General features: G+C 40.2%; 3 protein-coding genes across 4 annotated transcripts; 2 read left to right on the top strand and 1 right to left on the bottom strand.

Annotated features, from left to right (window-relative positions):
- Nucleotides 1-11380: 11380 nt before the first annotated feature.
- LOC100651509 (putative fatty acyl-CoA reductase CG5065) lies at nt 11381-16740 on the bottom strand. 2 transcript variants are annotated; one of them, XM_048413913.1, is made up of 9 exons: nt 16627-16725; nt 13957-14084; nt 13553-13824; nt 13134-13450; nt 12787-13034; nt 12387-12570; nt 11945-12130; nt 11597-11851; nt 11381-11525 (listed from the first exon to the last, which is right to left on the bottom strand). In XM_048413913.1, exons 3-9 carry the CDS (start codon nt 13796-13798, stop codon nt 11447-11449), a joined length of 1515 nt encoding a protein of 504 aa, XP_048269870.1. In that variant the 5' UTR covers nt 13799-13824; nt 13957-14084; nt 16627-16725; the 3' UTR covers nt 11381-11446. The 2 variants fall into 2 exon arrangements, with proteins under 2 accessions (XP_048269870.1, XP_003402802.1); XM_003402754.3 differs by lacking the exon at nt 13957-14084 and having other exon boundaries at nt 16627-16740.
- Nucleotides 16741-19989: 3249 nt separating this feature from the next.
- LOC105666840 lies at nt 19990-21249 on the top strand. The gene has a single exon (XM_012319137.2). The coding sequence runs from the start codon at nt 19990-19992 to the stop codon at nt 21247-21249; it is 1260 nt and encodes a 419-aa protein (XP_012174527.2).
- A 6427-nt stretch (nt 21250-27676) lies between these two features.
- LOC105666839 (telomere-associated protein RIF1-like) lies at nt 27677-30748 on the top strand. The gene is made up of 5 exons (XM_048413676.1): nt 27677-28193; nt 28257-28463; nt 28701-29098; nt 29536-29689; nt 30549-30748. The coding sequence occupies exons 1-5, from the start codon at nt 27677-27679 to the stop codon at nt 30746-30748; spliced, it is 1476 nt and encodes a 491-aa protein (XP_048269633.1).
- The last annotated feature ends 41341 nt before the right edge of the window (nt 30749-72089 follow it).

The raw sequence follows: 72089 nt of genomic DNA, 5'->3' as shown, positions 1-72089 counted from the left end.
CTTCATCTGCTCCTCCGGGCCGTTCCCCTCGCAGTCGGTGCGTCCGACTTCTCCATCCTGTCTTCTGGCCTTCGTGGGGCCTGTTGACGGCGGCGTCGTTTTCTTCTTCGTCGCCGCGTCGCCATCGTCTGGAACGGTCCTTGCCCCCTGTGCGGCCCTCCATTTACGGGCCGGCGATATGCATGCCGGTGACCCCATACGCGGGCAGCCCCAGGTCCGTGCATAGCGGACACTTAGGTACTCGTGCCAAGCAGTTCTTGGCGCGATGTCCTTTCGCCCTGCACTGGTAGCAGCGCTTCGACCGGTCGAACGCCGACTTGCAGTCCCTGCGCACGTGACCCGGCTCCATGCTGCTGAAGCATTGGAGTCGACGCTGAACCTCCAAAATTAATCTTACCTCCTGGTCGGGCGTCCCCTTTTTCGCTGACTTTCCTGACTGCTGTCGGCGGGCAGCCACACTGACCCGTGGCGCCAAGGAGCGGAGCGAATAACTCCCACGTTGACCTCGTTGACGCGGCAGTCCCCAGTCTCGGCAACGGCGGCCACCACCTCCTCCGGGGTAACCGTGTCCTCCAGTTCCGTCACTCTTAGCTCGGCCGTCCTTCGCGGCACGGTTACATTGGCGGACAAGTCCTTCAGCGTGGCCGCCATGCTCTCGGTCCGTCGCGATACTTTGCTCCCAGTGTCCTGGCCTGAGGTCTCGAACAGCAACGCCCTCGTTATAGCCCGTCTTAACTCCGTGATGTCAAGTTTGGAGAGCTTGACTTCCCTCTTCACCACCGACATCGCATTTCTATACTTGAACTCCGAGGCGTCCCTCATGGTGAGCGATACCCGGCTACAGGAGAACATCAAATTCATCGGGGTTTCCCAGGGCGTGGTTCTACGCCCTGAGAATCCGTATCCGCCTCGCACTCCCCATCACATCTTGTTACCTAATTTACCACGTAACAAATCTCATTCGCGATGGCAGGCTGATTTGTAGTAGATGGTAATCCTTCTTCTGCTATTCCGATAGGCGATACCTTAGCAAATGTATGACATTTGTTTGTTATATTTTCGTCGCAATCATCGCTTGTCGACATCAAGAATATTGTTCCTCGGTCTTCCTTCAGATTAATGCCTTCCACAGAATTCACAGGGATAAGAAATGAGCAAATAGATATTACAGGAAAATAGACACGAAATAAAACAGATATTAACCGATAAAGATAAACACAAGGCAGTTAATTATTCCACAACACACTTGGCGGATATTGGTTATAAGCACATACGTGCGGTTTAGTATCCGGATGCAGAGACCATTGAAAAATATCCTGTGCTAATTAAAATGCCAAGCGTATACGATTAAAATTATATTAAGCTGGACTTACGTCATGCGCACTAAAGATAGCACTTGTTCTACCGTTTCGCAGAGTGACGCGTTCGTGGTAGAACGCGCCAACAAGAGTCGTAAATTTTCATTACGATACGGTAATTGACGCCACGAATCTGTCGAATCCCTATTTCGGTTGAGGTAATAGGGCTGGTTGAATGATTATAACACTGAGTTACCAGGTTAAATATACATATTATTTCCAACAACTTTGAAGACCTGAGTATTTGCGCGTGGTGCGTGTAGAGTTTTCTCAGTGCAGCGTTAATAGCAAGTGAGATGTGTTCAGATCTCAGAGTTACCAGCAAGTGCCATTCGGTAACGGTGATGTCGGGGAGGAAAACTATTGATGGGTGTGTCTAAAGCACGAGGGAAGCGGATTCGTTGATGGCAATTTTCGTTAAGAAAGCTGCTAATTGGGTAAAGAAACAACTGGTGGGTAAGGATGGGCGCTGGTCGTTCCCTACCAAAAGCGCTCACAAGTGGCATTAAACATAGGAGGAATCCACTGTCCTGCGTTTTCCCGAAGTGAACAACGATCCTAAGGAACGTTTCGCCTTGAATGATATCTGAGGGATTCAAAGGCTTTGATTGTAAAAAATGCTAAAATTTATGACGGATATTAGGATTATTGCAGTTCCGGCTAAGGATGTTGAAACATTTGGTGATTATCTTAATCGATAGATGGACTATGGTTTATTTGGAGGGTCACAAGACGCAACAGTATTTTTTTTATTATTTAATTCGTACCTTAGTATTTTGGAAAATATAGGAAGTAGTGATATTGGTCTGTAAGATACAGTTTGGTATGGGTCTTGCCTGGCTTACGTTACATTACGATCTGCGCTAGCTTTCATGGATTAGGAAAGTATGGGATTCTTAAACTGTACCAATTTTTGTTGTGTCATTATGTGTCGCGGTGGTACATATAATGCTGACATCTGGAATTAATTGCTGTTAGTTTATAATGTAATGGTGGTTGCTTGAACGTTTTCCAGAATAATTTGGCTATGTAAGTAGCGTTTGATATCGTTTTTTATTATCACTGCGTGTGCTTTTCCTAAGGGGTGTTTGGTATCATAGATAGTGTAATATGGTATTTTCATGTAACTTTTTGCCGTGAAGTGTGTTTCTGAAACAAGTAATGTGTCAATATTATTGTTATACAGAAATGTTTTATTTTCGAGGGCTCGTTGTTGCAGGCAATTGGAGGTCCAACCTGCTATTTTCAGCGTGTCCATTTCTATTTTTCACTTAAAATGTTTGTAAGTAGTTATAGCATGATTGTAATTTGTTGTGTTTGATGTCCGAGTACTGCGTTTAGCTCACTTATCATGTTTGTTACCATTTCAGTGTCCTTGATGCATTGCTTGGGCAGTTCCTTGATTTCTGTAGCGTCGTTATTGTTGTTGTTTTGATTTTGGGTGTTAAATAGTTATGTTTGGTGAGTTACTTGTGCATAACCTCAACCACCAAAGGTGTTCAAATTTCTATAGTTCGGTAAATTTTCGGTTTTATACATTTGGTGTTGGCTCTGATTCTGCAATTTCTTGTTGGGAGGGATAGTTGCCGTATGTTCTGCTTCGAAGCGATGGAAACAGTTGTAGTTGTTTTCTGATTTGGCAGCCTTTATAACTTGCTGGGTGATTTCCATTACGTGTGTGGTGGGGCTAAGAGAACAGACAAAGCGATGCTAAGGGGGAAAGACGAATTAACAGTCAGTGTTAGTTGAGAATTCAGAGAGTATTAGTTGAGAAGTGGGAGAGTGTAAATCGAGACATCAGGGAGTGCGAATTGCGTTGTCGACAGTGTGTTGCTAGTGTCACGACCGGCATACTATGAAATCCGATGGACTGATGACGGAGATAAAGATGTGACGGTACTCGGCGAAAATGTATATCGCCGAAGTGCCTAACGAGCCATCAATATCCCAACGGTCCTTTCGCCGAATGTTCGAGAAGAAGGGGTGCGTGGCAACGGTCGCAGACGCTTAACAAACGCATGGATAGTGGAGATATTGAGGGGTGACAAAGGAAAATGAAACAGATCTGATCGAAAGTCAAATTGTAAGAGCTTCAGTATTGGAACGTCACGGTTAGAGTTCAGAAGAAAATCGTAATTAGTGTAAACCAAATATTTTAAAAATAAATTCTCTTTTTATTTTTTTTATATCTTATTTTTTCTTTTTATCTTCGATTTCCTCTGTTTTTTATATTACGTGACACTAGCGTTTTCGAGAGAGTATGGTCCGCGTGAAAGAGAACTCTGGAACCGTAGCGACGAGAGTTGCAAGTTAATTATTTAGTTATCTTAATTCTAGTATGTCATTTTGAGTAATTCACGTTAAACAACCATCATATCCTGTTTAATCAACATCTGTTTAATCTATCGTAAATAAACTAATTGTCGTAGAGATCCTACACTATTGTGTTTATGATTTTTTTAACTTCAAGAATTCCTTTGTTATTAGCTTTGGATTCAAGTTCTATTGAAAACATTGGCAATAACTGTTTCGTATCATATCTGCTTATGTTATTTATTGTTCTTGCTTAATGTTCGATGTTTATTAATTTTTCTGTTTTGAGCTGGTATGTACAATACCAAACGCTTTTCTCTTTTAATGCTTGCGTTACATTTCTAATGCTTTCTGTAGTTTGTTTGCACTTTTACTTGTGCTGGTTTTATTACGCCCCGAAGCTTACTATAGGTCGTGTTCGTAACCGTCGCTCGTGGTACTACAGTGTCGCAGACAGATCGTCTTATATGACTAGCGAAATTATTCCGATTCTATCCGTTATTTCATCTACACAAAGAAGATAGCATACGTGATCATAGGCGCGAACGGTGGCGTGATCCGAGCGTGGTGGAGGTCGTCTCCCAGAGAAGACAAATAAAAAAATCGAAGGACAATTAGTATCATTTGAGGATTCAAACGGAATGCATCGAGAGGTTCAGACGAATAAAATTAAAGTCGCTTAGTCTAACGAATGCATCGAAAAATGTCATGAAGTCAGGTCGAATTACTGTAACAAACTAATTGTATTGTCGTTAAATCATTTGTCACGTTTTCATTATAATTTTAAATATTGTTATATATACAAGTCTATATTAACCCTGCTAATTCAGCGTTAAAATCATTTGAACTACCTCTAACGACTAATTCGCGGCGTCGATTATTAGAATCGTAACGAGAATTTATGCCCCTCGCTGACGCGTTTTCCTCGCGATTGCGCCTCTCTGCGAGCGGTCGTAACAAGTTTTAATTGCTTTATACTGACGTGGTCACGAGAATACGCGTCAACGGGAGTCGTAAATTCCCGTTACGATTATAATAATCGACATCACGAATAGTTCGCTCCCCTTATTTCGGTTAGGATAATAGGGGCGCTTGTTGTAGTATAACACTGTGATTCACAGAGTTTATTATTGAGATTATTCGTAGATGAGAGAATTCGTGCATGTTGACTTTGATTGACTAGCGGGACACTTTGAGAGCCGTCGGAACTCTTGGACCTGTAGGTACTGTGAGAGTTGTAGGAATTCTCGGACCTGTAGGCACTGTGAGAGGTATAAGGACTCTAGGAACTGTGAGAACCGAAGGAACTCTGAGAACTCGTTCTGATGTGATTACGGAGGAAAGCTCGGTATGGATGTGCTTTTTGAACGAAGGAAGCTGATTCGTTGTTCACACTTTTCGTTATGAAAGTGAGGACAAGGATCCACACTACCCACTGGCTAAGACGTCGATGGTTGAAGATGGGAGGTGTAAGCACCCTACCAACATGACTCATGGGAAAATCCAGACATTTCTATTATATAAATGTCTGGTTTTCCGTATTATATAATTACCGGGTTTTCCCGTATTAACTACCAGCTTTCTCCGTATTCTGTAAGAATGTACAATAGACCTAAGGACTTTTTAAGTACCAGTTATAAACCGAAAATACTTGCAGGATTAAAGTTTCCTGTAAGCTAATAAGACTCGGTTTATGGTGAGGCATTAGGTTTATTGAGGGTTTCTCTAACGATGCTTGGGCCTTGACGGTCAGACAATAAAGGACGTCGCGCGGAACGTACGCGACGTAACAAGCAGTGTTGTTCCATAATTCGATTAGGGGATCGATTTGGGCATCTATGTAGATCGGTGGTGGTTTAACGATATGAGTTGTGACCTTTTTTGTTGGTCAGAAGTGAACCGAATGAATTTCGGAATGGAATATCTTGTAGCCGTTGTTGCTTTTCTGTATCTGAAATTTTCATGGCGCTTGTGACTGGTATTATTTTACGCTTTTTGTGCGCTGTTGCCACCTTCCAGTGTTCATGTTGATACGATAGTTCGTTATTGTAGCTGTTTTCTTCTTTGTTTTGCAACGTTTCCATTTTGTTGAAGAACTTTCCTGTTCTTTGTTTATTGGTTGCTTTTTACTTAACGTATTTGTAGATTTATCTATGTAATATATTTTACCTTTGTTTGTTATTTTGGTTGGTGGTATTTGCTGTTGCATTTTGGAGCTTTACCATTTTATAGTGTTTGTTGTCTTTTCGTTTATCAAAATTCACTGCTTGTCATACTTTCACTGAAACACAGTTCCTCACGTCTGTTTAGCTCGGCTGATCATGCTGAACTGTTTCTCACTATTAGCAGAAATATCTGCTCATCTCTGGATAAGACTTACGAAGCCACATTGGTTTCCACAGAGAACATTAATATAGATAACTCGTATACATGTAGATGCCAAAAGCATGAACGGGTCATACTTAGAAACAAAATCCGTAACAGTAAGAATGTGGGTTTAAATGTACATTAGCTGAAATTAAAAGCAAAGAAGAGAAATGTTGCGATCTGATGTTGACCTTTGGCGTTCGTAACCGTTACGTGTCACTCTACGTATCGAATTTTAGATTTCGTGCATTATATTCAGATGAAAACGGTAGTTGCTACCATTAGAAATAGTTATTAGAAAGGATTAAATGGAATGATTTCAAAATTGTTTCAAAAATTAATGAACGAGAGTTGAACTAATCGAAATAGTTTAACGAATATTTCTGGTGACAGCAACTACAGTTTTGATTTAAATATGTAGTATCGTGGACAAAAGGCCTAGGATATCGGCCGAACCGTAAACAAAGTCGCGAGAGCCGCGGCATCGTCGGATACATCAATGTGTCGTCGGTCCTTTCAAGTGGATAGTTTCGTGGAAAGGGCCTGCGTGACCCTGGCCACGGGTGTTTCGGGACACGTGTCCGATAGGACGGAAAAAGACAAAGAGACGCTAAAGGCGGTGTTAGTTGAGAAGCCGGAGAGAACAGATGCAAAAGACGTGCAGTGTGAGTTGAGAAGCGAGAGCGAGCGAGTGTAGAAGCCGGAGAATGTGAATCGGGAAGTCGAAAGCCGAGTATGAGAATAAGACGTACGACAGCATTGTAATCATTTCGTTGCTTCGAATATTATTTATTAAATCAAAACATCATTACTTGTCCTTTCCTCTAAAGACCCATTTAGTTACTACAAATATAATTCGAGAAACCTAAGATTCGACACCTACACAGACACATAATGGTTACGAAGACCGAAGATCAATATTTTTTTTTTTTTTTTTATTTATTAGAATATTTACAATCAATTCTCGTTGAGAATTTTCAGTAACTTAATTTGGCGTGATACAATGACATGGATTATAATAGCTTTATATTGTTGATTCTAGTAGGACTAAGGATTTAATCTAGTGGGTATTTTCTTTTTAGTCTGCGGATCTGGTCCGTCGTGTCCAGTAGTTGGGTGACTAGTGGGTTGTGGTGATTGTTGACTCTTGTGTTATATCTGCTTCTGGACTTGTGTATTTCGTCTTTGACTGTAGGTATCTTGAGGTCTCGGTGTATTGTTTCGTTGGTAACATACCAGGGTGCATTTAATAGGGATCTTAGCGTTTTCGATTGGAAGCGTTGGAGTATTTCAATGTTGGAGTTACTTGCTGTTCCCCATAGTTGGATTCCGTAGGTCCAGACAGGTTTTATTACGGCCTTGTAGAGGGTTATTTTGTTCTGTATGTTTAGTTTGGAGCGTCGGCCCGTGAGCCAATAGAATTTTCTTAGTTTTTCCTTTAGTTGCTTTGTTTTTTCCGAGATATGTTTTTTCCAGGTTAGCCTCCTGTCCAGGGTCATGCCCAGGTATCTTACGGAGTCCTTGCTTGGGATTATTGTGTTGTTAATGGTGACCTGGGGGCAGGTTTGTTTTCGGAGCGTGAAGGTTACATGGGAGGATTTTTTTTCGTTTATTTTAAAGCCCCATTTTTGGAACCACTTTTCCATGGAGTCGAGACTTCGCTGGAGAGTGGATGAGGCAATTGCCGGGTCTGCGTGGGTAGCTAATAGTGCTGTGTCGTCGGCAAATGTTGCTATTGTTACCTCGTTTGATATGGGTAAGTCGGCAGTGTAGATGGAGAATAGTAGGGGTCCGAGGACACTACCTTGCGGTATGCCGGATTCTATTGGGAATGTTGCGGAAGTGGCGCCTAGACATTTGACTATGAATTGTCTGTTGGTTAGGTAGGATTTTAAGATGGAGTAGTATGGGTGGGGTAGGATTTTTTTAAGCTTGTAGAGTAGCCCTTCATGCCATACTTTATCGAATGCCTGTTGGATGTCTAGGAATACGGCTGAGCAGTATTTTTCCTTTTCAAGGGTTTGGCTGATCATGTGGGTTATGCGGTGGATTTGCTCTACTGTTGAGTGTTGTTTTCGGAAGCCGAATTGGTGATCTGGGAGAATTTTCAATTCTTCTAGGAGTGGAAGGAGACGGTTCGTGAGCATCCTCTCGAATAGTTTAGATAGGGTAGGTAAGAGACTGATTGGGCGATAGGAGCTGGCTTCATATATTGGTTTACCGGGTTTGGGGATGAGGGTGATTAGTGAGATTTTCCACGCCTTAGGAAAGTGTTCAAGGCAGAGGATGGCGTTAAAGATTGATGCGATGAGTGCAATCCCTTTTATGGGGAGTTCCTTGATTGCTTTATTTCCTATTAGGTCGTGACCTGCTGCTTTCTTGGGGTTTAGGCGACTGATTGCTTCTATGATCTCTGCAGAAGTGAAGGGTTGGATAGGAGGGGACATTTGGAAGGGAGTGTGCAGGTATTCGGTGACGTCCGCTGCGGCTATGGAGGAATGGGGTTGGAATACTTCAGTCAAGTGTTTGGCAAATAGGTTGGCTTTTTCTATAGGGCTACGCGCCCATCCACCCTGCGGGCGGCGGATTGGAGGTATTATTTGTGGGGGGCGCGTGAATTTCCTGGAGGCTTTCCATAGTGAGTAGTTTGAGTCGGCTGTGGGGGACAGGCTGGCGAGATATTTGTGAAAACGGTCATTATTGTAGTTCTTTATGGTTTTGGATAGTTTTCTAGTTGCGTTGTTTAGTTTGCGTTTGTCCTCTGGTGTTCTATGGGTCTGCCATATCCTTCTTAGTCTACGTTTTTCTGCTATTTTTTTTAGTATGTACTGGGGGTATTCGTGATTGCTGATGGACGTTTTTGCCGGTGTGGAGACGCGGATAGCGTTTATTATGCTCTCATTTAGGTATTCCGTGGCTGCTTCGATTTCGTCATTGGTTTTTAGTGAGGTTGAGGCTGAAGTTGTGTGGGTAAAGACTTCTCTAAAGAGCTGCCAGTTGGTGTGTTGGTTATGAATGGAGCCATTAGGTGTATTCTCGATGATAGTTGAACTGACTGTTACTATCACGGGGGAATGATCAGAGGAGAGATCAGCCGAGGAATTGATTTGGACGTGTCTTGGCGAGATATTTTTAGTTATGAAGAAATCAAGGAGATCGGGTATTTTGTTTGTGTCGGTGGGCCAGTGTGTGTGTTCGTATGTGGTAAGGTAGTTGAGGTTGTTGGATATTATGCTGTTGAGGAGGTTTTTGCCTCTTACTGTAACCAGTCTGCTACCCCATTGGGTGTGTTTAGCGTTGTAGTCTCCTCCGGCTATGCATCTGTTGCCCAGGGTGTCCAGGAAGTGGTCGAAGTCTTCTTTGGCGATGGAGTGTCTGGGAGGGCAGTATACAGCTGAGGTGGTGATTGTACCATGATAGTCTTCTATTGCTACGTTTGTTGCTTGGAGGTAGTCTTTCTGGAATGGTGGAAGTTCGTAGTGTTTGATATTTGCTTTGATTATGATTCCGGTGCCGCCGTGGGCCTTTCCGCTGGGGTGTTGGGTATGGTAGAACTTGTATTCGTTTATGTTCAGGTAGTTTTTGTCGGTGAAGTGGGTTTCAGATATGAGCATTATGTCGATTAGCTGGTGTTTTAGGAAGAGTTCTAGCTCAAGTTTGCGTTGCGCTAGACCATTGGCATTCCAGAGAGCTATGCGTCTTGGTTTTATTTTGTGTCTGGGCGTATTAATTTGTCCATGATGAATGTTAATAGCGATAGCAAATTGTTTATTTGCTCTGATTGTTTCTCTATTAGCTTTTCTAGTCTAGAGACGTTGTCTGTGTTAGGTGAGGTGGGGGCACTATTTTGGGGAGGATCCCTGTGGCTATTTGGTGTATTTTGAGTGCCTTGTACCGCTTGGGCATAGGAGTTTGAGGGAGTGGTGAGTTTGATAGGGCTGGGTGTTTGAATGATTGGGGGGATTGGGATAACTGTGAATTTCGGCGAGCTGGGTGTTTGGTGATTTTCCTCTTTTGTTCTAAGTTTGGGGTATTTGCTTGAGTACAGACTTTTGTAGGCTGAGCAGCCTTTGTAGTTGGCAGGATGGTCACCTTGACAGTGGATGCACTTCGCTGGGGTTTCCGGTGATTTCCTGCACTGGTCGGTGGGGTGTGTACCTGCACATTTGACGCAGCGGAAGGTGTGGTTGCAGTATTTCTGCGTGTGCCCATATCTTTGGCACCTTTTGCATTGGACTATCTCCTTTTTGGTTTGCGGTGGTTCGAATTTAACGATGGCGTTCATTAGACGACTGATATTGTAGATTTCCTTGTTGTTTGGTTTCTGTTTTAAGTCGATGAAAAATAGGGATAGCGGGTCTTTTGTGACTCTATGCCTTATGTTGCTGACATTTGTGACTTCGTGGCCGAGTTTCGATAGTTCTATTTTTAGTTCGTCGATGTCTGCGGAGTGGTGGATGTTTCGTAGCACCACCCGAAAAGGTCTTTCTTCCTTGAGTTGGTAGGTGTGGAAGTTGGCATTCAGGGCCCTGAGTGTCTTGGTGAGCTTCCTGTAAGCTTCTGGGTTCGTCGGCAGGATTTTTACTTGATTGTTGGTTATTTTCATGTTATAGTCCTCCTTGGAGATATCTCTCTCTAAGGACTTGGTCATTGTCTGGATGTCTATGACATCATTAATAAATATTGGTGGGGGAGGGGGGCGTCTCTGTGTGTGGTGGTTAGGTGGCGAGCCTGCGGTTTCCATGGCGTCGTTGGTGGATTCCAAGATTGCGAACCTGTTGTGGGTGTTGATTTGCGTTGATGGCTGTTCGTTCGAGATTATGTCTGCTGGTTCGGTTTTGCGTTTTTTCGCCTTATTGGCGTCGTTGGCACGGGGGGATCTACTGAGCTTCTGCCACGGGGGGAGTAGCGCGGGGTAGTGGTGGGTTTGCACAGGCGAGCCTGGTCGTGATTGTTGGGCCATCATCGAGCTAGCTATTTCAATATGAATAACTAGTCGTGAGGCTATGCGGCAGGGATCGGGTTGGGGTTAGTTGCGTAGGCTTTTCTTCTCTCTGGCGGATAGGAAACACTTGGGAAGATAGGAGCACGTTGTGTTCACTTTCGACGGTTGGGTAACACGTGTTGCTTTCGAACTTCACTGGGCACTAGAGACACGTCTGCACGCTTCGGCACTCGACAGCGAACTCCGAAGATCAATATCAGATTGAAATATCATGTGTGAATTATTTATAAATCTGAAACCGTTCGCGTGTAAATACATGCATCATTATAGAGCAATGTCATAAATAGTTTTATTTAAAAACAGGACGAGTGAAAAGACAAAATGAAGCGGATTATGATTCCCTTCTCATAAAATTCTATTTATATTGTATTTGGTTTAAACAGAAAAAATAAGGTTCAAATAGTCAGTACACGATACGGTATATTATCCATAGTACGATCATTATACCGAACATTTTCAAAATTTGATCTATCCAGTACAACCTGAAATTGCCGAAAATATATGTATTTATATTAGTTCCTATTTTTTTATAGTAAGATACTTTTATACGCACCTTGATAATCGTTGTCGGGCTGTTGGCTGAAACTCTTGTTTTAGAATAAATTTCCTAACTCCCATCAGGTAAATTGCAACATACTTCTCCCAATTCATATCTCGTAAATCTAGTTTGACCATATCGCTGTCGTGTAGCATTTTCACCTTGCTCGCCAAGTCGGAACAGTTATCCCTTTGGAAAGTCCAATCGCGTTTGGTGAAAAATGCTAACGATGAGATAAGCTTATTGCCACTTTTGAAAAGTTTCATCATTCTGAAATATCATTTTTAATTATTAATATAAATGAAGCGAGAGATTATCCCAGAACGATTATTCTTGTTGCTTGAGAATCGATGGAACACTCACATTGGTTTACTACCTCGAAGTCTTAAAAAGATATCTATGACGACCGCAGGCAAAGCACGCGGAATTACACTCAGAATGTTGTAAATATATCTATTAGCTACGATTGAACAACTTGGGTACCATAGCGTATCGTTCAGTGGGGTTTCTATGCTACATTTTACCATAACATCCAGCATCGGACCAAACCTTATCAGTTGGAACATTTACATTATTACAATTAATGGAATTATACTTAAAACAAAGTTTATTCTCATCCGAGTAACTTGGGAAATATTATATAATTTAAATAAATATTATGTTATATCACTATTTTTCTAAATTGAAGTATTGGGAGGAAAAGTGGACTTTTGTATTCTCCACGTTGCTTAAGTAAACTGAATCTTTTGGAATACTCTAACAATCGAATTACATTAATTCGTAATAAATTCGCAATAAATATTACTTAAAAGGATATGCGTTGCTGGTGCAGTTGTAAACTTTAACTTCACGATCACGATGTAGCGTAATATGCCATGCAGTACATATTATTGCGTCGACTACGAAATCGACAGGCACTACATCCAATCTTGCATCTTTGCTACCCAATATCACTGTTACACATCCTTTACTGACTAGCAGAGCCATACCTTGTAACATTAAATTGGTTGAGAAATTGTTTCAGATTTTCGATTAACAGAAATGTAGCGCTAAACAGGTTGGTAAGAATTCTCATAATTGTGAGCAACAACAAACTTGAACTATAATAATCTATGAACTATGATGATCTAGTGGAAATCATTTCATTTATATTCCCACAAACCAACAGAATAACTCCACTTTTTGAAAAAGATGAATAAAAATACCTGTTAATGCAGAAATATTTTCTATCCAACCAGGACATGGTTCTTCCAAAGAGGCACCAATTATGCTTGGCCGAACTATCGCAACTGGCATATCTTTGCATTTGCTTGCTACAATTTGCTCTGCTAAATTCTTACTGAATGTGTATGTGTTTGGATAAGTTTTTAAAATCTTTTTTTCTATTTCGTTGATCGACGTTTTGTCGAATTTGTCACACATATCTATTACTTCCGAAGGTTTCAAGCTCGTGCTGCAAAGTTAATAATATGTGAACATATTCTTCACGCTATAATTACAAATATAATATTCATAAACCACAGAACAACGTTTGCGTATAACTTATTCTTACGTATAAATTTTCTCCCCAATCTCATGTAGATTCGCATTACTAAAAGCTGTGCTAACGTGGACGAAGCTAATTGGATGCTTTAGTTCATTCCAAAGGTCGATGACACGAGCAGTACCTTTTGTATTCACATTAACAGCCACGTGTAACGGTTCGTTGAATCTCACAGTCGCCGCGGCGTGAAACACTATGTTTACTTTCTCTACCAACAGATTTCTATCTTCTCGCGAAAGACCTAAATCTGGCAGATTAACGTCACCTTTCATGGGATAAACTCTGCTCAAAGCTGAGGGGTGTTTTGATTTGATGTCGTCGAAAATCTGAAGACGAAAAATTACCAGCTCAATGCCAGAAAAGAAATTTAATCAATTTGCCCCTGACAGGTTTAAATATTAAAAGAAACAAGGATATTATTTACGAACTGGATCATCTATGAGCTTCTTAAATCGTTGTTCTATGGTTTCGTCCGTTTTTGGACGAAGTAGTATAAAAATGGCGGTGATGCGCGGACACATGCGGAGCAGCTTTTCCAGGAGACCTTTTCCAACGAATCCGGTTGCCCCAGTCAAAAGAATCCCACTACCGGCGTAGAACTCTTCGAGAGTATTCGTCTTATTCAACCCTTTATTGGTCGCATTTTCATTCCTTTCTTTATGGACTGTATCCATGCTTCAAGATCTTCAGACTTCCAATCCTAATATTTCCCATAGGTTAGCATTTCCAACAAATAGTACGTGAAAAAATGTGTTAAATAATGTAGGAAATTGGTTATAGTTAAGACCTTTTTGTATATTACTTTTTAGAGAAGTCTACGAATAATACTCACAAAAAGAGACATAATTTAACAATTATGTTTTCGTATGCATGAATCAAATAATTGTGTTATGTCAACGATGCTGCAGTGTAATGAATAAATATTTTTCCACGCGGTGAAATCATTCACCAAAAAGGGGGCTAAAAGAGAGTAAAGTAGTTATGCAACGCAGTAAATACAATTTTTCATGTGGCTGTACATTAATTTGTATTATTACACATTATTCCATAAAACGATATCTTAATTAATGCTTAATTAATACTTAATCTTTTTGTCGTTTCGTTTGACGTCTTTATTTTTTATTTTATGTGTATGCTTGTAAGAATTGTAATATACCGTGATGAGTAATTTATGCGGAAAATATGTGTGGTTCATGCTAGAAAGTGTTCGTCCCCATATAGTGGTACCATGAGAATACGTAATGTGTATGTGATTTTTCTGTCACAAACCGTGAACGCGAGCGTATTTGAAATCTGCATAAACATATTTTATATGCGCTCTGCATTCATTATTTATTCATGAAGGCAAAAAGATGAAAATTTCCGACATGCCGTTATAGATTTCAATGAGTAAACAGGTTTAATCTATAATCAATGATTTTTCTTAGAAAATGTTGTGCAAGGTGATTTACGTAAACGAACGTAACAGTCTTCATCTTTACGACTTGCACGAGGAAAGGTGTTGCACATCTATCGTTCGTGTAAAAAAACAAATCGCAATTTTTTTGTTGTCCATTTTCACCTTATTTTACCTTCAAGATTCTATAACCGAACAGCCTGTAAAAGTACCTAACCCCTTGTCCCAATTTATCCGAGCACCAATTATCCGATTATCCTAATACCGGAATAGTGTATTATCCGAACATAATATTTCCTTATAACGAATCCCTCTTCTGTTTGAAATATGTACTGTATACATATATTATTAGCGTTCATGTATCCTTTCCTTTATTAGATTCTGATTATAAGACATTAGTATGAAACTAATGGCGATTCAGCTATCGAAACGAAACAAAGGAGAAACTCGAAAGTGGTGTACATGCAGTAGAATTTGCAAATATACATAGTGTTAGGAAAGGCCGAATGATATACGCTGTATGTACTGATATAATGAACTGGCTTCATTGCGAAACAGCTAATGAAATGATAATGAAGAGGTGCGTTTTGAAATGTACGTATTTGAGAAATAGTCTCAATGACTGTGAGCACAAAAAGATTGCAATTAATTATGTCGAAAGTATTATGTGACTTAGCAGCCAAGAAGATATGAAATTCATATATACTTAAAAGAATTGTCATTCAATCTTAATCTATATTTCAATAAATGAAATTTCATATTAAAGTGATTGTTCCATTATCCGAACTGTTCCACCTCCCTGTTGAGTCGGATACGGGAGGCTCTACTGTATTTCAGATTACCCAGTTGAAATTTTACTGCCAATGTAAACTGATGAGCAACATGTGATAATGTAAATGAGCACAGTGGCCAATGATAAAATTTTTCATAATCAATCATAAAATTTTTATATATTAGGTATCTCATATTATATTTATATCTTTATTATGTGACCAATTACAGTGGCCGATGAAATCAACCATAATCAATCATAAAATTTTTACATATTAGGTATCTCATATTATATTTATATCTTTATTATAATATTATATATTCTGTAATTTAATTATGTACATATGTAGGTATTTATTGTTATGTATGTATCTATTATTGTATACATATATATTTATATTGCTTTGTATACATGTGTATATGTTGTTATATTATCATGTTTATGTATATCATGTTGTATTATGTTTTACGTTATTTAGTTTTGTAATTTGTTTTCTGCTTGATCTTTACAACACCAAGCCTTTTGTTACACAAGTTGTACAAAGATTTCATAAGTTAAATGTTTTACGTGTATATATATAGTTTACAAGTAAAGAAAATTATTAAAATTAAATAATAATTAATTGCAATTTTGTAAAAATACTGAACATAAAGTCCTTTTAACTCTTGAATGTCTATGAAACGATGTTTATGTTGTTATTCGAAGAGATAACAAGTATAATTATAAGGAATGTCATAAATATAACAAGAGAAATACATTTTATCAGGATGTAAAGTACTTTGCTCAAATTTAATAGAATAATTGCGTAAATACATACTCTCTCTACTACCATTTTACCGTTTGTCTTATATGTAATCGATATTACGTATGTATACTTCACTTTATTTACAAAAACGCGGGATCTTAAAATGTAAAATGCCTAAAATATCTCGAATGGTTAATGTTGTCATTACGGAGCGTATTTTCGATTTTCATAAACGTGAGAGTCGAAGCAAATCCTAACAATAACTATTAAAAGACTGTCTCTAAACTCAATTTTTGACAAAAGTTATCTGATATCTCGTGCTACTATCTCGTAAAGGCGAATGTTCCGATTACCTCTATTGACTGGTTGTAAATTATTGAAAAATCAAAATAGTGAAGCATTTTACTGCGTAAAATGTAAAATACAAAATATTTAAGTATTCAAAGACTTCATTCAAACTATTGTAATAATTAAAGATCCGAATGATACTTTTGATATATGTATATGATATTTACAATAATGAAATTGATAATAATGACATTAATGAAAGACACAATTGAATACAAAATAACAAGGAATCGTCTGTTACCTGATACTACTTCCACTGCGTGTTGTTTATCAAAGATCGAACAAAAGTGCGATTTCACGATAGTAGATACCGATACGTCTGTCACAGTACTGTAACGATATTCGATGTGATACTCCTCTATATACTCATACTTTTAATAACATTACCCTACTACTGAAACTGGATAATGTTATGCATGAATGATTCGATTAACGATTTTAAACAAAACATGAAATATGTTTGCGTAGTCTTTGATCGTGTAAGATCGACGGGAATTGACCTTTTGTGATTACTTCTACTGTTTGCATTTTAATGACATTACATATAACTTCTTATTAGTCAAGATGTAGGAGTAATATTTGCATTACAAATTCCATCTCTGATAATTAAGGATGATTAATTCTGGTGGAGTTAAAAAACTCTAACACAAAGACAATGTAAAAGGTACCTATATAGTGCATAATCTTAACAAAATTATGGTATAACATCGTTTATTATGATATTTTTAGCAAATGAAAGATATATACATATTCTTGTAAACCCCCAAAATAATTTTAAAAAAAGTATTCGCTACCTGTTATGAAAATATTAATAAATATCTGACTAGTGGTAAAAGTATATATGTAATATATTTTTATAGAGTTAGCGCTTCATAGGATAAAACGTACATAAATATTAAAAAAATAATCTGCATCAAAGCGTAAAAAAAATGGGTTTAAAGACGATTTCATGCTGATGCCAGATAATTATTCAAAGCCCAATGATACACGATATACAATGCTATGGTAATCCAATACCAATATAATGGAATCCAGGAGCGTTAATCTTGTATCGTGTTTTGAAACGCTTATAAACAGCTCCGCAATATAAACATTGTTGAAAATATATTGGAGCACTTGAAACAAAAAATATCAAGTCACCATATTTCATCAAGAAATCATTTAAAGCAGGCTTTTTTAGGAGAATGGAAAAATATTTCAAGTAGAATACTCATCGAGTTGATAAATTTAACGTCACGAGAATTGCAGGACATAATAGAATCGGAAGGAACCTTCATTAATAAGAAAAGGCCGCGAACAGTCAGGTTCCGAATTTGCAAAAATTTGCGGCTAATGTTCCCTTCAAAATGTCCCAAAAAAGTGGAAAATTGAAATTTCGAAAAATGCTTCCAGCGTTACCTGGGGAAAACTGTTACCTAACGAATGAACTTTGATTTTTTGATTTCAGATGATCCAGCACCAAGTTATGAGCAATAATTGCTGCCATTGCCGTATTTTTTAATATTTCTTCGTGAAAATTTTATACAATATTTTTCGAATGTCATACTTTAATGTACTATTGGTTTTAGTAAAGAAATTTTAACTGTGTCGTCACAAATAATTCACAAAAACATGCCTTATTTTTGTACGAATTAACCTTAGCCCCCCTTAAGCAGAGCCAAATAGTCCTTTGGGGCACTTCATTTTGTTTTTGGTTGAAACGGTTTCGTTCATTTGTACTAAAAGATATTTTCCCAGATGTCTAACAATTTTCGCTGGCTGGCGGAAACAGTTCGGTATAAATATTGGGATGGCAACTAAGTGATTACGGATTTTGTCTATACCACCTAATGACAAAATCCGCAATAAGTTAATTGTCAACCCAATATATGGAAGCAAATGCACTCAGATCCATTTGCGAGAAATACTCCCGAGAAAAATTTGCGATAGTTTTACTCTCACGTGGACACGTACCTCTAAGGAATTTATTGCAGATAAATGTTTTCTATTACATAACGGTGCATTATATAATTATCAATTAACAATTTCATAATTATTTATTAAAGGAGGAAATAAATATATGTCAATAAATAACTTTTATTTTATACAAATATCCTGAGCTTTATGTATAATTTAAATTTTAACGATCTCTTGAGGCAACAAAATTGCATAAAATTATTTGTTAGGTATGTATGTTATATTTGGAGGTGAAATTGTATTTGCAGTAATTTCAAATGCCACTTGAATGAGTCGATCGTACCATCGATTGACATAATAACACAGTAAACTTGTAATAATCGCAGGATTAATTACACAATTCTCGTTAATTCCATGGTCGTCATCCCCACCACGACAAGGGGTATGAAGGGAAGAAGGATGTCCACAACGCACCGAGAAGCTGAATGACAGGCCGCGGTGAAGTAGAGTCACATGATTCAATGTCACATATCGCTGAAACGGTGTACGTTGGCACTGATTAAGATAAAGTCAAACAAGATATAATTAAAATTACATTTACCTTTTGATATTCATTTAATTATCGTTTATTAAGTAAGCGGATATGCGTCAAATTACATCGCGTTTGTTGCTATTGTTATCATCACCATCAAAATCAGGGATATATAGGAAACATGTCGGTAAAAGTTTCATTCATCGCAAATCAAAAATAAGAAGATTTGACTTTTAATGAAAATAAGAAAAATAAACGTCTGTATATTTTTTCTCTTTCACTCGCGTTATCTACTGCTACTCTCGGTACATCTAAAAGTGCGTATCCATTCGCATGTATCATTGTTGCGTATCATCGTTGCGTATCAGCGTTGCACATTATCGTTGCATGAATATCTGTATTTTGTATATAAAAATACGACTCGTCGCAAAAAATAAAATCTCAGTTTCTTCTGCACTGCAATGTAAATTTTATTTAATCACTCTTTTATGTCGCACGAATAATGGAAAAAATAACAGGAAAAAGCGTCAATATACTCACGAATCATTAATATGCGAATGCATTCGCTCAACGTTAGTTTTTACTTGCACGTGATCGGTAATCTTACAGCGCAGAGGAGAAAAAGCGTAATAATCAGAAAATAAAGCATTATTTCATTCCTAATTAGTAATCACAAAGTCAATTACAGATACACGCTCGCACTAACGTCAACAGTACGTTATTTTATTCAAGATCACTGTCATTGCACCGTTTTAAATTATTTTTCCTGTTATACATACGTCGTGACAAAATGATAAAAAAAGAAAATCATTTTCAAATCCATGAAATATCGTTTCGAGAAATTCGTCCATTATTTCCTGACTCGAAGATGGTATCCCGTTGAGGGTAGGCATCCACATTGTAAATTCGACCAATCGCGGTGAGACGCGATCGCGAGGAAGCGCATCAACGGGAGTCGTAAATTCCCGTTACGATTCTACGAATCAACACCGCGTGATCAAGGAATCGAGCGACACCACTAAGCTCTGGGTTGTGTTCGACGGATCAGCGTCAAGTAACACTGGAATATCATTAAACGATACTTTGCTCACCGGACCAAAGTTGCAGGAGGATCTATTCGACATTCTACTTAGATTCCGGTCTCACCAATATGTTCTAACTGGTGATATTGAGAAAATGTATCGACAGATACCAATACGCCCAGAAGATAGGAAATATCAACAAATTCTGTGGCGCAATTCCAACGGTGAAATTGACGCCTATCAACTTAATACCGTGACGTTTGGGTTATCAGCCGCTCCATACTTGGCCCTACGGTGTCTCAAACAATTGGCAGACGACGAGGGACACCAATTCCCACGAGCGTCATTGGTATTACGGCACGATTTCTACGTAGACGACGCCCTTACCGGAGCTGATACGAAGGAAGAGGTACTGTCGATCAGAAAGGAGCTCACCGACCTTCTGCAATCAGCCGGCTTCAACATTAGAGGATGGGCTTCAAACGATCCGGACATACTGAGGGGGCTATCCGAACAAGACAAATGCAGGAAGTTACAATTGGGTGATTCTCAGACTCTAAAAACCCTCGGGGTTTTTTGGGATTCCCAGGTTGACGCAATCCTTTATTCGGTCAATACCCTAGCTGATCTCCCACGGCTTACAAAGCGATCAATACGTTCTGTGATAGCCAGAATATATGATCCATTAGGATTGCTCGCGCCAGTGATCATTCGAGCAAAAATTATTTTGCAACGTGTCTGGTCATTAAAAATCAACTGGGATGAATCACTTCCCGCAGATCTGCATTCGGAATTGAGCCGGTATTACACCCAATTAGCGTTAATAAACAACGTTCGGTTTCCACGCAAAACAGTAATACCAGCAGCGACTAGGATGGAACTCCACGATTTTTGCGATGCCAGCGAGAAGGCTTACGGAGCCTGCGTCTATATCCGCACCATTAGTTCCGATGGCACAATCCAATCCCATCTACTCACCGCGAAGTCAAAGGTCGCTCCGCTCAAAATACAGTCTATCCCACGACTCGAACTGAGCGGAGCACTACGTCTGGCTACCTTGATCGCATTAGTCCAGAAGGCTATAACGATCAAGATTTCTCGAATCGTATATTGGACTGATTCCACCATCGTGCTGCAGTGGATCAAGTCCTCGCCGCATATGTTAAAGACATTTGTGGCGAACCGAGTAGCCGAGATACAAACCAAGACCAACCTCTCCGACTGGAGCCATGTACCTACCGCCGACAATCCAGCGGACCTCATCTCACGAGGTCAGACGCCCAAGGAGTTCCTGCGCCCGTCCATTTGGAAAAATGGACTAGAGTGGCTCCAGCAAAACGAAGAACATTGGCCGACATGGAACCCAACTCCGTTGGGCGAAGTCCCTGAGCAAAAGAGGTCACCTTCCTGGTAGCGAACCCCGTCGACCATACAATATTGGAAAAATATTCGTCTATTGAGATAGGTATAATTTTTGTGCTGGACTAGGTCGAATGCGTAGTGGAGATGTTTGTATGTGGATATCAGTTTGTGGAGATATGTGTGTGCGCGGCGACTGAGAAACAGATGAATGTAAACAGTTTCGTCGGTTAACAGTCTACGAAAGGTCGGGTATGGAAGAAAGTGCTAAGACGCGTGCAAGTGTGTATCGATGAATATTCTAGAAATCGTTTATAAAATAAATATATGTCTACATTAATAGTAATGCCCAGTGTAAATTTAATGTCTCCATAGCAATATTTCGGTCATTAAGATCCACAATTTTCAACATCGTCATGGTCAAAACTAACCAGAGTCGTCGCTCCTTGCCTTCGAGGGAGACACAAGCAAAACCGGGCGGTATTCCTAACCGTAGATGAACTCAATTCGGCAGAAAATAGATTGTTACGATTCCTACAAAACATCCATCTTTCGAAGGAGATTCGCAAGGAGGAGGAGATTCCAAAAAGATCGGACCACGGCCATGGGAGGGAAACTCCAACGTCTAAATCCTTTCCTCGACAATGAAGCGATATTACGAGTCGGAGGACGACTCAACAACTCACAGATACTCTTCCACCAAAGGCATCCGATCATTTTGCCGAAATCATCAGTTTTTTTTTATTTATTTATTGAAATTTACAATTTGTCCAATTTGGACATTTGGTGGAATTTTTTAACAGTTATATTAGCATGTTGGTGGCTACCCCCAGCGGGGTACCATCCTCGTGTTTGCTAGGTTATGTCCTTTATAAGGTCTGCTGGGTGCTTCCTTTTTAGTCTTCTGTCCATGTTTATGGTTTTGTACGTTTCCGCAGCTAGCCGGTTTGGGTGTGTTGCTATTCTTGATTTGTATTTTTCTGAGTATCTGCTAATTTCTTCCTTGACCGTTGGGATTCCCAGGTCCCTCCGTATATCTTCGTTTCTGACGTACCAAGGTCCGTTTACTATTGTTCTAAGGATTTTAGCCTGTATTACCTCTATTTTGATATATGGCTCATTGCTGCCGTCCCCCATGATGGTATTCCGTACGTCCAGATTGGTTTTATGATCGTTTTATATATTTTTAATTTATTTTCTATGCTTAATTTGGATTTTCGGCTTGTTAGCCAATGCATTTGTCTCCTTGTTTTCTGTATTTTTTCTACTATTGATTTGGTATATAGTTTCCATGTGAGTTGTGTATCTAGGTGGAGTCCTAAGTATTTGACATGCTTTGTTTGTGTTATATGCGTGCCGTTCAATAGGATGTTTGGTGGTATCTTTTTTCGTAGCGTGAATGTAATATGGTTGCATTTATTGGGGTTTGCTTTTATTTGTTTTTCTTGTAGCCAATTTTCTATTTTGGTGATATGTTCTTGTAGTATTTTGACTGCCGTTTCTGGGTTAGTATGCCTGATTAGTATAGCTGTGTCGTCCGCGAATGTCAATACTGTGCTGTTGGTAGTTGTTGGTATGTTCGCCGTGTATAATGTGTATAGTATTGGGCCTAGGACGCTTCTTTGTGGTACCCCGTCCTTGATGTCTTTAACTTGAGAATCTGTGTCCTTGATTTTTATTACGAAGGTTCTGCCGCTTAGGTAGGATTTTATTAATTGGTGTATTTTATCCGGGAATTGGAGGGCTGTGCAGTATTCCTTGTTTTCTAATGCTACTATTATTTCGTTTATAACCCTGTGCATTTGCTCTATCGTGGAGTGTTTGTTTCTGAAACCAAATTGGTGGTATTAGTTAATTTGTCTCTATTATTGTTTTTATCCGGCAATATATTATTTTTTCCAGTATTTTGGAAAATACTGGAAGCGGTGATATTGGTCTGTAAGATGCAGTTTGGTGCGGGTCTTTGCCTGGTTTATGTAACATTTTGATCTGTGCTAATATCCATGGTTTGGGGAAGTATTGAATTCTTAGAATTGCATTGAATATTATTGTCATTAGTCTTATTGCTTTTGGCGGAAGGTTTTTCAAAATTTTACCATTGATTAGGTCGATTCCTGGTGCTTTGTTGTTTTTTGTTTTATCAATTATGTTTCTAATTTCTTGTGCTGATGTTTGTGCATCCTCCTCCGTATGACTTTTGAGGTTGCTGTTGTTGATGATGTGTGGTGTGATTGTGTTGCAGAGGTGGTTGGAGAATTCTTCAGCTTGTTCTTCGTTGCTTCTTGCCCATGTGTTATCTGCTTTTCTGATTGCTGAGACGGGTATTATTGGCTTCCTTCTTTTCTTCGTGGCTTTCCATAGTGAGTAGTTGGTGTTCTCGTGTGTGGAGAGTGTCTCTATGAACTTTGCGAATTGGTTATTGTTGTGCTCCTTTATTTTGTTTTTTATTTCCTTTGCAAGTTTGTTTAGGTGTTTTTTGTTTTCTCGAATTCTATATTTTTGCCATTTTGCTTTTCCTTTTCTTTTTTCTCTAATTTTGTCGAGTATTTCTTGCGGGATTGTTATTATTTGTCTGCTGGTTGATTCGGGTGTAGTGGTTGTCCTTACTGCTTCTTGAATAGTTGCTGTCAATGTTGCTACTGCCCGTTCTATGTGTTCTGGAGTTTTCAACGGGATGTTACAGTTTATTTTGCTTTCTATTATTTCTTTGAAAGTTTGCCATTTGGTGGTTTTATTGCATAGTGTTTCTGGTTTGCTATAGTGTATTGGTTTGTTTCTGTATTCAATTATTATGGGTGTATGATCGGAGCTGAGCTCGAGGTTGGTTGTTATTTTTAGTTTATTTGTGTTTAGTCCCCTTGTAACTGCAAAGTCCAGAAGATCTGGTTTTTTGTTCAGGTCAGTCGGCCAATATGTCGATGTTCCTGTGGATAATATATTGAGGTTATTATTTCTAATGTATTTTTCCAGTGTTCTGCCTCGAGGTGTAGTGTTTCTTGACCCCCATAGCGTGTGCTTTGAGTTGTAGTCTCCCGCTGCGATGTACTTGTCCCCTAGGCCCTGGAAGTATTCTTCCCACATTTGTGATGTTATTTTGTGTCGCGGAGGCACATATACTGCTGACAACTGGAAGTAGTTGCTGCTAGTTTGAACTGTAACAGTGGTTGCTTGTAAATATTCTTTGTTAACTTGGCTGTGTAGATAATGTTTGATATCGTTTCTGACTATCTCTGCTGTCCCTCCGTGAGCTTTTCCTGAGGGGTGTTTGGTATCATATATGGTGTAGTATGGTATTTTCAAGTAGCTTCTTGTAGTGAAGTGTGTTTCTGAGACAAGTAGTATGTCTATATTGTTATTGTATCTGAATGTTTTAATTTCGAGGGCCCGTTGTTGTAGGCCGTTTGAGTTCCAGGCTGCTATTTTTAGAGTGTCCGTTTTTATTTTTTGCTTAGCACGTTTGTAATTAGTTGTAGCATGACTGTGATTTGTTGGGTTTGCTGTCTGAGTACTGCGTTTTGTTCGCTTATCTTTCTGGTTAGCATTTCGGTGTTCTTTATGGATTGTTTGAGCAGTTCTTTGATTTCTGCAGTGTCATTGTTATTATTGCTGTGGTATTGGTTGTCTGTATGTGTCGATTGGCTGGTTATTTGAGCGTAGCTTAGACTACCAATGGTGTTGGTGCTGATGGGTTTGGAGTTTGTTGCTTGCTCTGTATTTGGTATTATTTCGGGTTTTGTGCTGTCCTGTTGGGCTTGTGTGTTAGTGATTGTCCTGCTTCGTAGGGGCGGGAACAGTTTGCGTTGTAATTGTTTCCTAGCTTCGCAACTTTTGTAACTGGCTGGCTGTTTTCCGTTGCAGTTGTAGCATTTAACCTCCTCTATCTTTCCCGTGGATGGGCAGTGTATCGTAAGATGATTTTTTGCGCATTTAACGCATGCCGGGGTTCTATTGCAATAGTTTTTAGTGTGTCCGTATTGTTGGCACCTTATGCATTGTGGGATATCTTTTTTATGTCTAGGTGGCTCCACTTTTACTATTGTGTTTAGTAATTTTTCTATATCGTATATTTCTTTGTTGTTGTTTCTAGGTTCTAGTTCAACTAGGAATAGCGGTAATGGTTGTTTGGTATCGTACTTGTTAATGTTGTTAATTGACCTTACCTGGTATACGATTTTTGTAATCCCCTGATTACTGCTTTGTAGCTTTTGTCGGTTTTGAGCTGGTAGGTGTGATACGCTGCGTTTTTATCCTTTAGTGATCTTGTCACTTTTCTGAATATTTCTGGGGTATTGGTTTGCACTTTCACCTGGTCTATTTTTATCTGTTTGATAACATAGTTATCTTTCCCTGCAGTGTTGTTTAATAGTTCGATGAGGGGGTCAATTATTTTCGCATCTATGTATATCGGTGGTGGTTTAGGAATGCGGTTTGTCGGACTTTCAGTTGGGTCCGTTGCTGCCTCTTCTGGCAGTGCGCTGAATGGATTGTGCAGCTTGATATCTTGTAGCCATTGTTTTTTTTCATATGTATCAATTTTCCTCGCGCTTGCGAGCGGGGTTACCTTCCGTTTTTTGCTGGAGGTTGCCACCGTCCAGTTTTCTTCCTGGTGTATTGGTATGTTTTGCTCCCCGTCGGATTGTGTTGTTTCCATAATATCGGCTTTTTTCTCTACATATGTAGAGTCTGTAGCTTTATTTATGAAATATGTTTCTCCGGAATTAACTATTTTTATTGGTGGAATCTGCATGATTCCACGTTTTGTCGATGGGCGTTTACTTTGTCCCTTTCTCTTCCCTCTTGCCGCACTTTCACTGGAGCACTGTTTTGCACGTCCGTTTAGGTCGCCTGCCCAGGCGGAACTGCTGAGCTCAGATTGGCCCAAATCTGCGTCAATGGATTCACCGCTTAATTTGAGATTGCTCATTTAGACATTTACAAATTCATTGGCATAACGTAAAAATGTATTAATTTCAGAATTTATCTTTGGTTATAATCACTAGCATTGCCTCCGTATATTCATGATGTTATATTCTGTGTGTTATAACGTGTTTTATCTCTGTTAATATATTTATAAAAACTTGTTTGTCCACAGTAATATGCGAATGTACGATGCACAGAAACGTAATATTTCTTTGTCTGTCTTTCGTCATCACATCAAAGAAATAATACGCGAGTATGTGAAGTTGATACGCAAGAAATGGATAGACACCTTCTCATTTCTGTTTTTCGAGATACAGTCGTTTTTATGTCCACGTTATTGAAGAACTTGGCCTCGATTTTTTTACAGTTATGTAATATTTTCTACTTGTACGTTAATAAATATTTATTTTTTGTAGAATTGTATATGCAATCACTCTAAGTGCGTCACGCACAAGTCGATCGTACATCTGATTTATCTGTGGCGGCACTCGACAACAAATACCGCCACTGACACTAACTACGGTCGGACGACGACAGCGCAGTGGTTAGCTCCTTAGATTACGAACGTTCGGGACCCGGGTTGCAATTCCGGTGACCAAAATCCGATTTTTCTTCCACGCATCAAAAATGGAAGAAAAACAATAGTACCCTGTCACAGGGTAAATTTGCCTCACTATGTGATAAGATAGGTAATCCCAACCGCCTTATCATGAGTCACCGCCAGGGTAACGTCCAGTCATCTTAAATATGATACATCCGTACAACCGAAGTCCAGAGTAATATCCAACCATATGATACATCCGTACGTCCAAAGTTTTTCTCCCACTTCAATAAATAAAGGCATATAAATACTCCTCCCGAAATCACCCGGGCGAGTCTACAATATTCCATCCTAAACCTAAAGTCTATCGTTGCGAACCATTGTACGAGTGTGTAAAAATAAAAAGTTCGATCTCCTGTTTTGACATCAACATTTCTTCAGTAAGTCTTTGAATTATTACGCGACATTTTGGCGATCCTGCCAGGATCCATTCACTTCAGTGAAAACGAAATTACGATTTCGGCATACGCGCATCATTGAACTTTGAAGGATCAGCGGACCACTGTGAATCTTTGTTACTACGAAGCCCTGCAGCAACTTTCAACGTTCCACTACGATGAAACTAGACGAGAGGACTACGGTCAGCGCAGAGCAACCTGCGAACAGGATTCGGAATCTAGAGCGAACCAGAGAGGAAACACCCCAGAGGATCGTCAACGGCCATAGCTACTACGATAAGCTAGAAATCTGGATTCATTTTTACATTACCGTGCGAGAAAACCAAGTTTTTCAAGCGTTTCGAGCCCGAATAGCAACGATAGTTCAGACTCGATAAGCTCGATTAGAAAAGACACCATTGATACCGCTTCTACAACTGGAGCTATGGACGATACGATTCGTACCATGTTCGACGCTATGCAAAAGCAAATCGAACTTCTTACGCAACGTATAGAAAAAACGCAACAGAAAATCAAAAGTGAAAACAAAAAAGCGTAAAGCGGAGATAAGACTGTTAGGAAAAATGGCCGAAATGAAGTTAGGAATTAGAAGACAGAAAACTATTAAAGAAACGACTAGTGGGAATTGTCAGGATAGTTTAGTTCCTGATAGTTTGAACAAAAGCTTGGAGGAAAAAGACGTTATTGTAGAAAATGAGGAGATGGTTTTGAAAGAATTTTCAAAAGAATTGCAGTCTAACGTAGAAAATTCTTATGAAAAGAAAGTATCAATTGACACCGATTCACAGGATTATATTTTCATTAAAAGAGACTTAATGTTTGATGCCGATAGCTTGACAGAACACCAGAAAGAGTCTTTGAAACAAAGGAAAGAAGATATTGCAGCATTGTATAATGATTTGTCACAATCTTCGTCACAAGATACTCAAAATTTACAAGAATGGGTTGATAAAAAAAGTAAAAGTTTAGGAGAAGCAGAGAAGGATCATAACAAGAAAGGTAATATTTCAATAAGAAATATCTTGGATGATGATGCAAATAAAGAAAACAAAATTGAGATGAAGGAATTAGAAGCAGTTAGTAAATCAACTGCTGAAAATGATGCAAAATCAACAGACAATGTTGAATAAAATATATCATCAGAATCCGTACAAAAAGCAAAAGATAATGCTCACAGTAATGAAAATTTGCTTATAGAAGACCAAATGATGACAGCGAAAAATACTTGTGACAGTACAGAACAAAATACTTCAGCAGATCTTATGTCGAGAGATTTAGATGCTAATACACAAGAGAAGTCTTTGGAAAATAAAAATGACAAAAGTCTATCTCCATCTATGTTAGATAGTAGTAAACGGCGCAATCATTATAATGTTGCTGTAAAGCCTGCTACTTCGCCAAAATTTGAAGAAATTGTTTATAACCAACCAAGACAGTCAAACACGAATAAAATTTTTCAAAGCGCTTTAAAGACGAAATTAATCGAAGACAAGTCTGAAATAATTAATAAACAAAAATCATCGGAAAATATAGAAAATAAATTGACTAAAGAAGGAAAAAGAGATATTAAACAAAAATCAATTTCAGATAGTGAAAGCGAAACAACTGATGCGCGTCAACGAGGGGAAGTTCTTTTAACGGACATAACTAATGATAGCGATAGGTGTAAATCTGTAGAAAATGATAATGCGGTAACAAGTGTAATAGCAATTGATGAAGCGAATTTAAGCCAACGTACTAGGAATAAAATATCTCGTTTACATACAAATATAGTATTTGATAGTTCCTTATCACGTAGTCAGCGATCGAAGAATTGTGATGATAAAAAGCAACCAGAAGAAAACAAAGGTGGTAATATTGCAAAGAGAGAAACGAAACATAGAGGCAGATCTATCAGAAAAGTCGAAGAAAATACAAAAGAGGAAACTGCAGAGACAGAAGTCAATTCTAAAGGTAGAAGCCACATTCAAAATGATATGGAAGATGTAGTAGAAGATTCACAAGAATTATCTAATAAAAATAAGTTATCAAAAATAAGAATTGCACTTAATAAAATTGAAGATACAAAAACTATTTTACAGAAAAAAGAATTCATTAGAAGGAGGAAAAGAAGTAGGGGAAAAGAAGAAAATGTACAGACGGAAATTACTTAAAAAAACATATCAGATGATAAATATGATTTACTTTATGAAAAAAAAACTCCATAAACTGCATTAAGAATTTATCTATTTTAGTGAGGAGAAAGAGAAAGGATAGAGGAATTGATCAATGGACTGTGAATTTTGAAGCGTTTGTGAAAAACGTGCAGTATTTCATAAAATATTCAATGTAAAGTATTTATTATAATATTCAGATAGAATGAGGAAAAACTGAATCTGTATAATTATCCATAGCTTACTGATCAATCATGCGACTCATTTAGGATACTAGAGGTAACTCGAAGCGTAGTAAATACGACGATTTATTAAGTACGGTATATCTGGTATACGACACACTTGCACATGTTAAATTAATAAATAAGTATAAAAATCAGAAGAAAAAAAGCCCTACTCAGCACAAGGACGTGCAGCTCATATGTTAGTAACAAAGACAGTAATAAATAGTAACAAAACAAGCAAAAACTGAAGTTGAAGACTATGTAATAAATTAAGATGAAGAACATACAGTTAAAAGAGTAAAATCCAAAGATACGGTCAATGATATGTTGCTGAAAAAGAGGAGAACATGCACCTATGTCGAAAAAGGTTGATAAAATAACAGCAACATGTAGCAGCAACAAGAGAAAATAAGCCAAATTTCTGGAAAAGAAACGATGCTCAAGAACTCGAAATTTCTCGAGTAGATATGCTAAACAACAAATTTAATGAGCAGTTGAAAAAAAAAACGTGAAACAGCAATAGAAGACTTAAATCAATTGTTAGAGCATCAATTCATAAAGTTACCTTAAATGAAGCAAGTTTGAAAATAGGACAACCTTCTGATAAAATTGAATGTTTTAAAGAAAAGGATAGCCAGATACCGAAACGTAATGAATTACTCGAAGAAGAACAGAATAAATGGAGAAGTTTAGAAAAAAAAAACGATTACAGAAAAACTTGAAAAAGAAAAATCCCGTCGAGAAACAGCTGAAGATGAAGTGAAAAAGCTTTCCAAATATAATGAGTAACTTCTAAAAAATTATCAAGAAATCCATCAAAAAAAATATATATATATATATATATATATATATATACACGCTGAGGTTGTTCATCATAATCACAGGCAAAGAATTAAACATGTATCTCAACTGAAAGATAAAATCAATCAACTCGAACAGGATGTATATGCGAAAATGAGGACAATAGAACAACAGCACAAGCTGATAGAAAAATTGAGAGCAGAAGGAAAACATGCGCATAGTAAAGGAAAAGAGAACACATGATGTACTTCCACTAGGGGCGCATGATCCAAAATTAGATAGTAAAATAAAAGGTTTTGTTACTGAAAAATTAAAGAGATTTCATGACAACAAAGGCATTGCCATTGCAATGTATCAATGTGCACTAAAAATGCAAGCAATGTGGCGATTACTTTTAGAACGCCGCAAGCACCACGAAAACACAATCGAGACCAAACAAGATCAAGTTCAAAAGTGAAATCACATGGGCTTATTACTGCTAACGGCCAAAAATTAAAGTACGATCCCGAGCATCAACTCGCTGATCTTCAAGTAGAATGTGCCAACAAAACAGGATGACACAAGAGCTCGAGAGGCAACACCGAAAGGACATAGAAATAATGACTAAATTGCAATAAGAAATTTCATATGGTTACGACGAAAAGCATCAAACCGAAGTAAAGCGCCTTCATTCTCAGCTTTTGGAAGTTTCAGTTTGGAAGTTCTTGAACTACAAGGACGACTATCTTCCCTTCAATGTGAAATAGACGAACTAAATGGTGAATATGGAAAAGTGCAGTAAATATTTAAATGGACAATCCATGACTTCTTAAGTAATTGTAACAATCATGATGTTTTACCAAGGAACAATTGGATAAAGTTCACGGTGACATTAATCAAGTAATATAAAGTAATATATAAAAAAAATTAATAAAGTAATATATAGTGCTGTAGGAACAGAACTCATTAATTTTTCGATTATTGCGAGATAATACGAAAGTTACTGTCTTCTCATGCATTTTCCACTGCATGTGTTTAGTTGCATGTATTCTACATTTGATTTGTGACTCCTGCTCGAACAGCCGAGGAGGACGGACGTGTCTAGACGGTCGTCCTCTCTAGGTATAAGTGAATAGTGAAAAAGTGCTTCAATATAATAGTGCTGCAAAGTGATAATGAGGAGGAAATAAAATAGCAATGCAGATACCAAATATAAACATAGCAACAAAAGGAGAAACATATTATATAAAAACCAAACAAATTAACATGGAGACAGAAGAAACAAAAGAGCATCGGGGACAGGAAGATAGCAATTCAGAACATGAAAGATACTACCAGGACGAAAGCTGGAAGCTAGCGAAGGCTAGCAAAAAACGCAAAACAACTACAGACATAAGTGCCATAGGAAACCCAGTTACAGAAAAGCAGCGATGGCTGCAAGAATTACCATTAAGTAACCCCTCCAGCTCACTAACGGAAGAAATAGACGCTGACCCCGTAAATAAAACCACTATCCAAACAAATCATATTACAAAACCACCACCAATCTTTGTTGAGGCCCAAATAATAGAACCGCTCATCGATCTACTAAATAATCTAGATGAGAAAAACAACTACACAATAAAGCAAACAAAATTGGAACAAGTAAAAATACAAACAAACACTCCAGAAACATTTAGAAAAGTTATAAAAGCATTAAAAGAAAAAAATGCTATCTACCACACGTATCAGCTTAAAACTGAAAGGAGCTATAAAATTGTCATAAGAGGATTGCATCCTAAAACGAACACACATAAACTAAGCGATGAGTTAGCTAAAGTTGGTCATCAAACAAGAACAATAAACAATATAACAAGATTCGACACAAAGCAACCATTACCACTATTCTTAATAGAACTGGAACCCAGAAACAATAACAAGGAAATATATGATATCAAACAAATACCAAACACAATAGTAACAGTCGAACCACCACGACACAAAAAAGATATACCTCAATGCATGCGGTGTCAACAATACGGACACACTAAAAATTATTGCAACAGAAGCCCAGCTTGCGTCAAGAGCGCAAAAAATCACTTAACTATACACTGCCCATATTCTGGAAAAATAGAAAAAGTTAAATGCTACAACTGTAACGGAAACCACCCAGCCAGCTATAAAGGATGTGAAGTAAGAAAACAATTACAACGTAAACTGTTCCCGCCCCTACGAAGCAGGACAAGCACTAACACACAAGCCCATCAGGACAGCACAAAACCCGAAATAATACCAAATACAGAGCAAGCAATAAATACCTAACCTATCAGCACCAACACCATCGGTGGTCTAACCTATTCTCAAGTAACCAGCCAACCAACACATACACACAACCAATACAACAGCAATAGTAACAATGACACCGCAGAAATCAAAGAACTGCTCAAACAATCAATAAAGAACACCGAAATGCTAACCAGAATGATAAGCGAACAAAACGCAGTACTCAAACAGCAAACCCAACAAATCACAGTCATGCTACAACTAATTACAAACGTGCTAAGCAAAAAATAAAAACGGACACTCTAAAAATAGCAGCCTGGAACTCAAACAGCCTACAACAACGGGCCCTCGAAACTAAAACATTCATATACAATAATAATATAGACATACTACTTGTCTCAGAAACACACTTCACTACAAAAAGCTATTTGAAAATACCATACTACACCATATATGATACCAAACACCCCTCAGGAAAAGCTCACGGAGGGACAGCAGTGATAGTCAGAAACGATATCAAACATTATCTACACAGCCAAGTTAACAAAGAATATTTACAAGCAACCACTGTTACAGTTCAAACTAGCAGCAACTACTTCCAGTTGTCAGCAGTATACGTGCCTCCGCGACACAAAATAACAACACAAATGTGGGAAGAATACTTCCAGGACCTAGGGGACAAGTACATCGCAGCGGGAGACTACAACTCAAAGCACACGCTTTGGGGATCAAGAAACATTACACCTCGAGGTAGAACACTGGAAAAATACATTAGAAATAATAACCTCAATATATTATCCACAGGAACACCGACACATTGGCCGACTGACCTGAACAAAAAACCAGATCTTCTGGACTTTGCAGTTACAAGGGGACTAAACACAAATAAACTAAAAATAACACCCAACCTCGAGCTCAGCTCCGATCATACACCCATAATAATTGAATACAGAAACAAAGCAATTCACTATAGCAAACCAGAAACACTATGCAATAAAACCACCAAATGGCAAACTTTCAAAGAAATAATAGAAAGCAAAATAAACTGCAACATCCCGTTAAAAACTCCTGAACACATAGAACAGGCAGTAGCAACATTGACAGCAACTATTCAGGAAGCAGCAAGGACAACCACTACTCCCGAACCAACCAGCAGACAAACAATAACAATCCCGCAAGAAATACTCGACAAAATCAAAGAAAAAAGAAAAGCAAAAGCAAAATGGCAAAAATACAGAACCCGAGAAAACAAAAAACACTTAAACAAACTTGCAAAGGAAATAAAAAACAAAATAAAGGAGCACAACGATAACGAATTCGCAAAGTTCATAGGGACACTCTCCACACACGAGAACACCAACTATTCACTATGGAAAGCCACGAAAAAAATAAGGAAGCTAATAATACCCGTCCCGGCAATCAGAAAAGCAGATAACACATGGGCAAGAAGCAACGAAGAACAAGCTGAAGAATTCTCCAACCACCTCTACAACACATTCACACCACACATTATCAACAACAGCAACCTCAAAAGTCATACGGAGGAGGATCCACAAACCACTGCTACCACAGCCGACAAGGAATACACCATACCTAAAACATCGGCACAAGAAATTAGAAACATAATTGATAAAACAAAAAACAACAAAGCACCAGGAATCGACCTAATCAATGGTAAAATCTTGAAAAACCTTCCGCCAAAAGCAATAAGACTAATGACAATAATATTCAACGCAATTCTAAGAATTCAATACTTCCCCAAACCATGGAAATTAGCACAGATCAAAGTGTTACATAAACCAGGCAAAGACCCGCACCAAACTGCATCTTACAGACCAATATCACTGCTTCCAGTATTTTCCAAAATACTGGAAAAAATAATATATTGCCGGATAAAAACAATAATAGATACAAAAAAACTAATACCACCAATTTGGTTTCAGAAACAAACACTCCACGATAGAGCAAATGCACAGGCTTATAAACGAAATAATAGTAGCACTAGAAAACAAGGAATACTGCACAGCCCTCTTTATAGACATAGAGAAAGCATTCGATAAAATTAACCATGAAAGTCTACTACAAACAATTAGGAAACAATTCCCGGAGCAAATACTCCACTTAATAAAATCCTACCTAAGCTGCAGAGCCTTCGTAATAAAAATCAAGGACACACTTTCTCAAGTTAAAGACATCAAGGCCGGGGTACCACAAGGAAGCGTCTCCTAGGCCCAATACTATACACATTATACACGGCGAACATACCAACAACTACCAACAGCACAGTATTGACATTCGCGGACGACACAGCTATACTAGTCAGGCATACTAACCCAGAAACGGCAGTCAAAATACTACAAGAACATATCGTAAAAATAGAAAATTGGCTACAAGAAAAACAAATAAAAGCAAACCCCAATAAATGCAACCATATTACATTCACGCTACGGAAAAAGATACCACCAAACATCCTATTGAACGGCACGCATATAACGCAAACAAAGCATGTCAAATACCTAGGACTCCACTTAGATCAAAAACTCACCTGGAAACTACACATCAAATCAATAGTAGAAAAAATACAGAAAACAAGCAGACAAATGCATTGGCTAACAAGCCGAAAATCCAAACTAAGCACAGAAAACAAGTTAAAAATATATAAAACGATCATAAACCCAATCTGGGCGTACGGAATACCACTATGGGGGACGGCAGCAATGAGCCATATAAACAAAATAGAGGTAATACAGGCTAAAATCCTCAGGACAATATTAAACGGACCTTGGTACGTCAGAAACGAAGATATACGAAGGGACCTGGGAATGCCAACGGTCAAGGAAGAAATCAACAGGTACTCCGAGAAACAGTTCGCTGTCGGGTGCCGAAGCGTGCAGACGTGTCTCTAGTGCCCAGTGAAGTTCGAAAGCAACACGTGTTACCCAACCGTCGAAAGTGAACACAACGTGCTCCTATCTTCCCAAGTGTTTCCTATCCGCCAGAGAGAAGAAAAGCCTACGCAACTAACCCCAACCCGATCCCTGCCGCATAGCCTCACGACTAGTTATTCATATTGAAATATCTAGCTCGATGATGGCCCAACAATCACGACCAGGCTCGCCTGTGCAAACCCACCACTACCCCGCGCTACTCCCCCCGTGGCAGAAGCTCAGCAGATCCCCCCGTGCCAACGACGCCAATAAGGCGAAAAAAAGCAAAACCGAACCAGCAGACATAATCTCGAACGAACAGCCATCAACGCAAATCAACACCCACAACAGGTTCGCAATCTTGGAATCCACCAACGACGCCATGGAAACCGCAGGCTCGCCACCTAACCACCACACACAGAGACGCCCCCCTCCCCCACCAATATTTATTAATGATGTCATAGACATCCAGACAATGACCAAGTCCTTAGAGAGAGATATCTCCCAGGAGGACTATAACCTGAAAATAACCAACAATCAAGTAAAAATCCTGCCGACGAACCCAGAAGCTTACAGGAAGCTCACCAAGACACTCAGGGCCCTGAATGCCAACTTCCACACCTACCAACTCAAGGAAGAAAGATCTTTTCGGGTGGTGCTACGAAACATCCACCACTCCGCAGACATCGACGAACTAAAAATAGAACTATCGAAACTCGGCCACGAAGTCACAAATGTCAGCAACATAAGGCATACAGTCACAAAAGACCCGCTATCCCTATTTTTCATCGACTTAAAACAGAAACCAAACAACAAGGAAATCTACAATATCAGTCGCCTAATGAACGCCATCGTTAAATTCGAACCACCGCAAACCAAAAAGGAGATAGTCCAATGCAAAAGGTGCCAAAGATATGGGCACACGCAGAAATACTGCAACCACACCTTCCGCTGCGTCAAATGTGCAGGTACACACCCCACCGACCAGTGCAGGAAATCACCGGAAACCCCAGCGAAGTGCATCCACTGTCAAGGTGACCATCCTGCCAACTACAAAGGCTGCTCAGCCTACAAAAGTCTGTACTCAAGCAAATACCCCAAACTTAGAACAAAAGAGGAAAATCACCAAACACCCAGCTCGCCGAAATCCACAGTTATCCCAATCCCCCCAATCAATCAAACACCCAGCCCTATCAAACTCACCACTCCATCAAACTCCTATGCCCAAGCGGTACAAGGCACTCAAAATACACCAAATAGCCACAGGGATCCTCCCCAAAATAGTGCCCCCACCTCACCTAACACAGACAACGTCTCTAGACTAGAAAAGCTAATAGAGAAACAATCAGAGCAAATAAACAATTTGCTATCGCTATTAACATTCATCATGGACAAATTAATACGCCCAGACACAAAATAAAACCAAGACGCATAGCTCTCTGGAATGCCAATGGTCTAGCGCAACGCAAACTTGAGCTAGAACTCTTCCTAAAACACCAGCTAATCGACATAATGCTCATATCTGAAACCCACTTCACCGACAAAAACTACCTGAACATAAACGGATACAAGTTCTACCATACCCAACACCCCAGCGGAAAGGCCCACGGCGGCACCGGAATCATAATCAAAGCAAACATCAAACACTACGAGCTTCCACCATTCCAGAAAGACTACCTCCAAGCAACAAACGTAGCAATAGACGACTATCATGGTACAATCACCACCTCAGATGTATACTGCCCTCCCAGACACTCCATCGCCAAAGAAGACTTCGACCACTTCCTGGACACCCTGGGCAACAGATGCATAGCCGGAGGAGACTACAACGCTAAACACACCCAATGGGGTAGCAGACTGGTTACAGTAAGAGGCAAAAACCTCCTCAACAGCATAATATCCAACAACCTCAACTACCTTACCACATACGAACACACACACTGGCCCACCGACACAAACAAAATACCCGATCTCCTTGATTTCTTCATAACTAAAAATATCTCGCCAAGACACGTCCAAATCAATTCCTCGGCTGATCTCTCCTCTGATCATTCCCCCGTGATAGTAACAGTCAGTTCAACTATCATCGAGAATACACCTAATGGCTCCATTCATAACCAACACACCAACTGGCAGCTCTTTAGAGAAGTCTTTACCCACACAACTTCAGCCTCAACCTCACTAAAAACCAATGACGAAATCGAAGCAGCCACGGAATACCTAAATGAGAGCATAATAAACGCTATCCGCGTCTCCACACCGGCAAAAACGTCCATCAGCAATCACGAATACCCCCAGTACATACTAAAAAAAATAGCAGAAAAACGTAGACTAAGAAGGATATGGCAGACCCATAGAACACCGGAGGACAAACGCAAACTAAACAACGCAACTAGAAAACTATCCAAAACCATAAAGAACTACAATAATGACCGTTTTCCCAAATATCTCGCCAGCCTGTCCCCCACAGCCGACTCAAACTACTCACTATGGAAAGCCTCCAGGAAACTCACGCGCCCTCCACAAATAATACCTCCAATCCGCCGCCCGCAGGGTGGATGGGCGCGTAGCCCTATAAAAAAAAGCCAACCTATTTGCCAAACACTTGACTGAAGTATTCCAACCCCATTCCTCCATAGCCGCAGCGGACGTCACCGAATACCTGCACACTCCCTTCCAAATGTCCCCTCCTATCCAACCCTTCACTTCTGCAGAGATCATAGAAGCAATCAGTCGCCTAAACCCCAAGAAAGTAGCAGGTCACGACCTAATAGGAAATAAGGCAATCAAGGAACTCCCCATAAAAGGGATTGCACTCATCGCATCAATCTTTAACGCCATCCTCCGCCTTGAACACTTTCCTAAGGCGTGGAAAATCTCACTAATCACCCTCATCCCCAAACCCGGTAAACCAATATATGAAGCCAGCTCCTATCGCCCAATCAATCTCTTACCTACCCTGTCTAAACTATTCGAGAGGATGCTCACGAACCGTCTCCTTCCACTCCTAGAAGAATTGAAAACTCTCCCAGATCACCAATTCGGCTTCCGAAAACAACACTCAACAGTAGAGCAAATCCACCGCATAACCCACATGATCAGCCAAACTCTTGAAAAGGAAAAATACTGCTCAGCCGTATTCCTAGACATCCAACAGGCATTCGATAAAGTATGGCATGAAGGGCTACTCTACAAGCTTAAAAAAATCCTACCCCACCCATACTACTCCATCTTAAAATCCTACCTAACCAACAGACAATTCATAGTCAAATGTCTAGGCGCCACTTCCGCAACATTCCCAATAGAATCCGGCATACCGCAAGGTAGTGTCCTCGGACCCCTACTATTCTCCATCTACACTGCCGACTTACCCATATCAAACGAGGTAACAATAGCAACATTTGCCGACGACACAGCACTATTAGCTACCCACGCAGACCCGGCAATTGCCTCATCCACTCTCCAGCGAAGTCTCGACTCCATGGAAAAGTGGTTCCAAAAATGGGACTTTAAAATAAACGAAAAAAAATCCTCCCATGTAACCTTCACGCTCCGAAAACAAACCTGCCCCCAGGTCACCATTAACAACACAATAATCCCAAGCAAGGACTCCGTAAGATACCTGGGCATGACCCTGGACAGGAGGCTAACCTGGAAAAAACATATCTCGGAAAAAACAAAGCAACTAAAGGAAAAACTAAGAAAATTCTATTGGCTCACGGGCCGACGCTCCAAACTAAACATACAGAACAAAATAACCCTCTACAAGGCCGTAATGAAACCTGTCTGGACCTACGGAATCCAACTATGGGGAACAGCAAGTAACTCCAACATTGAAATACTCCAACGCTTCCAATCGAAAACGCTAAGATCCCTATTAAATGCACCCTGGTATGTTACCAACGAAACAATACACCGAGACCTCAAGATACCTACAGTCAAAGACGAAATACACAAGTCCAGAAGCAGATATAACACAAGGGTCAACAACCACCACAACCCACTAGTCACCCAACTACTGGACACGACGGACCAGATCCGCAGACTAAAAAGAAAATACCCACTAGATTAAATCCTTAGTCCTCCTAGAATCAACAATATAATGCTATTATAATCCATGTCATTGTATCACGCCAAATTAAGTTACTAAAAATTCTCAACGAGAATTGATTGTAAATATTCTAATAAATAAAAAAGGAAGAAATTAGCAGATACTCCGAGAAATACAAATCAAGAATAGCAACACACACAAACCGGCTAGCTGCAGAAACATACAACATCATAAATATGGACAGAAGACTAAAAAGGAAGCACCCAGCAGACCTTATAAAGGACATAACCTAAGAAACACGAGGATGGTACCCCGCTGGGGGTAGCCACCAACATGCTAATTTAACCGTTAAAAAATTCCACCAAATGTCCAAATTGGACAAATTGTGAATTTTAATAAATAAATAAAAAAAAAACATTTGATTTGTAGTTATTATTCAAGAAAAAAATGTGCTAAAAGATAGAGTCTATTAGAAAGCACTCAGTATTTTGTGAAAGCAGCGTGTACTTTCGTATGTTTGTGGGGAGACGCGTTATCGAAGAAGCGCTCCAACGGGAGTCGTAAATTCCCGTTACGATTTGACTAATCGACGCCACAAATCGTTCGATCCCTTATTTCTTGTAGGATAATAAGGGTGGTTGATTGAATATAACGTTGCCATTAACAGGTTATTATATATTTCAATGATCCAACAACTTCAATGCAATACAAGATTGCATATGTGCAACGACAACTACGAACGAGTACGACCTAAGACTCCTTTCGTGTTGGCGACGACGATGATATATCTTCTGTCGATTGAATGTCTTCGACTTGTAGATTCTTGCTGGTCTTCTGACTCCTGTTGTTCCTTGCACTGACCTCTGACTCGAGTTGATTTAGACTAACTGGTCCATCTTGTGTTGTTACGGAGGAAAGTTCGGTGTGGGTGTGCCCTTTGAACGAAGAACGCGGATTCATTATTCACACTTTTCTTCAGAAAAGTGAGGGTAACGATCCGCGATGTCGATTGGTTATAACTTACGTTAATGCATGAAGGTATGAGGAGGAAGCCTCCTACCAAAGTGGCTCATGGGTGACCTTGTTCGTGAGAAAAACCAGCTTTTTCGTTAGACAAATATTCGCTTTTCCCATTAGGTGACTACCCGCTTTTTCCATGATTTTTAAGAGCGCCTAATAAACCCAAGGACTTTCCTAAGTACCAGCCATAAACCGAAAACACTTATAGGATTAGAAAATCCCTCCGGATCAGTACATGAACTTGAAAACATATATTAACAATTAAGTTGAAAGTTAAGGTTTATAGTGGGTCCTTAGGTTTATTGAGGGTCAGAATGACGGTACGTGGACTGTAGGCTGTCAGGCAATGAAGGACGTCGCGCGAACCATCTCATGCGACGTAACAGAGCGCGCCAGAACGTGTTTCTACAATAAGCTGGTTAGCACTATCAGAATTCGCCAAAAGTGTTTTGCAACAGTGGATAGTAATATCTAGCGTGTTTGCAGATGTAGCTAAGAAAGAAATGTGTGATACTGCCAATATAGTATGTTGTTATTTCTGTTTATCCTTTGGATAAATCTACCACGTTGTTGTGAGCCGAAAAACCTTTATTGCACTTTCTTTCATTGACTAGGGAAACAAACAAATCGATTAAATCTATCGATTATATTTAGAACTATCTTCTAGTTACTATTTATTGTAACTAGCGCATCTGCATATGGATGACGAGCGTGAACTCACGTTGACATTTTCAACATAGTATTTAATTCTTTTAATTGTAAAATTATCAAGCCTGTTAACAATGCTCCGAACGGTAAATTCGTGTAATTAATTGTTTTCACTATCTCTCAAGTAATCGAAGCGCTGTGCCTAGCTATGGCTGAGCGCCGGTTATATATATAGGAAAAAGTTGTTCAAAATATTGCAACAAATTTAAATTTCACCAAAATCGGTTTATGAATTGTTACAGAATATCATTGTATTCCATTAAGCAGAGAACTTTTTTAATTTGCTTGCGTAAGCAATACCATACGTCATCCTTCATTTACATTAATAGAATGATGTCAATACTAATGCCAATACAGTTACAAGTACGAGACAAATTATTCCGTTCTAGATTCATTTATGTTTTTGTCTTCTTCATTAACATCTAAACGTTAGTAATAAAACAAGTTAATAAGCATGTTTATATGATTGATTTGTAGATTACATTGCAATTAACATTTAGGATGTAGAAGTCTGTGTAGAAATCTGTGTAGAAGTCTGTGTAGAAGTCTGTGCGGAAGTCTGACGTAGAAGTTTCGATAACAGTAGAATTAAATTCTAATTAAGTGAATACATATATTTAAGAAGATATTGTATACTGCAATGGTACAAACGTCAAAGCAAATAAGACGCAAACATTTTTTAATTTATTTAGATAAACAAGCAATGACGTAAGCACGGTGGAAGGAAAATAAACTATGTTCTTTATATCGTATATTACGTTGATATTCGAATGGTTCTTCATGGTTCTTTAAGAGAGTAACAAATCTCTGCGTAGACATGGCAATTAATCCAACTGAGCGCTATGCGGGTGTCACGGTAGAATTCGACTACCCATGTGATAAGACAGCAAATTCCAAGCGCCTTATCGTAAGTGACCACCGAGGTAGTGTCCGGTCTCTCTGCCCGTTCCCATGGACATATCACAAGTGCAACCAAGGTCTTTTCCCACTCCCGCGAATAAAAGAATATAAATACTACTCCCAAAATCGTCCAAGTCAGTCTTAATCAGTCCGAGCCAGCCCGAATTACTGTACAAATTGAGTAAAAATAAAAGAACGTGACATTTTAATCACTTGTTCAATATTTTTTACATGACACGGGCACTGTTAGGATACAGACCGTTTGTCCGTTCGAAGGACTTTAGTTAACTAAATCCTAAGATTTATAGCGGTTCCTCATGCTAGCTGAACATGTACTGTGAAGATGCATCGACATCTGGTAATCATCTTACCCGAAGAATAAGGTCTGTGTGTGGCGAGCCACGGGACAGAAATCGTTGAAATGTTTACTGTCGCGTGCCGCTACACAATGATGTGAAACAGTTGACTGCGAAACAGTGGACAATCAGTGCTTATTGACATTTTTATTTCCCTGACATTTACATAAACCATATCATAAAAGTTTCTGACGAAATGTGCAAAACTGTAAACATTGTTTCAAAACACAATTATTATAAAATATTCTGTACATCATTAATGTTAATAAAAATGAACTATTACATTTCGTTAATCAGACGTAGCTTGTAGTTACTGTTATCTAATCTTTACCTATCACTTGAAAAATTAGTCGTAGAATCGCCTTTTACACAAAATCAGCTTTTTTTTTTTTTTTTTTTTTATTTATTAGAATATTTACAATCAATTCTCGTTGAGAATTTTCAGTAACTTAATTTGGCGTGATACAATGACATGGATTATAATAGCTTTATATTGTTGATTCTAGTAGGACTAAGGATTTAATCTAGTGGGTATTTTCTTTTTAGTCTGCGGATCTGGTCCGTCGTGTCCAGTAGTTGGGTGACTAGTGGGTTGTGGTGGTTGTTGACTCTTGTGTTATATCTGCTTCTGGACTTGTGTATTTCATCTTTGACTGTAGGTATCTTGAGGTCTCGGTGAATTGTTTCGTTGGTAACATACCAGGGTGCATTTAATAGGGATCTTAGCGTTTTCGATTGGAAGCGTTGGAGTATTTCAATGTTGGAGTTACTTGCTGTTCCCCATAGTTGGATTCCGTAGGTCCAGACAGGTTTTATTACGGCCTTGTAGAGGGTTATTATGTTCTGTATGTTTAGTTTGGAGCGTCGGCCCGTGAGCCAATAGAATTTTCTTAGTTTTTCCTTTAGTTGCTTTGTTTTTTCCGAGATATGTTTATTCCAGGTTAGACTCCTGTCCAGGGTCATGCCCAGGTATCTTACGGAGTCCTTGCTTGGGATTATTGTGTTGTTAATGGTGACCTGGGGGCAGGTTTGTTTTCGGAGCGTGAAGGTTACATGGGAGGATTTTTTTTCGTTTATTTTAAAACCCCATTTTTGGAACCACTTTTCCATGGAGTCGAGACTTCGCTGGAGAGTGGATGAGGCAATTGCCGGGTCTGCGTGGGTAGCTAATACTGCTGTGTCGTCGGTAAATGTTGCTATTGTTACCTCGTTTGGTACGGGTAAGTCGGCAGTGTAGATAGAGAATAGTAGGTGTCCGAGGACACTACCTTGCGGTATGCCGGATTCTATTGGGAATGTTGCGGAAGTGGCGCCTAGACATTTAACTATGAATTGTCTGTTGGTTAGGTAGGATTTTAAGATGGAGTAGTATGGGTGGGATAGGATTTTTTTAAGCTTGTAGAGTAGCCCTTCATGCCATACTTTATCGAATGCCTGTTGGATATCTAGGAATACAGCTGAGCAGTATTTTTTCTTTTCAAGGGTTTGGCTGATCATGTGGGTTATGCGGTGGATTTGCTCTCGTATTGAGTGTTGTTTTCGGAAGCCGAATTGGTGATCTGGGAGAGTTTTCAATTCTTCTAGGAGTGGAAGGAGACGATTCGTGAGCAGCCTCTCGAATAGTTTAGACAGGGTAGGTAAGAGACTGATTGGGCGATAGGAGCTGGCTTCATATATTGGTTTACCGGGTTTGGGGATGAGGGTGATTAGTGAGATTTTCCACGCCTTAGGAAAGTGTTCAAGGCGGAGGATGGCGTTAAAGATTGATGCGATGAGTGCAATCCCTTTTATGGGGAGTTCCTTGATTGCTTTATTTCCTATTAGGTCGTGACCTGCTGCTTTCTTGGGGTTTAGGCGCCTGATTGCTTCTATGATCTCTGCAGAAGTGAAGGGGTAGATAGGAGGGGACATTTGGAAGGGAGTGTGCAGGTATTCGGTGACGTCCGCTGCAGCTATGGAGGAATGGGGTTGGAATACTTCAGTCAAGTGTTTGGCAAATAGGTTGGCTTTTTCTATAGGGCTACGCGCCCATCCACCCTGCGGGCGGCGGATTGGAGGTATTATTTGTGGGGGGCGCGTGAGTTTCCTGGAGGCTTTCCATAGTGAGTAGTTTGAGTCGGCTGTGGGGGACAGGCTGGCGAGATATTTGTGAAAACGGTCATTATTGTTGTTCTTTATGGTTTTGGATAGTTTTCTAGTTGCGTTGTTTAGTTTGCGTTTGTCCTCCGGTGTTCTATGGGTCTGCCATATCCTTCTTAGTCTACGTTTTTCTGCTATTTTTTTTAATATGTACTGGGGGTATTCGTGGTTGCTGATGGACGTTTTTGCCGGTGTGGAGACGCGTATAGCGTTTATTATGCTCGCATTTAGGTATTCCGTGGCTGCTTCGATTTCGTCATTGGTTTTTAGTGAGGTTGAGGCTGAAGTTGTGTGGGTAAAGACTTCTCTAAAGAGCTGCCAGTTGGTGTGTTGGTTATGAATGGAGCCATTAGGTGTATTCTCGATGATAGTTGAACTGACTGTTACTATCACGGGGGAATGATCAGAGGAGAGATCAGCCGAAGAATTGATTTGGACGTGTCTTGGCGAGATATTTTTAGTTATGAAGAAATCAAGGAGATCGGGTATTTTGTTTGTGTCGGTGGGCCAGTGTGTGGGTTCGTATGTGGTAAGGTAGTTGAGGTTGTTGGATATTATGCTGTTGAGGAGGTTTTTGCCTCTTACTGTAACCAGTCTGCTACCCCATTGGGTGTGTTTAGCGTTGTAGTCTCCTCCGGCTATGCATCTGTTGCCCAGGGTGTCCAGGAAGTGGTCGAAGTCTTCTTTGGCAATGGAGTGTCTGGGAGGGCAGTATACAGCTGAGGTGGTGATTGTACCATGACTGTCTTCTATTGCCACGTTTGTTGCTTGGAGGTAGTCTTTCTGGAATGGTGGAAGTTCGTAGTGCTTGATGTTTGACTTGATTATGATTCCGGTGCCGCCGTGAGCCTTTCCGCTGGGGTGTTGGGTGTGGTAGAAATTGTAGCCGTGTATTTTGAGGTAGTTTTTGTCGGTGAAATGGGTTTCGGATATGAGCATCACATCGATTTGCTGTTGTTTTAAGAATAGTTCTAGCTCAGATTTGTGCTGAGCTAGACCGTTGGCGTTCCACAGAGCTATTCGCATTGGTTTTATTTTGCTTCTGTGCTTATGAATTTGTCCATGAAGAGTGTGAGTAGTGACAGCAAGTTGTTAATTTGCTCAGTTTGCTTCTCGATAAGTTTTTCGAGTCCCGTAAAGTTGTCTGTGCCTTGTGGGGTGGGAATTCTATTTTCTGTGTGTACACTGTGTGCTTTCGAGTTGTATACGTTTCCTTGCGTTGCCTGCGCACAGGATACTGTTGGTGAGGTGAGTTTTTGGGGTTTAGGTTCTTATATGTTTATGTCCTTGGGTCTCAGTTTTGGATACCTTATATTATGTAGCGATTTGTAGGCTGAGCATCCTTTGTAGTTCGCAGGATGCTCTCCTTGACAGTGGATACACTTGGCGGGGGTTTCCGGGGATTTAGTGCATTGGTCAGTGGGGTGATTACCTGCACATTTTACGCACCGGAAGTTGTGATTGCAGTATTTCTGCCTGTGGCCGTACCTTTGGCACCTTTTGCATTGTATTATTTCTTTCTTTACAAGAGGTGGCTCGAACTTAACTATGGAGTTCATCAGCCGATTGATATTGTAGATTTCTTTGTTGTTTGTTTTTTGTTTTAAGTCTATAAAGAATAAGGATAGTGGGTTTTTTGTGATTCTATGCCTAATGTTGCTGATGTTAGTTACTTCGTGGCCGTGATTTAACAGTTCGCACTTTAGTTCGTCTAGATCGACGGAGTGGTGGATGTTGCGTAGCACCACTCGAAATGGTCTTTCTTGTTTGAGCTGGTAAGTGTGGAATTTAGCGTTTAACGTTTTTAATAGCTTGGTTAACTTTCTATAGGCGTCTGGGTGGGTCGGCAGTATTTTCACGTGGTTGTTGTTAATCTTTAACTTGTAGTCCTCTTTGCTGATTTCTTTTTCGATAGTCTTAATCATTGACTGTATGCCGATTACGTCGTTAATGAATATCGGTGGGGGAGGGGGAATTCTTTGAGTATGGAGATTAATTACCTTTTCGGTTGTAATCATGGAGTCTTCCGTGGACTCCAGTATTGAGAATCTATTGTAGGTGGTCACTTGGCTGACTGATGGCTTAGTTTGACTCTTGTTTACATTTGTCTTGGTTAGTTCGAGCTTTCGTTTTTTCGTGTGCTGGTCGTTTACCAGGATGGATGTGTTGCCCTCTTGCCACGGGGGAGGAAAAATGGCGGTGTTATAATTTAGCTCCGGGGAGCCTGTTGGGAATGATAGAGCCATCATCGAGCTAGTTAATTCAGTGTGAAAGAACTAGTCGAGAGGCTGTTAACACCTGGCTAGGTTAGTTGGATTCGCTTTCGACAGATGGGCGTCACGTGGAGTTTTGTGAACTTCACAGGGCACTGGACACACGTCTGCACGTCACGGCACTCAGCAGCAACTGGATGGTCACTGCTGCTTTGTGGACTTTGCCGGGCACTGGACACACGTCTGCACGCCTCGGCACTCACGAACGAACGACAAAATCAGCTGAGTGCGTTTACACTTTTGCTCGTCACTGTATATATCCGACTCCTGCTCGAACAGCCGAGGAGGACGGACGTGTCTAGACGGTCGTCCTCTCTAGGTATAAGTGAATAGTGAAAAAGTGCTTCAATATAATAGTGCTGCAAAGTGATAATGAGGAGGAAATAATATAGCAATGCAGATACCAAATATAAACATAGCAACAAAAGGAGAAACATATTATATAAAAACCAAACAAATTAACATGGAGACAGAAGAAACAAAAGAGCATCGGGGACAGGAAGATAGCAATTCAGAACATGAAAGATACTACCAGGACGAAAGCTGGAAGCTAGCGAAGGCTAGCAAAAAACGCAAAACAACTACAGACATAAGTGCCATAGGAAACCCAGTTACAGAAAAGCAGCGATGGCTGCAAGAATTACCATTAAGTAACCCCTCCAGCTCACTAACGGAAGAAATAGACACTGACCCCGTAAATAAAACCACTATCCAAACAAATCATATTACAAAACCACCACCAATCTTTGTTGAGGCCCAAATAATAGACCCGCTCATCGATCTACTAAATAATCTAGATGAGAAAAACAACTACACAATAAAGCAAACAAAATTGGAACAAGTAAAAATACAAACAAACACTCCAGAAACATTTAGAAAAGTTATAAAAGCATTAAAAGAAAAAAATGCTATCTACCACACGTATCAGCTTAAAACTGAAAGGAGCTATAAAATTGTCATAAGAGGATTGCATCCTAAAACGAACACACATAAACTAAGCGATGAGTTAGCTAAAGTTGGTCATCAAACAAGAACAATAAACAATATAACAAGATTCGACACAAAGCAACCATTACCACTATTCTTAATAGAACTGGAACCCAGAAACAATAACAAGGAAATATATGATATCAAACAAATACCAAACACAATAGTAACAGTCGAACCACCACGACACAAAAAAGATATACCTCAATGCATGCGGTGTCAACAATACGGACACACTAAAAATTATTGCAACAGAAGCCCAGCTTGCGTCAAGTGCGCAAAAAATCACTTAACTATACACTGCCCATATTCTGGAAAAATAGAAAAAGTTAAATGCTACAACTGTAACGGAAACCACCCAGCCAGCTATAAAGGATGTGAAGTAAGAAAACAATTACAACGTAAACTGTTCCCGCCCCTACGAAGCAGGACAAGCACTAACACACAAGCCCATCAGGACAGCACAAAACCCGAAATAATACCAAATACAGAGCAAGCAATAAATACCAAACCTATCAGCACCAACACCATCGGTGGTCTAAGCTATTCTCAAGTAACCAGCCAACCAATACATACACACAACCAATACAACAGCAATAGTAACAATGACACCGCAGAAATCAAAGAACTGCTCAAACAATCAATAAAGAACACCGAAATGCTAACCAGAATGATAAGCGAACAAAACGCAGTACTCAAACAGCAAACCCAACAAATCACAGTCATGCTACAACTAATTACAAACGTGCTAAGCAAAAAATAAAAACGGACACTCTAAAAATAGCAGCCTGGAACTCAAACAGCCTACAACAACGGGCCCTCGAAACTAAAACATTCATATACAATAATAATATAGACATACTACTTGTCTCAGAAACACACTTCACTACAAAAAGCTATTTGAAAATACCATACTACACCATATATGATACCAAACACCCCTCAGGAAAAGCTCACGGAGGGACAGCAGTGATAGTCAGAAACGATATCAAACATTATCTACACAGCCAAGTTAACAAAGAATATTTACAAGCAACCACTGTTACAGTTCAAACTAGCAGCAACTACTTCCAGTTGTCAGCAGTATACGTGCCTCCGCGACACAAAATAACAACACAAATGTGGGAAGAATACTTCCAGGACCTAGGGGACAAGTACATCGCAGAGGGAGACTACAACTCAAAGCACACGCTTTGGGGATCAAGAAACATTACACCTCGAGGTAGAACACTGGAAAAATACATTAGAAATAATAACCTCAATATATTATCCACAGGAACACCGACACATTGGCCGACTGACCTGAACAAAAAACCAGATCTTCTGGACTTTGCAGTTACAAGGGGACTAAACACAAATAAACTAAAAATAACACCCAACCTCGAGCTCAGCTCCGATCATACACCCATAATAATTGAATACAGAAACAAACCAATTCACTATAGCAAACCAGAAACACTATGCAATAAAACCACCAATTGGCAAACTTTCAAAGAAATAATAGAAAGCAAAATAAACTGCAACATCCCGTTAAAAACTCCTGAACACATAGAACAGGCAGTAGCAACATTGACAGCAACTATTCAGGAAGCAGCAAGGACAACCACTACTCCCGAAACAACCAGCAGACAAACAATAACAATCCCGCAAGAAATACTCGACAAAATCAAAGAAAAAAGAAAAGCAAAAGCAAAATGGCAAAAATACAGAACCCGAGAAAACAAAAAACACTTAAACAAACTTGCAAAGGAAATAAAAAACAAAATAAAGGAGCACAACGATAACGAATTCGCAAAGTTCATAGGGACACTCTCCACACACGAGAACACCAACTATTCACTATGGAAAGCCACGAAAAAAATAAGGAAGCCAATAATACCCGTCCCGGCAATCAGAAAAGCAGATAACACATGGGCAAGAAGCAACGAAGAGCAAGCTGAAGAATTCTCCAATCACCTCTGCAACACATTCACACCACAAATTATCAACAACAGCAACCTCAAAAGTCATACGGAGGAGGATCCACAAACCACTATTACCACAGCCCACAAGGAATACACCATACCTAAAACATCGGCACAAGAAATTAGAAACATAATTGATAAAACAAAAAACAACAAAGCGCCAGGAATCGACCTAATCAATGGTAAAATCTTGAAAAACCTTCCGCCAAAAGCAATAAGACTAATGACAATAATATTCAACGCAATTCTAAGAATTCAATACTTCCCCAAACCATGGAAATTAGCACAGATCAAAGTGTTACATAAACCAGGCAAAGACCCGCACCAAACTGCATCTTACAGACCAATATCACTGCTTCCAGTATTTTCCAAAATACTGGAAAAAATAATATATTGCCGGATAAAAACAATAATAGATACAAAAAAACTAATACCACCAATTTGGTTTCAGAAACAAACACTCCACGATAGAGCAAATGCACAGGCTTATAAACGAAATAATAGTAGCACTAGAAAACAAGGAATACTGCACAGCCCTCTTTATAGACATAGAGAAAGCATTCGATAAAATTAACCATGAAAGTCTACTACAAACAATTAGGAAACAATTCCCGGAGCAAATACTCCACTTAATAAAATCCTACCTAAGCTGCAGAGCCTTCGTAATAAAAATCAAGGACACACTTTCTCAAGTTAAAGACATCAAGGCCGGGGTACCACAAGGAAGCGTCTCCTAGGCCCAATACTATACACATTATACACGGCGAACATACCAACAACTACCAACAGCACAGTATTGACATTCGCGGACGACACAGCTATACTAGTCAGGCATACTAACCCAGAAACGGCAGTCAAAATACTACAAGAACATATCGTAAAAATAGAAAATTGGCTACAAGAAAAACAAATAAAAGCAAACCCCAATAAATGCAACCATATTACATTCACGCTACGGAAAAAGATACCACCAAACATCCTATTGAACGGCACGCATATAACGCAAACAAAGCATGTCAAATACCTAGGACTCCACTTAGATCAAAAACTCACCTGGAAACTACACATCAAATCAATAGTAGAAAAAATACAGAAAACAAGCAGACAAATGCATTGGCTAACAAGCCGAAAATCCAAACTAAGCACAGAAAACAAGTTAAAAATATATAAAACGATCATAAACCCAATCTGGGCGTACGGAATACCACTATGGGGGACGGCAGCAATGAGCCATATAAACAAAATAGAGGTAATACAGGCTAAAATCCTCAGGACAATATTAAACGGACCTTGGTACGTCAGAAACGAAGATATACGAAGGGACCTGGGAATGCCAACGGTCAAGGAAGAAATCAACAGGTACTCCGAGAAACAGTTCGCTGTCGGGTGCCGAAGCGTGCAGACGTGTCTCTAGTGCCCAGTGAAGTTCGAAAGCAACACGTGTTACCCAACCGTCGAAAGTGAACACAACGTGCTCCTATCTTCCCAAGTGTTTCCTATCCGCCAGAGAGAAGAAAAGCCTACGCAACTAACCCCAACCCGATCCCTGCCGCATAGCCTCACGACTAGTTATTCATATTGAAATATCTAGCTCGATGATGGCCCAACAATCACGACCAGGCTCGCCTGTGCAAACCCACCACTACCCCGCGCTACTCCCCCCGTGGCAGAAGCTCAGCAGATCCCCCCGTGCCAACGACGCCAATAAGGCGAAAAAAAGCAAAACCGAACCAGCAGACATAATCTCGAACGAACAGCCATCAACGCAAATCAACACCCACAACAGGTTCGCAATCTTGGAATCCACCAACGACGCCATGGAAACCGCAGGCTCGCCACCTAACCACCACACACAGAGACGCCCCCCTCCCCCACCAATATTTATTAATGATGTCATAGACATCCAGACAATGACCAAGTCCTTAGAGAGAGATATCTCCCAGGAGGACTATAACCTGAAAATAACCAACAATCAAGTAAAAATCCTGCCGACGAACCCAGAAGCTTACAGGAAGCTCACCAAGACACTCAGGGCCCTGAATGCCAACTTCCACACCTACCAACTCAAGGAAGAAAGATCTTTTCGGGTGGTGCTACGAAACATCCACCACTCCGCAGACATCGACGAACTAAAAATAGAACTATCGAAACTCGGCCACGAAGTCACAAATGTCAGCAACATAAGGCATAGAGTCACAAAAGACCCGCTATCCCTATTTTTCATCGACTTAAAACAGAAACCAAACAACAAGGAAATCTACAATATCAGTCGCCTAATGAACGCCATCGTTAAATTCGAACCACCGCAAACCAAAAAGGAGATAGTCCAATGCAAAAGGTGCCAAAGATATGGGCACACGCAGAAATACTGCAACCACACCTTCCGCTGCGTCAAATGTGCAGGTACACACCCCACCGACCAGTGCAGGAAATCACCGGAAACCCCAGCGAAGTGCATCCACTGTCAAGGTGACCATCCTGCCAACTACAAAGGCTGCTCAGCCTACAAAAGTCTGTACTCAAGCAAATACCCCAAACTTAGAACAAAAGAGGAAAATCACCAAACACCCAGCTCGCCGAAATCCACAGTTATCCCAATCCCCCCAATCAATCAAACACCCAGCCCTATCAAACTCACCACTCCATCAAACTCCTATGCCCAAGCGGTACAAGGCACTCAAAATACACCAAATAGCCACAGGGATCCTCCCCAAAATAGTGCCCCCACCTCACCTAACACAGACAACGTCTCTAGACTAGAAAAGCTAATAGAGAAACAATCAGAGCAAATAAACAATTTGCTATCGCTATTAACATTCATCATGGACAAATTAATACGCCCAGACACAAAATAAAACCAAGACGCATAGCTCTCTGGAATGCCAATGGTCTAGCGCAACGCAAACTTGAGCTAGAACTCTTCCTAAAACACCAGCTAATCGACATAATGCTCATATCTGAAACCCACTTCACCGACAAAAACTACCTGAACATAAACGGATACAAGTTCTACCATACCCAACACCCCAGCGGAAAGGCCCACGGCGGCACCGGAATCATAATCAAAGCAAACATCAAACACTACGAGCTTCCACCATTCCAGAAAGACTACCTCCAAGCAACAAACGTAGCAATAGACGACTATCATGGTACAATCACCACCTCAGATGTATACTGCCCTCCCAGACACTCCATCGCCAAAGAAGACTTCGACCACTTCCTGGACACCCTGGGCAACAGATGCATAGCCGGAGGAGACTACAACGCTAAACACACCCAATGGGGTAGCAGACTGGTTACAGTAAGAGGCAAAAACCTCCTCAACAGCATAATATCCAACAACCTCAACTACCTTACCACATACGAACACACACACTGGCCCACCGACACAAACAAAATACCCGATCTCCTTGATTTCTTCATAACTAAAAATATCTCGCCAAGACACGTCCAAATCAATTCCTCGGCTGATCTCTCCTCTGATCATTCCCCCGTGATAGTAACAGTCAGTTCAACTATCATCGAGAATACACCTAATGGCTCCATTCATAACCAACACACCAACTGGCAGCTCTTTAGAGAAGTCTTTACCCACACAACTTCAGCCTCAACCTCACTAAAAACCAATGACGAAATCGAAGCAGCCACGGAATACCTAAATGAGAGCATAATAAACGCTATCCGCGTCTCCACACCGGCAAAAACGTCCATCAGCAATCACGAATACCCCCAGTACATACTAAAAAAAATAGCAGAAAAACGTAGACTAAGAAGGATATGGCAGACCCATAGAACACCGGAGGACAAACGCAAACTAAACAACGCAACTAGAAAACTATCCAAAACCATAAAGAACTACAATAATGACCGTTTTCCCAAATATCTCGCCAGCCTGTCCCCCACAGCCGACTCAAACTACTCACTATGGAAAGCCTCCAGGAAACTCACGCGCCCTCCACAAATAATACCTCCAATCCGCCGCCCGCAGGGTGGATGGGCGCGTAGCCCTATAAAAAAAAGCCAACCTATTTGCCAAACACTTGACTGAAGTATTCCAACCCCATTCCTCCATAGCCGCAGCGGACGTCACCGAATACCTGCACACTCCCTTCCAAATGTCCCCTCCTATCCAACCCTTCACTTCTGCAGAGATCATAGAAGCAATCAGTCGCTTAAACCCCAAGAAAGTAGCAGGTCACGACCTAATAGGAAATAAGGCAATCAAGGAACTCCCCATAAAAGGGATTGCACTCATCGCATCAATCTTTAACGCCATCCTCCGCCTTGAACACTTTCCTAAGGCGTGGAAAATCTCACTAATCACCCTCATCCCCAAACCCGGTAAACCAATATATGAAGCCAGCTCCTATCGCCCAATCAATCTCTTACCTACCCTGTCTAAACTATTCGAGAGGATGCTCACGAACCGTCTCCTTCCACTCCTAGAAGAATTGAAAACTCTCCCAGATCACCAATTCGGCTTCCGAAAACAACACTCAACAGTAGAGCAAATCCACCGCATAACCCACATGATCAGCCAAACTCTTGAAAAGGAAAAATACTGCTCAGCCGTATTCCTAGACATCCAACAGGCATTCGATAAAGTATGGCATGAAGGGCTACTCTACAAGCTTAAAAAAATCCTACCCCACCCATACTACTCCATCTTAAAATCCTACCTAACCAACAGACAATTCATAGTCAAATGTCTAGGCGCCACTTCCGCAACATTCCCAATAGAATCCGGCATACCGCAAGGTAGTGTCCTCGGACCCCTACTATTCTCCATCTACACTGCCGACTTACCCATATCAAACGAGGTAACAATAGCAACATTTGCCGACGACACAGCACTATTAGCTACCCACGCAGACCCGGCAATTGCCTCATCCACTCTCCAGCGAAGTCTCGACTCCATGGAAAAGTGGTTCCAAAAATGGGACTTTAAAATAAACGAAAAAAAATCCTCCCATGTAACCTTCACGCTCCGAAAACAAACCTGCCCCCAGGTCACCATTAACAACACAATAATCCCAAGCAAGGACTCCCTAAGATACCTGGGCATGACCCTGGACAGGAGGCTAACCTGGAAAAAACATATCTCGGAAAAAACAAAGCAACTAAAGGAAAAACTAAGAAAATTCTATTGGCTCACGGGCCGACGCTCCAAACTAAACATACAGAACAAAATAACCCTCTACAAGGCCGTAATGAAACCTGTCTGGACCTACGGAATCCAACTATGGGGAACAGCAAGTAACTCCAACATTGAAATACTCCAACGCTTCCAATCGAAAACGCTAAGATCCCTATTAAATGCACCCTGGTATGTTACCAACGAAACAATACACCGAGACCTCAAGATACCTACAGTCAAAGACGAAATACACAAGTCCAGAAGCAGATATAACACAAGGGTCAACAACCACCACAACCCACTAGTCACCCAACTACTGGACACGACGGACCAGATCCGCAGACTAAAAAGAAAATACCCACTAGATTAAATCCTTAGTCCTCCTAGAATCAACAATATAATGCTATTATAATCCATGTCATTGTATCACGCCAAATTAAGTTACTAAAAATTCTCAACGAGAATTGATTGTAAATATTCTAATAAATAAAAAAGGAAGAAATTAGCAGATACTCCGAGAAATACAAATCAAGAATAGCAACACACACAAACCGGCTAGCTGCAGAAACATACAACATCATAAATATGGACAGAAGACTAAAAAGGAAGCACCCAGCAGACCTTATAAAGGACATAACCTAAGAAACACGAGGATGGTACCCCGCTGGGGGTAGCCACCAACATGCTAATTTAACCGTTAAAAAATTCCACCAAATGTCCAAATTGGACAAATTGTGAATTTTAATAAATAAATAAAAAAAAACATTTGATTTGTAGTTATTATTCAAGAAAAAAATGTGCTAAAAGATAGAGTCTATTAGAAAGCACTCAGTATTTTGTGAAAGCAGCGTGTACTTTCGTATGTTTGTGGGGAGACGCGTTATCGAAGAAGCGCTCCAACGGGAGTCGTAAATTCCCGTTACGATTTGACTAATCGACGCCACAAATCGTTCGATCCCTTATTTCTTGTAGGATAATAAGGGTGGTTGATTGAATATAACGTTGCCATTAACAGGTTATTATATATTTCAATGATCCAACAACTTCAATGCAATACAAGATTGCATATGTGCAACGACAACTACGAACGAGTACGACCTAAGACTCCTTTCGTGTTGGCGACGACGATGATATATCTTCTGTCGATTGAATGTCTTCGACTTGTAGATTCTTGCTGGTCTTCTGACTCCTGTTGTTCCTTGCACTGACCTCTGACTCGAGTTGATTTAGACTAACTGGTCCATCTTGTGTTGTTACGGAGGAAAGTTCGGTGTGGGTGTGCCCTTTGAACGAAGAACGCGGATTCATTATTCACACTTTTCTTCAGAAAAGTGAGGGTAACGATCCGCGATGTCGATTGGTTATAACTTACGTTAATGCATGAAGGTATGAGGAGGAAGCCTCCTACCAAAGTGGCTCATGGGTGACCTTGTTCGTGAGAAAAACCAGCTTTTTCGTTAGACAAATATTCGCTTTTCCCATTAGGTGACTACCCGCTTTTTCCATGATTTTTAAGAGCGCCTAATAAACCCAAGGACTTTCCTAAGTACCAGCCATAAACCGAAAACACTTATAGGATTAGAAAATCCCTCCGGATCAGTACATGAACTTGAAAACATATATTAACAATTAAGTTGAAAGTTAAGGTTTATAGTGGGTCCTTAGGTTTATTGAGGGTCAGAATGACGGTACGTGGACTGTAGGCTGTCAGGCAATGAAGGACGTCGCGCGAACCATCTCATGCGACGTAACAGAGCGCGCCAGAACGTGTTTCTACAATAAGCTGGTTAGCACTATCAGAATTCGCCAAAAGTGTTTTGCAACAGTGGATAGTAATATCTAGCGTGTTTGCAGATGTAGCTAAGAAAGAAATGTGTGATACTGCCAATATAGTATGTTGTTATTTCTGTTTATCCTTTGGATAAATCTACCACGTTGTTGTGAGCCGAAAAACCTTTATTGCACTTTCTTTCATTGACTAGGGAAACAAACAAATCGATTAAATCTATCGATTATATTTAGAACTATCTTCTAGTTACTATTTATTGTAACTAGCGCATCTGCATATGGATGACGAGCGTGAACTCACGTTGACATTTTCAACATAGTATTTAATTCTTTTAATTGTAAAATTATCAAGCCTGTTAACAATGCTCCGAACGGTAAATTCGTGTAATTAATTGTTTTCACTATCTCTCAAGTAATCGAAGCGCTGTGCCTAGCTATGGCTGAGCGCCGGTTATATATATAGGAAAAAGTTGTTCAAAATATTGCAACAAATTTAAATTTCACCAAAATCGGTTTATGAATTGTTACAGAATATCATTGTATTCCATTAAGCAGAGAACTTTTTTAATTTGCTTGCGTAAGCAATACCATACGTCATCCTTCATTTACATTAATAGAATGATGTCAATACTAATGCCAATACAGTTACAAGTACGAGACAAATTATTCCGTTCTAGATTCATTTATGTTTTTGTCTTCTTCATTAACATCTAAACGTTAGTAATAAAACAAGTTAATAAGCATGTTTATATGATTGATTTGTAGATTACATTGCAATTAACATTTAGGATGTAGAAGTCTGTGTAGAAATCTGTGTAGAAGTCTGTGTAGAAGTCTGTGCGGAAGTCTGACGTAGAAGTTTCGATAACAGTAGAATTAAATTCTAATTAAGTGAATACATATATTTAAGAAGATATTGTATACTGCAATGGTACAAACGTCAAAGCAAATAAGACGCAAACATTTTTTAATTTATTTAGATAAACAAGCAATGACGTAAGCACGGTGGAAGGAAAATAAACTATGTTCTTTATATCGTATATTACGTTGATATTCGAATGGTTCTTCATGGTTCTTTAAGAGAGTAACAAATCTCTGCGTAGACATGGCAATTAATCCAACTGAGCGCTATGCGGGTGTCACGGTAGAATTCGACTACCCATGTGATAAGACAGCAAATTCCAAGCGCCTTATCGTAAGTGACCACCGAGGTAGTGTCCGGTCTCTCTGCCCGTTCCCATGGACATATCACAAGTGCAACCAAGGTCTTTTCCCACTCCCGCGAATAAAAGAATATAAATACTACTCCCAAAATCGTCCAAGTCAGTCTTAATCAGTCCGAGCCAGCCCGAATTACTGTACAAATTGAGTAAAAATAAAAGAACGTGACATTTTAATCACTTGTTCAATATTTTTTACATGACACGGGCACTGTTAGGATACAGACCGTTTGTCCGTTCGAAGGACTTTAGTTAACTAAATCCTAAGATTTATAGCGGTTCCTCATGCTAGCTGAACATGTACTGTGAAGATGCATCGACATCTGGTAATCATCTTACCCGAAGAATAAGGTCTGTGTGTGGCGAGCCACGGGACAGAAATCGTTGAAATGTTTACTGTCGCGTGCCGCTACACAATGATGTGAAACAGTTGACTGCGAAACAGTGGACAATCAGTGCTTATTGACATTTTTATTTCCCTGACATTTACATAAACCATATCATAAAAGTTTCTGACGAAATGTGCAAAACTGTAAACATTGTTTCAAAACACAATTATTATAAAATATTCTGTACATCATTAATGTTAATAAAAATGAACTATTACATTTCGTTAATCAGACGTAGCTTGTAGTTACTGTTATCTAATCTTTACCTATCACTTGAAAAATTAGTCGTAGAATCGCCTTTTACACAAAATCAGCTTTTTTTTTTTTTTTTTTTTTATTTATTAGAATATTTACAATCAATTCTCGTTGAGAATTTTCAGTAACTTAATTTGGCGTGATACAATGACATGGATTATAATAGCTTTATATTGTTGATTCTAGTAGGACTAAGGATTTAATCTAGTGGGTATTTTCTTTTTAGTCTGCGGATCTGGTCCGTCGTGTCCAGTAGTTGGGTGACTAGTGGGTTGTGGTGGTTGTTGACTCTTGTGTTATATCTGCTTCTGGACTTGTGTATTTCATCTTTGACTGTAGGTATCTTGAGGTCTCGGTGAATTGTTTCGTTGGTAACATACCAGGGTGCATTTAATAGGGATCTTAGCGTTTTCGATTGGAAGCGTTGGAGTATTTCAATGTTGGAGTTACTTGCTGTTCCCCATAGTTGGATTCCGTAGGTCCAGACAGGTTTTATTACGGCCTTGTAGAGGGTTATTATGTTCTGTATGTTTAGTTTGGAGCGTCGGCCCGTGAGCCAATAGAATTTTCTTAGTTTTTCCTTTAGTTGCTTTGTTTTTTCCGAGATATGTTTATTCCAGGTTAGACTCCTGTCCAGGGTCATGCCCAGGTATCTTACGGAGTCCTTGCTTGGGATTATTGTGTTGTTAATGGTGACCTGGGGGCAGGTTTGTTTTCGGAGCGTGAAGGTTACATGGGAGGATTTTTTTCGTTTATTTTAAAACCCCATTTTTGGAACCACTTTTCCATGGAGTCGAGACTTCGCTGGAGAGTGGATGAGGCAATTGCCGGGTCTGCGTGGGTAGCTAATACTGCTGTGTCGTCGGTAAATGTTGCTATTGTTACCTCGTTTGGTACGGGTAAGTCGGCAGTGTAGATAGAGAATAGTAGGTGTCCGAGGACACTACCTTGCGGTATGCCGGATTCTATTGGGAATGTTGCGGAAGTGGCGCCTAGACATTTAACTATGAATTGTCTGTTGGTTAGGTAGGATTTTAAGATGGAGTAGTATGGGTGGGGTAGGATTTTTTTAAGCTTGTAGAGTAGCCCTTCATGCCATACTTTATCGAATGCCTGTTGGATATCTAGGAATACAGCTGAGCAGTATTTTTTCTTTTCAAGGGTTTGGCTGATCATGTGGGTTATGCGGTGGATTTGCTCTCGTATTGAGTGTTGTTTTCGGAAGCCGAATTGGTGATCTGGGAGAGTTTTCAATTCTTCTAGGAGTGGAAGGAGACGATTCGTGAGCAGCCTCTCGAATAGTTTAGACAGGGTAGGTAAGAGACTGATTGGGCGATAGGAGCTGGCTTCATATATTGGTTTACCGGGTTTGGGGATGAGGGTGATTAGTGAGATTTTCCACGCCTTAGGAAAGTGTTCAAGGCGGAGGATGGCGTTAAAGATTGATGCGATGAGTGCAATCCCTTTTATGGGGAGTTCCTTGATTGCTTTATTTCCTATTAGGTCGTGACCTGCTGCTTTCTTGGGGTTTAGGCGACTGATTGCTTCTATGATCTCTGCAGAAGTGAAGGGGTGGATAGGAGGGGACATTTGGAAGGGAGTGTGCAGGTATTCGGTGACGTCCGCTGCAGCTATGGAGGAATGGGGTTGGAATACTTCAGTCAAGTGTTTGGCAAATAGGTTGGCTTTTTCTATAGGGCTACGCGCCCATCCACCCTGCGGGCGGCGGATTGGAGGTATTATTTGTGGGGGGCGCGTGAGTTTCCTGGAGGCTTTCCATAGTGAGTAGTTTGAGTCGGCTGTGGGGGACAGGCTGGCGAGATATTTGTGAAAACGGTCATTATTGTTGTTCTTTATGGTTTTGGATAGTTTTCTAGTTGCGTTGTTTAGTTTGCGTTTGTCCTCCGGTGTTCTATGGGTCTGCCATATCCTTCTTAGTCTACGTTTTTCTGCTATTTTTTTTAATATGTACTGGGGGTATTCGTGGTTGCTGATGGACGTTTTTGCCGGTGTGGAGACGCGTATAGCGTTTATTATGCTCGCATTTAGGTATTCCGTGGCTGCTTCGATTTCGTCATTGGTTTTTAGTGAGGTTGAGGCTGAAGTTGTGTGGGTAAAGACTTCTCTAAAGAGCTGCCAGTTGGTGTGTTGGTTATGAATGGAGCCATTAGGTGTATTCTCGATGATAGTTGAACTGACTGTTACTATCACGGGGGAATGATCAGAGGAGAGATCAGCCGAAGAATTGATTTGGACGTGTCTTGGCGAGATATTTTTAGTTATGAAGAAATCAAGGAGATCGGGTATTTTGTTTGTGTCGGTGGGCCAGTGTGTGGGTTCGTATGTGGTAAGGTAGTTGAGGTTGTTGGATATTATGCTGTTGAGGAGGTTTTTGCCTCTTACTGTAACCAGTCTGCTACCCCATTGGGTGTGTTTAGCGTTGTAGTCTCCTCCGGCTATGCATCTGTTGCCCAGGGTGTCCAGGAAGTGGTCGAAGTCTTCTTTGGCAATGGAGTGTCTGGGAGGGCAGTATACAGCTGAGGTGGTGATTGTACCATGACTGTCTTCTATTGCCACGTTTGTTGCTTGGAGGTAGTCTTTCTGGAATGGTGGAAGTTCGTAGTGCTTGATGTTTGACTTGATTATGATTCCGGTGCCGCCGTGAGCCTTTCCGCTGGGGTGTTGGGTGTGGTAGAAATTGTAGCCGTGTATTTTGAGGTAGTTTTTGTCGGTGAAATGGGTTTCGGATATGAGCATCACATCGATTTGCTGTTGTTTTAAGAATAGTTCTAGCTCAGATTTGTGCTGAGCTAGACCGTTGGCGTTCCACAGAGCTATTCGCATTGGTTTTATTTTGCTTCTGTGCTTATGAATTTGTCCATGAAGAGTGTGAGTAGTGACAGCAAGTTGTTAATTTGCTCAGTTTGCTTCTCGATAAGTTTTTCGAGTCCCGTAAAGTTGTCTGTGCCTTGTGGGGTGGGAATTCTATTTTCTGTGTGTACACTGTGTGCTTTCGAGTTGTATACGTTTCCTTGCGTTGCCTGCGCACAGGATACTGTTGGTGAGGTGAGTTTTTGGGGTTTAGGTTCTTATATGTTTATGTCCTTGGGTCTCAGTTTTGGATACCTTATATTATGTAGCGATTTGTAGGCTGAGCATCCTTTGTAGTTCGCAGGATGCTCTCCTTGACAGTGGATACACTTGGCGGGGGTTTCCGGGGATTTAGTGCATTGGTCAGTGGGGTGATTACCTGCACATTTTACGCACCGGAAGTTGTGATTGCAGTATTTCTGCCTGTGGCCGTACCTTTGGCACCTTTTGCATTGTATTATTTCTTTCTTTACAAGAGGTGGCTCGAACTTAACTATGGAGTTCATCAGGCGATTGATATTGTAGATTTCTTTGTTGTTTGTTTTTTGTTTTAAGTCTATAAAGAATAAGGATAGTGGGTTTTTTGTGATTCTATGCCTAATGTTGCTGATGTTAGTTACTTCGTGGCCGTGATTTAACAGTTCGCACTTTAGTTCGTCTAGATCGACGGAGTGGTGGATGTTGCGTAGCACCACTCGAAATGGTCTTTCTTGTTTGAGCTGGTAAGTGTGGAATTTAGCGTTTAACGTTTTTAATAGCTTGGTTAACTTTCTATAGGCGTCTGGGTGGGTCGGCAGTATTTTCACGTGGTTGTTGTTAATCTTTAACTTGTAGTCCTCTTTGCTGATTTCTTTTTCGATAGTCTTAATCATTGACTGTATGCCGATTACGTCGTTAATGAATATCGGTGGGGGAGGGGGAATTCTTTGAGTATGGAGATTAATTACCTTTTCGGTTGTAATCATGGAGTCTTCCGTGGACTCCAGTATTGAGAATCTATTGTAGGTGGTCACTTGGCTGACTGATGGCTTAGTTTGACTCTTGTTTACATTTGTCTTGGTTAGTTCGAGCTTTCGTTTTTTCGTGTGCTGGTCGTTTACCAGGATGGATGTGTTGCCCTCTTGCCACGGGGGAGGAAAAATGGCGGTGTTATAATTTAGCTCCGGGGAGCCTGTTGGGAATGATAGAGCCATCATCGAGCTAGTTAATTCAGTGTGAAAGAACTAGTCGAGAGGCTGTTAACACCTGGCTAGGTTAGTTGGATTCGCTTTCGACAGATGGGCGTCACGTGGAGTTTTGTGAACTTCACAGGGCACTGGACACACGTCTGCACGTCACGGCACTCAGCAGCAACTGGATGGTCACTGCTGCTTTGTGGACTTTGCCGGGCACTGGACACACGTCTGCACGCCTCGGCACTCACGAACGAACGACAAAATCAGCTGAGTGCGTTTACACTTTTGCTCGTCACTGTATATATCCGACTCCTGCTCGAACAGCCGAGGAGGACGGACGTGTCTAGACGGTCGTCCTCTCTAGGTATAAGTGAATAGTGAAAAAGTGCTTCAATATAATAGTGCTGCAAAGTGATAATGAGGAGGAAATAATATAGCAATGCAGATACCAAATATAAACATAGCAACAAAAGGAGAAACATATTATATAAAAACCAAACAAATTAACATGGAGACAGAAGAAACAAAAGAGCATCGGGGACAGGAAGATAGCAATTCAGATCATGAAAGATACTACCAGGACGAAAGCTGGAAGCTAGCGAAGGCTAGCAAAAAACGCAAAACAACTACAGACATAAGTGCCATAGGAAACCCAGTTACAGAAAAGCAGCGATGGCTGCAAGAATTACCATTAAGTAACCCCTCCAGCTCACTAACGGAAGAAATAGACACTGACCCCGTAAATAAAACCACTATCCAAACAAATCATATTACAAAACCACCACCAATCTTTGTTGAGGCCCAAATAATAGACCCGCTCATCGATCTACTAAATAATCTAGATGAGAAAAACAACTACACAATAAAGCAAACAAAATTGGAACAAGTAAAAATACAAACAAACACTCCAGAAACATTTAGAAAAGTTATAAAAGCATTAAAAGAAAAAAATGCTATCTACCACACGTATCAGCTTAAAACTGAAAGGAGCTATAAAATTGTCATAAGAGGATTGCATCCTAAAACGAACACACATAAACTAAGCGATGAGTTAGCTAAAGTTGGTCATCAAACAAGAACAATAAACAATATAACAAGATTCGACACAAAGCAACCATTACCACTATTCTTAATAGAACTGGAACCCAGAAACAATAACAAGGAAATATATGATATCAAACAAATACCAAACACAATAGTAACAGTCGAACCACCACGACACAAAAAAGATATACCTCAATGCATGCGGTGTCAACAATACGGACACACTAAAAATTATTGCAACAGAAGCCCAGCTTGCGTCAAGTGCGCAAAAAATCACTTAACTATACACTGCCCATATTCTGGAAAAATAGAAAAAGTTAAATGCTACAACTGTAACGGAAACCACCCAGCCAGCTATAAAGGATGTGAAGTAAGAAAACAATTACAACGTAAACTGTTCCCGCCCCTACGAAGCAGGACAAGCACTAACACACAAGCCCATCAGGACAGCACAAAACCCGAAATAATACCAAATACAGAGCAAGCAATAAATACCAAACCTATCAGCACCAACACCATCGGTGGTCTAAGCTATTCTCAAGTAACCAGCCAACCAATACATACACACAACCAATACAACAGCAATAGTAACAATGACACCGCAGAAATCAAAGAACTGCTCAAACAATCAATAAAGAACACCGAAATGCTAACCAGAATGATAAGCGAACAAAACGCAGTACTCAAACAGCAAACCCAACAAATCACAGTCATGCTACAACTAATTACAAACGTGCTAAGCAAAAAATAAAAACGGACACTCTAAAAATAGCAGCCTGGAACTCAAACAGCCTACAACAACGGGCCCTCGAAACTAAAACATTCATATACAATAATAATATAGACATACTACTTGTCTCAGAAACACACTTCACTACAAAAAGCTATTTGAAAATACCATACTACACCATATATGATACCAAACACCCCTCAGGAAAAGCTCACGGAGGGACAGCAGTGATAGTCAGAAACGATATCAAACATTATCTACACAGCCAAGTTAACAAAGAATATTTACAAGCAACCACTGTTACAGTTCAAACTAGCAGCAACTACTTCCAGTTGTCAGCAGTATACGTGCCTCCGCGACACAAAATAACAACACAAATGTGGGAAGAATACTTCCAGGACCTAGGGGACAAGTACATCGCAGAGGGAGACTACAACTCAAAGCACACGCTTTGGGGATCAAGAAACATTACACCTCGAGGTAGAACACTGGAAAAATACATTAGAAATAATAACCTCAATATATTATCCACAGGAACACCGACACATTGGCCGACTGACCTGAACAAAAAACCAGATCTTCTGGACTTTGCAGTTACAAGGGGACTAAACACAAATAAACTAAAAATAACACCCAACCTCGAGCTCAGCTCCGATCATACACCCATAATAATTGAATACAGAAACAAACCAATTCACTATAGCAAACCAGAAACACTATGCAATAAAACCACCAATTGGCAAACTTTCAAAGAAATAATAGAAAGCAAAATAAACTGCAACATCCCGTTAAAAACTCCTGAACACATAGAACAGGCAGTAGCAACATTGACAGCAACTATTCAGGAAGCAGCAAGGACAACCACTACTCCCGAAACAACCAGCAGACAAACAATAACAATCCCGCAAGAAATACTCGACAAAATCAAAGAAAAAAGAAAAGCAAAAGCAAAATGGCAAAAATACAGAACCCGAGAAAACAAAAAACACTTAAACAAACTTGCAAAGGAAATAAAAAACAAAATAAAGGAGCACAACGATAACGAATTCGCAAAGTTCATAGGGACACTCTCCACACACGAGAACACCAACTATTCACTATGGAAAGCCACGAAAAAAATAAGGAAGCCAATAATACCCGTCCCGGCAATCAGAAAAGCAGATAACACATGGGCAAGAAGCAACGAAGAGCAAGCTGAAGAATTCTCCAATCACCTCTGCAACACATTCACACCACAAATTATCAACAACAGCAACCTCAAAAGTCATACGGAGGAGGATCCACAAACCACTATTACCACAGCCCACAAGGAATACACCATACCTAAAACATCGGCACAAGAAATTAGAAACATAATTGATAAAACAAAAAACAACAAAGCGCCAGGAATCGACCTAATCAATGGTAAAATCTTGAAAAACCTTCCGCCAAAAGCAATAAGACTAATGACAATAATATTCAACGCAATTCTAAGAATTCAATACTTCCCCAAACCATGGAAATTAGCACAGATCAAAGTGTTACATAAACCAGGCAAAGACCCGCACCAAACTGCATCTTACAGACCAATATCACTGCTTCCAGTATTTTCCAAAATACTGGAAAAAATAATATATTGCCGGATAAAAACAATAATAGATACAAAAAAACTAATACCACCAATTTGGTTTCAGAAACAAACACTCCACGATAGAGCAAATGCACAGGCTTATAAACGAAATAATAGTAGCACTAGAAAACAAGGAATACTGCACAGCCCTCTTTATAGACATAGAGAAAGCATTCGATAAAATTAACCATGAAAGTCTACTACAAACAATTAGGAAACAATTCCCGGAGCAAATACTCCACTTAATAAAATCCTACCTAAGCTGCAGAGCCTTCGTAATAAAAATCAAGGACACACTTTCTCAAGTTAAAGACATCAAGGCCGGGGTACCACAAGGAAGCGTCTCCTAGGCCCAATACTATACACATTATACACGGCGAACATACCAACAACTACCAACAGCACAGTATTGACATTCGCGGACGACACAGCTATACTAGTCAGGCATACTAACCCAGAAACGGCAGTCAAAATACTACAAGAACATATCGTAAAAATAGAAAATTGGCTACAAGAAAAACAAATAAAAGCAAACCCCAATAAATGCAACCATATTACATTCACGCTACGGAAAAAGATACCACCAAACATCCTATTGAACGGCACGCATATAACGCAAACAAAGCATGTCAAATACCTAGGACTCCACTTAGATCAAAAACTCACCTGGAAACTACACATCAAATCAATAGTAGAAAAAATACAGAAAACAAGCAGACAAATGCATTGGCTAACAAGCCGAAAATCCAAACTAAGCACAGAAAACAAGTTAAAAATATATAAAACGATCATAAACCCAATCTGGGCGTACGGAATACCACTATGGGGGACGGCAGCAATGAGCCATATAAACAAAATAGAGGTAATACAGGCTAAAATCCTCAGAACAATAGTAAACGGACCTTGGTACGTCAGAAACGAAGATATACGAAGGGACCTGGGAATGCCAACGGTCAAGGAAGAAATCAGTTCGTTCGTGAGTGCCGAGGCGTGCAGACGTGTGTCCAGTGCCCGGCAAAGTCCACAAAGCAGCACGTGACCATCCAGTTGCTGCTGAGTGCCGAGACGTGCAGACGTGTGTCCAGTGCCCTGTGAAGTTCACAAAACTCCACGTGACGCCCACCTGTCGAAAGCGAATCCAACTAACCTAGCCAGGTGTTAACAGCCTCTCGACTAGTTCTTTCACACTGAATTAACTAGCTCGATGATGGCTCTATCATTCTCAACAGGCTCCCCGGAACTAAATTATAACACCGCCATTTTTCCTCCCCCGTGGCAAGAGGGCAACACATCCATCCTGGTAAACGACCAGCACACGAAAAAACGAAAGCTCGAACCAACCAAGACAAATGTAAACAAGAGTCAAACTAAGCCATCAGTCAGCCAAGTGACCACCTACAATAGATTCTCAATACTGGAGTCCACGGAAGACTCCATGATTACAACCGAAAAGGTAATTAATCTCCATACTCAAAGAATTCCCCCTCCCCCACCGATATTCATTAACGACGTAATCGACATACAGTCAATGATTAAGACTATCGAAAAAGAAATCAGCAAAGAGGACTACAAGTTAAAGATTAACAACAACCACGTGAAAATATTGCCGACCCACCCAGACGCCTATAGAAAGTTAACCAAGCTATTAAAAACGTTAAACGCTAAATTCCACACTTACCAGCTCTAACAAGAAAGACCATTTCGAGTGGTGCTACGCAACATCCACCACTCCGTCGATCTAGACGAACTAAAGTGCGAACTGTTAAATCACGGCCACGAAGTAACTAACATCAGCAACATTAGGCATAGAATCACAAAAAACCCACTATCCTTATTCTTTATAGACTTAAAACAAAAAACAAACAACAAAGAAATCTACAATATCAATCGGCTGATGAACTCCATAGTTAAGTTCGAGCCACCTCTTGTAAAGAAAGAAATAATACAACGCAAAAGGTGCCAAAGGTACGGCCACACGCAGAAATACTGCAATCACAACTTCCGGTGCGTAAAATGTACAGGTAATCACCCCACTGACCAATGCACTAAATCCCCGGAAACCCCCGCCAAGTGTATCCACTGTCAAGGAGAGCATCCTGCGAACTACAAAGGATGCTCAGCCTACAAAACACTACATAATATAAAGTATCCAAAACTGAGACCCAAGGACATAAACATACAAGAACCTAAACCCCAAAAACTCACCACACCAACAGTATCCTATGCGCAGGCAACGCAAGGAAACGTAAACAACTCGAAAACACACAGTGTACACACAGAAAATAGAATTCCCACCCCACAAAGCACAGACAACTTTACGGGACTCGAAAAACTTATCGAGAAGCAAACTGAGCAAATTAACAACTTGCTGTCACTACTCACACTCATCATGGACAAATTCATACGCACAGAAGCAAAATAAAACCAATGCGAATAGCTCTGTGGAACACCAACGGTCTAGCTCAGCACAGATCTGAACTAGAACTATTCTTAAAACAACAGCAAATCGATGTGATGCTCATATCCGAAACCCACTTCACCGACAAAAACTACCTCAAAATAAATGGCTACAACTTCTACCACACCCAACACCCCAGCGGAAAGGCCTACGGCGGCACCGGAATCATAATCAAAGCAAACATCAAGCACTACGAACTTCAACCATTCCAGAAAGACTACTTCCAAGCAACAAACGTAGCAATAGAAGACTGTCATGGTACAATCACCACTTCGGCTGTATACTGCCCTCCCAGACACTCCATCGCCAAAGAAGACTTCGACTACTTCCTGGACACCCTGGGCAATAGATTCATTGCCGGAGGAGACTACAACGCCAAACACACCCAATGGGGCAGCAGACTGGTTACAGTAAGAGGCAAAAACCTCCTCAACAGCATAATAACCAACAACCTCAACTACCTTACCACATACGAACCCACACACTGGCCCACCGACACAAACAAAATACCCGATCTCCTTGATTTCCTCATAACTAAAAATATCTCGTCAAGACACGTCCAAATCAATTCCTCGGCTGATCTCTCCTCTGACCATTCCCCCGTGATAGTAACAATCAGTTCAACTATCATCGAGAATACACCTAATGTCTCCATTCCTAACCAACACACCAACTGGCAGCTCTTTAGGGAAGTCTTTACCCACACAACTTCAGCCTCAACTTCACTAAAAACCTTTGAAGAAATCGAAGCAGCCACGGAATACCTAAACACGAGCATAATACACGCTATCCGCTTCTCCACACCGGCAATAACGTCCATCAGCAAACACGAATATCACCAGTACATATTAAAAAAATAGCAGAAAAACGTAAACTAAGAAGAGTATGGCAGACTCATAGAACACCGGACGGCAAACGCAAACTAAACAACGCAACTAGAAAACTGTCCAAAACCATAAAAAACTACAATAATGACTGTTTTCACAAATATCTCGCCAGCTTGTCCCCCACAGCCGACTCCAACTACTCACTATGGAAGGCCTCCAGGAAACTCACGCGCCCCCCACAAATAATACCTCCAATCCGCCGCCCGCAAGGCGGATGGGCGCGTAGCCCTATAGAAAAAGCCAACCTATTCGCCAAACACCTGTCTGAAGTATTCAAACCCCATTCCTCCGTAGCTGCTGCAGACGTTACCGAATACCTGCACACTCCCTTCCAAATGTCCCCTCCTATTGAGCCCTTCACTTCTGCAGAGATTAAAGAAGCAATCAATCGCCTAAACCCCCAAAAAGCAGCAGGTCACGACCTAATAGGAAATAAAGCAATCAAGGAACTTCCCATAAAAGGGATTGCACTCGTCGCATCAATCTTCAACGCTATCCTCCGCCTTCAACACTTTCCCAAGGCTTGGAAAATCTCACTAATCACCCTCATCCCTAAACCCGGTAAACCAATATATGAAGCCAGCTCCTATCGCCCAATCAGTCTCTTACCTACCCTGTCTAAACTATTCGAGAGGCTGCTCACGAATCGTCTCCTTCCACTCCTAGAAGAATTGAAAACTCTCCCAGATCACCAATTCGGCTTCCGAAAACAACACTCAATACGAGAGCAAATCCACCGCATAACCCACATGATCAGCCAAACCCTTGAAAAGAAAAAATACTGCTCAGCTGTATTCCTAGATATCCAACAGGCATTCGATAAAGTATGGCATGAAGGGCTACTCTACAAGATCAAAAAGATCCTACCCCATCCATACTACTCCATCTTAAAATCCTACCTAACCAACAGACAATTCATAGTTAAATGCCTAGGCGCCTCTTCTGCAACATTCCCAATAGAATCCGGCATACCCCAAGGTAGTGTCCTCGGACCCCTACTGTTCTCCATCTACACTGCCGACTTACCTATATCAAACGAGGTAACAATAGCAACATTTGCCGACGACACAGCACTATTAGCTACCCACGCTGACCCGGCAATTGCCTTATCCACTCTCCAGCGAAGTCTCGACACCATGGAAAAGTGGTTCCAAAAATGGGGCTTCAAAATAAACGAAAGAAAATCCTCTCATGTAATCTTCACGCTCCGAAAACAAACCTACCCCCAGGTCACCATTAACAACACAATAATCCCAAGCAAGGACTCCGTAAAATACCTGGGCATGACCCTGGACAGGAGGCTAACTTGGAAAAAACATATCTCAGAGAAATCAAAGCAATTAAGAGAAAAACTAAGAAAACTCTATTTGCTCACGGGCCGACGCTCCAAACTAAACATACAGAACATAATAACCCTCTACAAGGCCGGAATAAAACCTGTCTGGACCTACGGAATCCAACTATAGGGAACAGCAAGTAATTCCAACATTGAAATACTCCAACGCTTCCAATCGAAAACGCTAAGATCCCTATTAAATGCACCCTGGTATGTTACCAACGAAACAATCCACCGTGACCTCAAGATACCTACAGTCAAAGATGAAATACACAAGTTCAGAAGCAGATATAACACAAGAGTCAACAACCACCACAACCCACTAGTCACCCAACTACTGGACACGACGGACCAGATCCGCAGACTAAAAAGAAAATACCCTCTAGATTAAATCCTTAGTTTCTACTAGAACCAACAATATAAAACTATTATAATCCATGTCATTGTGTCACGCCAAACTAAGTTACTGAAAATTCTCAACGAGAATTGATTGTAAATATTCGAATAAATAAAAAAGGAAGAAATTAGCAGATACTCCGAGAAATACAAATCAAGAATAGCAACACACACAAACCGACTAGCTGCGGAAACATACAAAACCGTAAATATGGACAGAAGACTAAAATGGAAGCACCCAGCAGACTTTATAAAGGACATAACCTAACAAACACGAGGATGGTACCCCGCTGGGGGTAGCCACCAACATGCTAATTTAACCGTTAAAAAATTCCACCAAATATCCAAATTGGACAAATTGTGAATTTTAATAAATAAAAAAAAAAAAAAAAAAAAAGACTGTATATATCCAGTTTGACTCTCTGATAATATTCGTACAAGTATTCCATATTTATTGAGCTTTCGTGGATTGTACGCCTTAAATTTTAATGTTCCACCACAAGTGTTCATGGCTTCATCTAGCGACAGGTTCTGATGAGGAGTATAAACGGTTTAAAACTTTTCTATTAGATAATTGTAAACAGGTTCTATTTTGTAGAGTCTATCACTATTTTCATTCATTTTCATGTTATCGTTAAAATGTAAATATTTTGTAATTTGTGCAAACCTATTCCTACTCATTAATTATGAAAAGATAGGTGTTGCCAAATATGGATCCACGGACCAGTATTCATTCATGTTTTCCTTTCGTATTTGTCTCATCAAAATAAATACTCCAAACCAATTTTTCTGAACATGCGACATTCTTCCATTTTCCTTGTTTAGAATTAGCCTTATATTTATGTTCATTTTGTAAATGATAACGATTTTTTTGTTCTGAAATAATTTGGAGAAATTCATTGTCAAATATACAATCAACAGCTTCCTCACATTGTAG

Source organism: Bombus terrestris, chromosome 17, assembly GCF_910591885.1.
Source record: "Bombus terrestris chromosome 17, iyBomTerr1.2, whole genome shotgun sequence".
Taxonomy (NCBI): domain Eukaryota; kingdom Metazoa; phylum Arthropoda; class Insecta; order Hymenoptera; family Apidae; genus Bombus; species Bombus terrestris.
Note: the sequence above shows the minus strand (reverse complement) of the source record. Positions and strands in the feature narration are given on the sequence as shown.

Coding starts and splice junctions, on each gene's coding strand:
- LOC105666839 (XM_048413676.1), top strand. CDS start 27,677: ATGGCCGAAATGAAGTTAGGAATTAGAAGACAGAAAACTATTAAAGAA. Junction 28,194..28,256: donor GAAGGAATTAGAAGCAGTTA/GTAAATCAACTG, acceptor ATATATCATCAG/AATCCGTACAAAAAGCAAAA. Junction 29,690..30,548: donor CAAGGACGTGCAGCTCATAT/GTTAGTAACAAA, acceptor TACTTCCACTAG/GGGCGCATGATCCAAAATTA.
- LOC100651509 (XM_003402754.3), bottom strand. CDS start 13,798: ATGGATACAGTCCATAAAGAAAGGAATGAAAATGCGACCAATAAAGGG. Junction 13,451..13,552: donor AGAAGCTCATAGATGATCCA/GTTCGTAAATAA, acceptor TTTCGTCTTCAG/ATTTTCGACGACATCAAATC. Junction 13,035..13,133: donor ATTGGGGAGAAAATTTATAC/GTAAGAATAAGT, acceptor TTAACTTTGCAG/CACGAGCTTGAAACCTTCGG.
- LOC105666840 (XM_012319137.2), top strand. CDS start 19,990: ATGTATCGACAGATACCAATACGCCCAGAAGATAGGAAATATCAACAA.